The sequence below is a fragment of the Peromyscus leucopus genome, chromosome 19 (assembly GCF_004664715.2).
Source record: "Peromyscus leucopus breed LL Stock chromosome 19, UCI_PerLeu_2.1, whole genome shotgun sequence".
Taxonomy (NCBI): domain Eukaryota; kingdom Metazoa; phylum Chordata; class Mammalia; order Rodentia; family Cricetidae; genus Peromyscus; species Peromyscus leucopus.
In genome coordinates this window covers 77828750-77900838 of record NC_051079.1, presented here as the reverse complement: position 1 = coordinate 77900838, position 72089 = coordinate 77828750, and the positions used below count along the sequence as shown (strand labels likewise).

The window sequence follows — 72089 nt, the reverse complement described above, 5'->3', positions numbered from 1 at the left end:
TTTATTATTTAATAGGTTTTCTTGCTTATTGGAGTAGACTTTTTTGTTGCTGTTGTTGTAATATTCTGAATTTCTTTGATGTCTGTTGACTGTTCCCCTGTTTATTTCTAATTCTATTAATTTTGGTTCTCTCTCTCTCTCTCTCTCTCTCTCTCTCTCTCTCTCTCTCTCATTAGTTGGTCCAAGGGTCTGTTTATCTTGTCTATAATCTCAAAGAACCAGCTCTTAGATTTTTGATTTTGTTTGATTTCTGCTTTAAAAATTTAAACCTTGATCTTGAATGGGTTGGGATTTGCTTGTTTTTCCAACTATGTGGTCTATTATTTAAAAAATTATGTTTGTTCTTTTTAATTTTTATCCCTTTTTTTTAGTTTTTGAGACAGGACTTCTCTGTATAGCCTTGGCTGTCCTGGAACTCCCTCTGTAGACCAGGCTGGCCTTGAACTCAGAGATCTGCCTGCCTCTGCCTCCTGAGTGTTGGGACTAAATACAGGTGCCACCACGGCCTAACTTATTTTCTTATTTTTTTTAGTGAATACACATAGTTCTATAAATTTCCCTTGTACAGGAACATATCTAAACATAATAAAGGCAATTTACAGCAAGCCGACAGCCAACATCAAATTAAATGGAGAGAAACTCAAAGTGATTCCACTAAAATTAGGAACAAGACAAGGCTGTCCACTCTCCCCATACTTATTCAATATAGTACTTGAAGGTCTAGCTAGAGCAATAAGACAACAAAAGGAGATCAAGGGGATACAAATCGGAAAGGAAGAAGTCAAACTTTCACTATTTGCAGATGATAGTATACATAAGTGACCCCAAAAATTCTACCAGGGAACTCTTACAGCTGATAGAGTCCTTCAAGATTAAATAAAAAAAATCAGTAGCCCTCCTGTGTACAAATGAAAAAGGGGCTGAGCAAGAGATCAGAGAAGCATCACTCTTTACAATAGCCACACATAATATAAAATACCTTGGGGGTAACTCTAACTAAACAAGTGAAAGACCTGTATGATAAGAACTTTAAGTCTCTGAAGAAAGAAATTGAAGAAGATACCCGAAAATGGAAAGATCTCCCATGCTCATGGATAGGTAGAATCAACATAGTAAAAATGGCAATCTTACCAAAAGCAATATACAGATTCAGTGCAATCCCCATCAAAATCCCAACACAATTCTTTACAGACTTGGAAAGAACAACACTTAACTTTATATGAAAAAACAAAAAATTTAGGATAACTAGAAGAATTCTATATAATAAAGCAAACTCTGGAGGCATCATGATCCCTGACTTCAAGCTCTGCTATAGAGCTATAGTACTAAAAACAGCTTGGTACTGGCATAAAAACAAACATGTGGACCAATGGAATCGAATTGAAGACCCTGACATTAATACACACACCTATGAACATATGATTTTCAACAAAGAAGCCAAAACTGTACCATGGAAAAAAGAAAGCATCTTCAACAAATGGTGCTGGCGTAACTGAATGTCAACATGCAGAAGATTGCAAATATCCATATCTGTCACCATGCACAAAACTCAAGTCTAAGTGGATCAGAGACCTCAACATAAATCCAGTTACACTGAACTTGATAGAAGAGAAAGTAGGAAGTAGTCTGGAACGAATTGGCACAGGAGACCACTTCCTAAATATAACACCAGTAGCACAGACATTGAGAGTGACAATTAATAAATGGGACCTCCTGAAACTGAGAAGCTTTTGAAGAGCAAAGGACATGGTCAATAAGACCAAACGACATCCTACAGAATGGGAAAAGATCTTCACCAACCCCACATCTGACAGAGGGCTGATCTCCAAAATATATAAAGAACTCGAAAAGCTAGACATCAAAATACTGAACAATCCAATTAAAAAATGGGCTACAGAGCTTAACAGAGAATTCTCAATAGAAGAATCTCAAATGGCTGAAAGGCATTTAAGGAATTGCTCAACATCCTAAGTCATCAGGGAAATGCAAATCAAAACAACTCTGAGATACCATCTTACACCTGTCAGAATGGCTAAGATCAAAAACACTGAAGACAGCTTATGTTGGAGAGGATGTGGAAAAAGGGGAACACTCCTCTACTGCTGGTGGGAATGCAAACTTGTACAGCCACTCTGGAAATCAGTATGGTGGTTTCTCAGAAAATTGGGAATAAGTCTTCCTCAAGATCCAGTTATACCACTCTTGGGCATATACCCAAGGAATGCTCAATCTTACCACAAGAACACATGCTCAACTATGTTCATATCAGCATTATTTGTAATAGCAAGAACCTGGAAACAACCTAGATGTCCCTCAACTGAAGAATGGATAAAGCAAATATGGCACATATACACAATGGAGTACTACTCAGTAGTAAGAAACAATGATATTATGAAATTTGCAGGCAAATGGATAGATCTAGAAAATATCTTAAGTGATGTAACCCAGACTCAGAAGGACAAACATAGTATGTACTCACTCATAAGTGAATACTAAATGGGAGGGAAGGGATGGCCAGACTGTAACCATCAACTCTAGAGAGGCTAACTAACAGGAAAAGACCCTAGGAGGGACACATGGATGATCCTGTGAAGGAGAAGTGGATGAGATCTACATGAGTGGACTGGGTGGGGGATGGTAGAGGGCAAGGAGTGGGGGATAAGAATATAGGGAAATTGGGAGGTTCAAGCTGGTACAGAGACAGAGTGGGAGGGCAGGGAGGAAGATACCATGATAGATGAGGACATCATGGGAATAGGAAGAGGCAGGGTGCTGGGGAAGCTCTCAGGAATCCACCAGTTTGACCCCACCTTGGTCTGCTGGCAGTGGTCCAGAGGGTGCCTGGACTGGTCTACTCTGGTGAGCAGCCTAGCAAATAACCTAGCTGTCATCATAGAGCCTTTGTCCAGTGACAGATGGAGGCAGATACAGAGATCCACAGCCAGGCACCAGGCTGAGCTCCAGGAATCCATTTGATGAGAGAGAGGAGAGATACTGCAGGTGAGGGGCGTTGAGATCATGATGGGAGGACATGCAGAGATGATTGGCCACACTAGTGGAAGCCCATGAACTCTGAACTGGTGGCTGTGTAGCCCCCATGGGACTGGACTAGGCCCTCTGGATATGGAAGATGGTTGTTTGGCTTGAACTGTTTGGGGGGTACCCAGGCAGGGGGATTGGGATCTGTCCCTGGTCTATGGGCAGGCTTCTGGAACCCAGTACCTGTGATGTGACACCTTGCACAGCCTTGGTGCAGTGGGAAGGGGCTTGGACCTGCCTGGGCTCAGTGTGCTGGGCTTTGCTGACTCCCCATGGGAGACCTTGATTTGGGGGATGTGGGGATGTGGGGTGGCTTGGGAAAGAGGGCTGTGGGGGTGGGAGAAGGGAGGAGGGTGTGTCTGTGGATAGCATGTGGAGTGAGTAGAAAATTTCTTAATAAAGAAAAAGGAAAAAAAATTCCCTTGTATTACTGCCTTTAATGTTTTAAAATTAAAATATTAACAGTGTTTTTGTCATGCTGTGTTTTCAATCCTCATTTGGTTTTGGAGTTTTGTTTTTTGTTCATTTATTTTTGAGCAACTCATCATTCATCAATGAATCAACTGTGTAATCTCCATGGGTTTGTCTATTTAGAGATTTTACTGCTGTCCATCTTAAGTTTTATCACTTTGTGGTCAGATATGATATAAAGAGGAATTTCAAACTATTTTGATTTTGTAGTGTTTCAGTATGTGTCCCTGGATGTGGTTTATTGAGCAATAACTTCCATGTGCTACTGAGTACAATGTGGACTCTTTAGTGTTTGGGTAGAATATTCTGTAGACATTTGTTAAGTCAGTTTGATATATGATGTTAACTAATTCTGATATTTCTCTTCTTATTCTTTGTTCAGATATCCTGTTTATTGGAGAATTTAGGATATCAAAATCATCTACTATTAATGGATTGATGTTAATATATCTCTTTGTTCCAGTAACATATTTTTTTATAAAATTGACAACCAAGTATTTGGAATATGTATGTTTAGTATAGTAATGTCTTCTTGGTTAACTGTTTGCTTTATTAGAATAAAGTGTCTCTATCTTTCCTGATGAGATTTAGTTTGAAGACTCTATTATCAGATATTTGTATAGTGACTCCTCTTTCCTTCCTAGTCCCATTTGATTTGAATATTTTCATTCAGCCTTTTACTATGAGTCAGTGCCTATATTTAAAACTGAGATGTTTGGGAGGCAGAACCAGGTGGATCTCTGTGAGTTTGAGGCCACCCTGGTTTACAGAGCGAGATCCAGGAAAGGTGCAAAGCTACACAGAAAAACCCTGTCTCGAAAAACAAAGCAAAACAAAACAAAAAGGAAAGAAAAAAAAGAAGAAAAAAAAGAGATGTAATTCTTGTAGACAATGACAGATGAATTTTGCCTTTTGATCCATTCAGTCAATCTATGTTTTTGATTGAAGAATTGAGGCCACTGAAATTTAAAATTATGAATGTGTGTGTGTGTGTGTGTGTGTGTGTGTGTGTGTGTGTGTGTTAGTAGTGTTTATTATGTTTTTTATTTTTGGTGTTATTCCTTATAGTCTCAATGGTAATTTGTGTTTTAATTTTGTGTTATGGTTTCATATTTCTTTCTGTACTCCCTTGGCTATGCTCATTTTCTTTCAGCCTGAAATAATGCTTCCTGTATTTTCTTTACATTTTGTTTGTTGAATATAATTTTATTTAGTTTTTTATTTCTCCTTCAATTGTTTCAGATAGTTTTGTTGGATGTTAGTGTAGGTTGGTCATCATAGTCTTTGAGGGTGTGAAATGCCTTGTTCTAGGATCTTCTGGCTTTCAACCTTTTTTTTTTTTAATTGTATGTTATTTTATTTTACAATACAATTCAGTTCTACATATCAGCCATGGATTCCCTTGTTTTCCCCCCCTCCCACTGCCCTCCCCTTCCCCCCAGCCCACCCCCCATTCCCAACTCCTCCAGGGAAAAGCTTTCCTCGAGGACTGAGATCAACCTGGTAGATTCAGTCCAGGCAGGTCCAGTCCCCTCCTCCCAGGCCGAGCCAAGCGACCCTGCATAAGCCCCAGGTTTCAAACAGCCAACTCATGCAATGAGCACAGGATCCAGTCTCACTGCCTGGATGCCTCCCAAACAGATCAAGCCACTCGACTGTCTCACCTGTTCAGAGGGCCTGATCCAGTTGGGGGGCCCTCAGCCATTGGTTCATAGTTCATGTGTTTCCATTCATTTGGCTATTTGTCCCTGTGCTTTATCCAACCTTGGTCTCAACAATTCTTGCTCATATAAACCCTCCTCTTTCTCGCTAACTGGACTCCCAGAGCTCCACCAGGACCTAGCCATAGATCTCTACATCCAGTTCCCTCAGTCATTGGATGAGGTTTCTAGCATGACAATTAGGGTGTTTGGCCATCCCATCACCAGAGTAGCTCAGTTCAGGCTGTCTCTTGACCACTGCCAGCAGTGTATTGTGGGGGTATCTTTGTGGATTTCTGTGGGCCTCTCTAGCACTTTGCTTCTTCCTATTCTCATGTGGTCTTCATTTACCATGGTCTCCTATTCCTTGTTCTCCCTCTCTGTTCTTAATCCAGCTGGGATCTCCTACTCCCCAAGCTCTCTTTCCCTTGACCCTCGCCCTTCATTACCCCCACTCATGTCCCAGTTGTTCATGTAGATCTCATCCAATTCTCCATCATTGGGTGATCCCCGTGTCTTTCTTGGTGTCCTGTTTTCCAGGTAGCCTCCTTGGTGATGTGAGTAGCAGTCCAGTCATTCTTGTTCCACATCTAGTATCCTCCTATGAGTGAGTACATACCATGTTTGTCTTTCTGAGTCTGGGTTACTTCACTCAGGATGATTTTTTCTAGATCCATCCATTTGCCTACAAACCTCATGATGTCATTGTTTTTCTCTGCTGAGTAGCATTCCGGTGTTTATATGTACCACATTTTATTTATCCATTCTTCAGTTGAAGGGCATCTAGGTTGTTTCTAGGTTTTGGCTATTACAAACAATGCTGATATGAACATAGCTGAGCAAGTGTTCTTGTGGTATGATTGAGCATTTCTTGGGTATATGCCCAAGACTGGTATAGCTGGATCTTGGGGGAGATTGATTCCCAATTTTCTAAGAAAGCACCATATTGATTTCCAAAGTGGTTGTACAAGCTTGCATTCCCACCAGCAGTAGAGGAGACTTCCCCTAGCTCCACATCCTCTCCAGCATAAGGTGTCTTCAGTGTTTTTGATCTTAGCCATTCTGACAGGTGTAAGGTGGTATCTCAGAGTTGTTTTGATTTGCATTTCCCTGATAATTAGGGATGTTGAGCAATTCTTTAAATTTTCAGCCATTTGAGTTTCCTCTGTTGAGAATTCTCTGTTTAGTTCTATAGCCCATTTCTTAATTGGACTGTTGGGCATTTTGATGTATAATTTCTTGAGTTCCTTATATATTCTGGATATCAGTACTCTGTCAGATGTGGGGTTGGTGAAGACCTTTTCCATTCTGTAGGCTGTCGCTTTGCCTTGTTGACCATATCCTTTGCTCTACAAAAGCTTCTAAGTTTCAATAGGTCCCATTGATTGATTGTTTCTCTCAGTGTCTGTGCTACTGGTGTTATATTTAGGAAGTGATCTCCTATGCCAATGCATTCAAGACTACTTCCTACTTTCTCTTCTTGCAGGTTTAGAGTAGCTGGATTTATGTTGAGGTCTTTAATCCACTTGGACTTAAGTTTTGTGCATGGTGATAGATAAGGATCTATTTGCAGCCATCTACACACTGATATCCAGTTATGCCAGCACCATTTGTTGAAGATGCTTTCTTTTTTTCCATGGTACAGTTTTGGCTTCTTTGTCAAAAATTATATGTTCATAGGTGTGTGGATTAATGTCTTCAATTCGATTCCATTGGTTCACATGTCGGTTTTTATGCCCGTATCAAGATGTTTTTATTACTATAGCTCAATAGTAGAGCTTGAAGTCAGGGATCGTGATGCCTCCAGAGGTTGTGTTATTGTACAGGATTATTTTGGCTATCCTGGGTTTTTTTTCCATACGAATTTGAGTATTATTCTTTCCAGGTCTGTGAAGAATTGTGTTGGTATTTTGATGGGGATTGCATTGAATCTGTAGATTGCTTTTGGTAAAATTGTCATTTTTACTATGTTAGTCCTGCCTATCCATGAGCATGGGAGATCTTTCCATTTACTGAAATCATCTTCAATTTCTTTTTTCAAGGACTTAAAGTTCTTGTCATATAGGTCCTTTACTTGCTTGTTTAGTGTTAACCCAAGGTATTTTATGTCATTTGTGGCTATTGTAAAGGGTGATGTATCTCTGATTTCCTTCTAAGCCTCTTTGTCAATTGTATATAGGAGGGCTACTGATTTTGTTTTTTACTTGATCTTGTATGCTACTATGTTGCTGAAGGTGTTTACAAGCTGTATCAGTTCCTTGGTTGAATCTTGGGTGTCACTCAAGTATACTATCATGTCATCTGCAAATAGGGAAAGCTTGACTTCTTCCTTTCCAATTTGTATCCCCTTAATATCCTTATGTTGTCTTATTGCTCTTGCTAGAACTTCAAGTACTATATTGAATAAGTATGGGGAGAGTGGACAGCCTTGCCTCGTTCCTGATTTTAGTGGAATTGCTTTGAGTTTCTCTCCATTTAATTTGATGTTGGCTGTTGGCTTGCTGTAAATTGCCTTTATTATGTTTAGGTATGTTCCCTGTATTCTTGATCGCTCCAAGACTTTTATCATGAAGGGGTGTTGGATTTTGTCAAATGCCTTTTCTGCATCTAGTGAGATGATCATGTGTTTTTTTTTAAATTTGAGTTTGTTTATATGGTGTATTACATTGACAGACTTTCGTATGTTGAACCACCCTTGCATCCCTGGGGTGAAGCCTACTTGATCATGGTGGGTAATTGTTTTGATGTGTTCTTGGAGTCTGTTTGCCAGTATTTTATTGAGTATTTTTGCATCAATGTTCATGAGGGAGATCGGTCTGTAGTTCTCTTTCTTTGTTGTATCCTTGTTTTGTATATCAATCAGGGTAATTGTAGCCTCATAGAAGGAGTTTGGTAATGTTCCTTCTGTTTCTATTGTGTGGAACATTTTAGAGAGTATTGGTATTAACTCTTCTTTGAAGATCTGGTAGAATTCTGTGCTGAAACCATCTGGTCCTGGGCTTTTTTTGCTTGGGAGACTTTTAATGACTGTTTCTATTTCCTTAGTGGTTATTGGACTATTTAAATAGCTTATCTGGTCTTGATTTAACTTAGGTATGTGGTAACTATCCAGAAAATTATCCGTTTCTTTTAGGTTTTCCAGTTTTGTGGAGTGGAGGTTTTTGAAGTAGGACCTGATGATTCTCTGGATTTCCTCAATGTTTGTTGTTATGTCCCCCTTTTCATTTCTGATTTTGTTGATTTGGATGCTCTCTCTCTGTCTTTTGGTTAGTTTGGATAAGGGCTTGTTTATCTTGTTGATTTTCTCAAAGGACCAACTCTTTGTTTCCTTAATTTTTGTATTGTTCTCTTTGTTTCTATTTTATTGATTTCAGCTCTCACTTTGATAATTCCCTGGTGTCTATTCTTCCTGGGAGACTTTGCTTCTTCTTGTTCTAGAGCTTTCAGGTGTGCTGTTAAGTCACTAGTGTGAGATTTCTCCAACTTCTTTATGTGGCATTTAGTGCTATGAATTTCCCTCTTAGCACTGCTTTCATAGTGTTCCATAAGTTTGGGTACGTGGTGTTTTCATTTTAGTTGATCTCTAGGAAGTCTTTAATTTCTTTCTTTATTTCTTCCTTAACCCATTGATGATTCAGTTGAGCATTATTCAGTTTCCAGGAGATTGTAGGTTTTCTGTAGTTTTTGTTGTTGTTGAAATTTAACTTTAAACCATGGTGGTCTGATAGAACACAGGAGGTTATTCCAATTGTTTTGTATCTGTTGAGATTTGCTTTGTGGCCAAGAGAAGGTTACATGGGGTGCTGAGAAGTTATATTCTTTTTTGTTAGGATGGAATGTTCTGGAGATATATATTAAGTCCATTTGAGTCATGACATCAGTTAAGTCCTTTATTTCTCTGTTAGGTTTCGATTTGGGAGATCTGTCTAGTGCTGAAATTGGGGTGTTGAAGTCTCCCACTATTAATATGTGGGGTTTTATATGTGGTTTAAGCTTTAGTAATGTTTCTTTTACATATGTGGGTGCCCTTGTGTTTGGGGCATAAATGTTCAGAATTGAAACTTCATCTTGGTGGATCTTTCCTGTGATGAGGATGTAATGCCCTTCTTGATCTCTTTTGATTGATTTTAGTTTGAAGTCTATTTTGCTGGATATCAGGGTGGCTACACCCACTAAGAATAAAAGGCTGGGAAAAGATTTTCCCAGCCTTTTATTCTTAGGTAATGTCTATCTTTGAATTTGAGATGTGTTTCTTTTATGTAGCAGAAAGATGGGTCCTGCTTTCGTATCCATTCTGTAAGCTATGTCTTTTTATAGGTGAATTAATTTCATTGATATTAAGGGATATTAATGACCAGTGATTGTTCATTCCTGTTATTTTTTGGTGGTAGTATGTGTGTACTTCTCTTCTTTGGGGTTTACTGCTGTGGTTTTATCTATTGCCCGTGTTTTCGAGGGTGTATCTGACTTCCTTAGGTTGGAATTTTCCTTCAAGTGCTTTCTGTAGGGCTGGGTTTGTGGATAAATATTGTTTAAATCTGGCTTTGGCTTGGAATGTCTTGTTCACTCCATCTATGATGATTGAAAGTTTTGCTGGGTATATTAGTCTAGGCCGGCATCCATTGTCTCTTAGTGTCTGCATTACATCTGTCCAGGTCTGTGGGAGCCCGTTCTCAGGTTCCTTGTGGCTTTACCCAGCAGGTCCGAATAGAGGATGATCAGGACCACGGGCCTGAGTGCAGGTGTCTGAGATGGCCTGCACTTGGCTGTGCTGGGGGAGGAGGTCTTTTGCTCCACCCCTTGGCGTCTCTATAAAAACCCTGGACCAGAGACAGTCCGGGCCCGTTGGAATAGGTTCCAGGCCCTCTCAAGGCTATCCTTTATTTTCTATCTGTTTATCTCCACAAGATTCTCCACTATAAATCCTTCTATCTAATATTTCCTGCTGATTGCACTCAAGAAAACTCTGGGAAGCTGTGGGGGTGGTGGGTAAACGCCCCACACAGGTCCTTCTGGCTTTCAAAGTCTCCATTGAGAAATTGGGTGTTATTCTGATGGGTTTGCCTTTATAAGTCACTTGGCCTATTCCCTTAGCTGCTCTTAATATTCTTTCTTTATTCTGTAGATTTAGTTGTTTAATTATAATGTGTCAAGGGGACTTTTTGCGGGGTCTAGTCTGTTTGGTGTTCTATAGGCTTCTTGTATCTTCATAGGCATTTCCTTCTTTAATTTGGGAAAGTTTTCTTTTATGATCTTATTGAATACATTTTCTGTGCCTTTGAGTTGGTATTCTTCTTCTTCTATCCCTATTATTCATAGGTTTGGTATTTTTATGGTGTCCCAAATTTCTTGGACATTTTGGTTCATGACTTTGTTGGCTTTAGTGTTTTCTTTGACTGATTAATCTGTTTCTTCTACCATATCTTCAACACCAGAGATCCTTTCTTCCATCTCTTGCATTCTCTTGGTTATACTTGCATCTGAAGTTCCTGATCATTTACTCAGATTTTCTATTTCCAGCATTCCCTCTCTTTGTGTCTTCTTCATTTTTTCTATTTCCCCTTTCAGGTCTTGGACTGTTTCCTTCATTTGTTTCATTGCTTTTTCATGATTTTCTTTCAGTGCTTTATTGTTTTCTTCCAGGACTTTATTGTTTTCTTCTACTTTATTTGTCCTTTCCTCTAGTTTTTTATAGCGTTCTTCCCATTTTTTTGGTCTTTTCCTCTATATAAGCCTCTACCTTCTTCACGATGTTATTCATAAGGCTGTTTTTTTCTGCTTCTCCAAATTTTTGATGTTCAGGTCTAGATGTTGGAGGAGAGCTAGGTTCTGGTGATGCTGTATTGCTCTTCATTTTGTTGTATGTTCTTCTTCCTTGATGTCTGCCCATCTCATTGTGGTTCATTCTTGGTCTTATCAGCGCACTTGGTTCGGACAGAGCTGACAGATTCAGGAAGTCTCTCTCTTTTGTCCAGATGGGAGCTCTCTTGTCCTAATGGAGAAGTCTGGGACAGCATGGGAGCTCTTGTCCAGGAGGGAAGTCTGGGCCAGGATGGGACCTGGAGGAGGCCGGTCTCTAAGTCTCAGGAAGTGGCTGGGGTCTCTCTTGTCCAGAAGAGAAGTCCAGGGGCAGGATGGGAGCTGGGGGCCAGTCTCTAAGTCTCAGAAAGTGGCTGGGGTCTAGTGCAGATGGGTGTGGGGGCAGGGCGTGGAGATTGTAGGGTCTGCCCATGGTCTTGGAGAAGTGGAGCCTTCCTGTTAGGGCTAGAAGGGAACCTGCCCAGTGGCCAGATCCTGGGGCCAAGTTGGGCAGGTTTCCCTGGAGTGGCTGGTGCCCAGGGATGGGGTCTAGGCTGGGCCCAGACACTCACCTCTGGTCCAGAAGGGAAGTCCGGGGCAGGATGGGAGCTGGGGGCCGGTCTCTAAGTCTCGGGAAGTGGCTGGAGTCTCTCTTGTCCAGAAGGCTTTCAACTCTTTCAACACTCAATTTTTGTTAACATTTCCACTGGGAAATCAATTGCTGTTCAGAAAGAAGAGTTTTCTGCCTATGGTGTCTCGCCTGTCTGCTTTTAAAGACATAACTGAGACCATTAATGGCAAGTTCATATGAAATGGACAAAACAAATAATTAACATGACAAAAGAGTTTAGAAACAATGAATGACATGTTTTCTTTGCAATCAAGTTAGGAAAATATGTTTGAATTGGGAAATGATAGAAATCATGTGTGACCACAGTATCAGTCATGATTGTCTACAGTCTATCACATCAGTACTTGAATTATGGTATTCAAAGATATTACTAAGACCTGTTCCATTCCTGTGAAGTTCTTGTAAAATGGAATGGGTATCAGTGTCTCAAATAGAACAGACATCTCATCTCCTTTTCACTTTCATATGGTTGAACCTGGGTTTGATCCACATAAGTTAAAGTGTCACTAGCAAATCATAATGGTAACTTCGTGTTTCAATTTTCTGTATTTCCTAGCCTTGATTTTCCTGTCTTAATAGGACTTTGTTGTAACATAAATCTTAAAAGGTCTTATAATAAAAAACCCAGAGCCAGATATTTGGGTGAAAGCTGAAAGATCAGAGAAGCAGAACAAGCCAGTGACAAGTTCTTACCTCTAGGAAATGCTCAGTCTCAAGAAAGTGAGTTCATATTTTCTCATGCCTTTTATACCTTTCTGTGTCTTGCCATATTACTTCCTGGGATTAAAGGCATGAGTCACCACTGCCTGGTTCTGTTTCTCTCATGTAGCCTAGTGTGGCCTTGAACTCACAGAGATCCAGATGGATCTTTGCCTCCTGAGTGACAGAAATAAAGGTGTGTGCCACCACTGCCTGACCTCTATGTCTAATTTAGTGGCTGGTGTAGATGTAATGGTCTTATTAAATAAGAAACACAGAGCCAAATGAAGAGTTAAAAACCCAAGAGGTCAGAGCAGTAGCTAAGAGGTGATACTAAAAATCCTTTCCTATCCTTCGCTGCTGCTGCCATCCTTCCCCTGAGCAAGAGGCCTACTTCCCATATGTCTGTCTTTTTATTGACTTTCTGTTCAGCCTTCTTATTGGTTGTAAACCCAACCACATGACCTCCTCATCACTGCCTGTCTATATAGACCTCTAGGTCTCCATGGTTGGTTTTGAGATTAAAGATGTGTGTCTCCATGCTGGCTGTATCCTTGAACACACAGAGATCTGTCTGTCATGTGATCAGGATTAAAGGTGTGCACCACCACCGCCTGGCTTCTGCTATGGCTTGCTATGAGCTCTGACCCCCCTCCCCCAGGCAACTTTATTTATTAACATACAAATAAAATCACATTTCAGCACAAATAAAACATCACCATTGGCTGGCCCTGTCCTCTGATTGCCAGGTAAGCTTTACTGGGGTACACAATATATCACCACACTTTGTCTCCCAGTTTAAAGGAGTATTAAAAAGCCCCATATTAGAATCTTGTTCTAGATGAAGCAAGACAGTAATAGAATCAAGTTCAAAGTTGATTGTGCAGCTGCACAGAATATTAATTTTGTTTCACATACTGTAGGCAGGAAATTATCCTCATTTTTGAAATCTGAATGGATCTCCATAGATAATTCCATAAGGGTTCAAATGTAGAAAAGTCCAGGGAGCCACCCTTATGATGCAAATGCAAGAAGCAAACCATGTTTCTAGGACATTCTAGACCATCAATCTGCAGCATGGCTAGAATAATTGTTAAAGTATGATTGAATCAGATACATTACTCACTACTTCAATAAAATACATGAAAAGAAATCCAAGGCAGGAACTGTTAATTTATGATGAAATCTGAGTGAAGAGTTCATCAGCATATGGAAATTGGTGGAAGGAGCTTGGGGGAGTTGGTTAAAATGTATCCACAATAAGGAAGAAAGAAAATGAATACTTTTTTTCTTTGTATGCATGTAGCAGGAATCTTAAAAGTTCTTATTAATAAAATCAAACCTGAGGCGAGTTATTGGGGTCCATGCTGGTAGATCAGAGAGACAGAACAAGCCACAGCTATCTCACCTTGCCGGATCCTCAGCTGGTCTTGTCTCCTCAGACTGGAGGCCTCTGAGTCCTCATCCGGAATGAATCTCAGCTGAACTGAACCAGCCAAATGCTTCTAGTTTCTGGTCCTCACGCCTTATATATCTTTCTGCTTTCTACCACCACTCCCTGGGATTAAAGGCTGGCTTTCTGGGATTAAAGGTGTGTGTCACCATGCTTGGCGATATCCAATGTGGCCTTGAACTCACAGAGATCCAGAGGGATTTCTATCTCTGGAATGCTAGGATTAAAGGTGTGAGTGCCACCATTTTCTAGCCTTTGTATCTAGTGGCTGTCTGTTCTCTGACCCCAGATAAATTTATTAGAGTACACAATATTTTGGGGAACACAATACCACCACATTTCCTCTCTTTTTGTCTAAAATTAAAAAAGCTTATAACTAATAAAAGAAAAACTATCTTCAATAAGTATATGCAATATACAGTCAAGATTACATTAACAATGTCTAGTCCATTAACATTTGACAGATCCAGACAAAAAACTCCATTATATATATTAACAATGTCCAGTCCAGTAACATCTGATAAACTCAGACCAAAAAATTTTCATTACTTACCTTATTTAAAACAAGTAGTTCCTTTTAAAAAGTAGATTCCATAATCTCCCTTTTTATCTTATCATATCCATATTTTCTCTTTTTTCTTTTCATAATAGATTCATTAGTCTACCTTTTGTCATTTTTATATCTTCCCCCTTTTCTTCAGTGTAGATTCAGTGATCTACCTATTTATCCTATTATTTTTATCTTTTTTCTCAGAGTATATTCGATGATCTATCTCATATCTATATTCTCTTTTTCTTTTTGCTTTCTAGGGGTGAAGATATCTTTAGGGAATCTTGAAAAGAAAATTTTGGGGTTAATCGTCAAGTCCTGTATCATTTGTCCAGTCTCTGCATAATAAGCAAGTTCAGGGCTTGTTTCAAGTCCTTGTTCAAGTAGTCTGTCAGGCTGTATCATCTCAGCTAGTCCTCTCGAAATTGTCCTGACCAGTTTGTAGTCCAAAATCGATTTTTCCATGGTGTTTATCAGCTTAATGGCTTTATCATAGTCCATGTGGAATCATCGTTGTAGGATCCTGTCATCTTTTTGAAGATTTCAAAGTCACTGTTAGGCATGGTCATGGTTTCCTGCAGACTTTTTTTTTTTTTTTTTTTTTTGCCTCCTCTGTGGTTTGGAGCAATCATAGTCTGAGAAATGTCTGTCTCTAGGAACCATGAACATTCTTCCCTAGAACAGAAAATCTTCACAACAATTTCTCCCCACCATTTTTCTTGCCAAACTTTTCCAAACTGACCTTTGCCGATGCTTTCTTGTAACACGATGGTCCTGGCAATTCTTCTCTGAACCAGCAGCAGTAAACCCTTCGTCCCAGGTAGCAGCATCACCGCAGTCACCAACATGATGAGAAGGAGCTGGCAACGTGAAGCAGTAGCCACTGCTTCCATGGTCCCACCACTGTTTGTGGTTCAGTCCGGGCCAAAGCTTCTCCCAAGCCTCCTAGGCTGGCCTCAAACTCGGGATCCTCCTGCCTCTGTCTCCTTCAGCAAATCCTACCAGCTTGTGCCACCACCACCGGCTGAGTGTAGCTTGGGCCTGAGCTGGGGCTCATAAGGCCACAGGCAAACAGCTTTTTCATGAATTCGTAACACGAACGTTGGGCGCCAGATGTAGCAGGAATCTTAAAAGTTCTTATTAATAAAATCAAACCTGAGGCGAGTTATTGGGGTCCATGCTGGTAGATCAGAGAGACAGAACAAGCCACAGCTATCTCACCTTGCCAGATCCTCAGCTGGTCTTGTCTCCTCAGACTGGAGGCCTCTGAGTCCTCATCCGGAATGAATCTCAGCTGAACTGAACCAGCCAAATGCTTCTAGTTTCTGGTCCTCACGCCTTATATATCTTTCTGCTTTCTACCACCACTCCCTGGGATTAAAGGCTGGCTTTCTGGGATTAAAGGTGTGTGTCACCATGCTTGGCGATATCCAATGTGGCCTTGAACTCACAGAGATCCAGAGGGATTTCTATCTCTGGAATGCTAGGATTAAAGGTGTGAGTGCCACCATTTTCTAGCCTTTGTATCTAGTGGCTGTCTGTTCTCTGACCCCAGATAAATTTATTAGAGTACACAATATTTTGGGGAACACAATACCACCACATATGCATTATGGTAATCTAGCTCATGGAATGGTGCCACCCTCCATTAGGGAACCATTTCTCATCTTGATTATCCTAATCTAGTTAATGCATCACAAGCAAGCTATGATGGTTAACACTGACTGACAACTTTAAAGGACCTATACTCATTTAATGAGCAATGCTACTGACATTATTTTCATGGATTATCTACATTATTTTTTTCTCATGTAATGCCTGTACATATAGTAATTACATAAATAAACACACTCAAAAGTTTAAAAAGGCACCTTTTTGGAAAAAAAAGTAGGTATATATTGTTACAAGTAGATTTCTTCCCTTTTTCACTGTACTTTGGGTAAAGTCACGGAGCACTTGCTATTCCTGACTAAAATCCTATTGAAGTTTTCTTTCTGGACACTCATCATAATTTGTTCTGATTGACTTTTGAAGATCATAATATGGATTCTTAACAATAGACGTCATGTGTATAGTTTGATCTTGTGAGTTTGCCACGTTTCATTTGTGTTCTGTGACAAGCTATGCAGATTAATGTTCCAGCTTTTCAACTTCTACCTAAATCACTGTTGATTGATATTCATGGTATTATCTATTAATTTTATACCTGAATTTTTAAAAATGATGACAACTGTGTAGGGCATTGGTGGTGCATGCCTTTTATCCCAGCACCCAAGAGGCAAATGCAAGCAGATCTCTGGGAGTTTGAGGCCAGCGTGGTCTACAGAGCTAATTCCAGGACAGTCAGGGCTACACAGAGGAATTCTATCTCAGAAAAAAATTGTGATAATTTAAATCTTCTTCAATATCAAGATTTGGTCACATTAATTGGATGGAATGTCTGAGACAATATTTTCTGGGATGGAAATGGGCCTGGCCAGAGTCCATCAACCTCACCAGTATTTAATTAAAGCTTGCTTCAAATTTGACTTTAAATTGTTGTAGTGGTCTTGTTTTTGATCAGTGGGATTGACACTGCTTACACCATGTAGTACAACCAGGCTTAAAATGAATGATCAGTATGTTTCTTTAACATTCCTCAGGGATAATATTTAACTATCTGAGATGTTATTTTGATATCTATTACTCAGGAATGATTCTCTTCCTGATAACACTCTTTCTGGAAAAGTACTTCTCACAGCCATTGTGGGATGACTCATCCCTAACCGGCTTGAGGACCAGAAGGCCCAAACAAGTAAAAAAGGTACTTTCTGAGAGCCAGCCTGGGTCTGCCTGATGGTCTTAGCAACAGCAGCTGAAACATGATCTGGAGATTACCTGGACCAATGAGAGGCAGCCACGTCACACCAGCAGATGCATATTCATCAGATCTCCCCCAACGGTAGGGTGGAGGGTATATAAGGCTTGCCTCTTCCTGAATAAACTGAGTTTGTTGTTTCGACATTCTCCTGGAGTCTGTATGGTTTGACTCTGCTCCTATTTGGCCCCCACCCCCAAAGGGAACAACAGCAAGGCCCTGCTACAAGCCATCATGTGACATCCTGTGTCACAATATAAGGGAAGTGTGGGAGGGAGAGAAAATTATTATGTATCTGTTTTAGGACCAGTCAATTTGAAGAAAGCCCAGATAATTGATTTGCCCTAGTCATGTGAATATGTCCAGATTCAGTCTTGAACTTGTTGAAATGGCAGGAAGCTGGGTGAATGGATTCCTCTTTCTGTTAGTGTGTTTTATCAACTCCATTACTGTGGGAGCCCTTCTCAGGTTCCTCTTGGCTTTACTCAGCAGATCTGCATAGAGAGGATGATTAGGACCATGGGCCTGAGTGCAGGTGTCTGAGATGGTCTGCACTTGGCTGTGCTGGGCAGAGGTTTTTTGCTCCACCCCTTGGTGTCTCTATAAATACCCTGGGGCAGAGACACTCAGGGCTCATAGGTTTCCCGGCCTCTCGAGGCTATCCTTTATTTTCTATCTATCTCCACAATCTAAATCCTTCTAATATTTCCTGCTACTCACAGTGAAATATTAGATATTTAAATATTGAGTGTCTTCAATGCCCATCCTCCTCTCTGAAGTAAATCGGTGCTGCCAGGAGCTGACATGTCTCATTGTCCAGAAATTCTAAATTTTTAAAACATTTTAAATGCCATATTCTGTAGGTGTTTGAAGTGTTTGAAGATTACCTACCTAATTGAACTATATCTATGTATACCTAGAAAACTATAAGTTTGATTATCATAGAAGACTAATTATTAATCTATTTCTTAATTATCCATTAAAATTTAAATGAGCTACATAAACACAATACCTCAAATGAGAATAGAAATATATATACAGTATAAGAAAATTAAGTTTAAACTTGTATCAATAAACTAAAATCTATAGCAATGTAAAACATTTTAAATAAGTTGCTCTTTAAAAGTAGATTCAATAATCTACTCTTTCATCCTATCTTTTCTATATCATACCCCCCCCCTTTTTTTTTCTTTAGAACATCATGATCTTAGGAGCTTGGGAGCAGAGCTTGAGAGCCCAGAGCTGGGAGCTGGGAACAGGGAGCTGAGAGTGCAGCTGAGTGCAACTAGCTGCTGGCCTTTGTGGGCCCCAGTGCTTAAGTGGAGCAGAATGATGCTGTGCCCAGACTGCAGAATAGGCACACTTGGGGAGTTCTGCGCCCCCCCCCCCAAACACACATATGTCATGGTTGGCTGAGGGGCCACTATGGTGGCATTTTATTTGTACTGAAATGTGATTTTATTTGCATGTTAATAAATAAAGTTGCTTGGGGGTTAGAGCTAATAGCAAGCCATAGCAGAGCCAGGCAGTGGTGGCGCATGCCTTTAATCCTAGCACTTGGTAGAGGAGCTAGGTAGATCTCTGTGTGTTCAAGGCCACACTGAGAGAAACAGAAACAGTCAGTGGTGACACACACCTTTAATCCCAGGAAGTAACATGGCAGGACACAGAAAGGTATATAACACATGAGGAAACAGGAACTCACTCTCTTGAGGCTGTGGATTTCATAGAGGTAAGCTAGTTGCTGGCTGTTCTGCTTCTCTGATCACTCAGTTTCCACCCCAGTATCTGGCTCTGGGTTTTTTATTGTAAGACCTTTTAAGATTCATATTCTTCCACTCATCACCATGAAGCTCCTAGTACTCTCTGTGATGATTTTTGTGTCTACCACCCTGGTCTCTTGCTGTAAGTAAAGATTCTTACTTGAATTTAATTTTGTGGTATAGTATATACAGTTCCCTACTCTGTGGGGCTTGAATTATGGGTGCCTACAATATCTGTACTTCCTGTTCTCTTGTTGGTATCTTGCTACATCTCCATTTTTAATTTAAATAATTTCCTTATAATTACAATAAATAATAATAATAACCACTGTTTATTATGTTTATATATGTGGTGACTCAAACATACCAAACACATGTGAACAAATGAGACAACTTACAGGAATTAAACATATGACAAGAATTGATGAATTCAAAATAAAAATGAAAATGCAAGCCTTAGTGGCACCGGTATCATTCTAAAGAAGAGTTGGTATTCCACCTGGGTCTGTTTCTCCTCATTTCAGTTGCCTCTGCAGAAAGCTCAGTTGATAAAAGCACCATTATGGCTGATAAAGTACCCACTAGCCTTTCGAAAGAGACAGAATACACTGAGAAACCCAAATACCCCGATGAAAGCTCTGTGGAATGTGCTAATGGCAATGTGCTAGCATGTGAGTCCTTTATGTGGCTTTTGAAATCCCTAGGTTTCCCATGGCCACAGAGACTTGTATTTTGGGGAGTAAAGGAAAGGTGGAAAATCAAAGAACAGGGGAGGAAAGAGTTGAAGGAAGTTTTAGGACTCTCAGTTCATTCACCTTGCTTTTATTTATTTTTTTAATTTAATTTAATTTTATTTTACAATACCATTCAGTTCTACATAACAGCCACAGATTCCCTTGTTCTCCCCCTTCCTGCCCCCCTCCCCTTCCCACCAGCCCACCCCCCATTCCCACCAGCCCACCCCCCATTCCCACCAGCCCACCCCCATTCCCACCTCCTCCATGGCAAAGCCTCTCCCGAGGACTGAGATCGACCTGGTAGACTTAGTCCAGGCAGGTCCAGTCTCCTCTTCCCAGATTGAGCCAAGCGTCCCTGCATAAGTCCCACTTTGGAAATCAATATGGCACTTTCTTGTTCACCTTGCTTTTAAATATTTGTGCTCTTCCAAATTAAGCTGATATGTAAATGTCAGGAAGCCCAGAGGTTGAAGAACCCAGGCTGTCAGTTTTAGCAGCATTGCTTTTGCAATATTAGGATTATAGAAAATTAATATATAGTAGAGATCTTTTAAAGCACAAAAAATTTCTATGTAGCATGGTAAATGCATGTGGCTTTTCTTTTTCTTTTTTCTCTTTTCTTTGCAGACTGTTCAGGCTTTATCTACAGTTTTGGAGGTCACAAGGATTCTGTTACTTTGTGAAGATAGTTCCCCAAAGAGTGAATCTAAAGACATTTTCTTTCTGGATGCTAGATTACCCTGCAGTCTTCCTTAGAACCATGTGAATGCCAAGGGAAGGATTAACTGAATCATACTTTGCCCGTGAATTTAGGTTTGCCCTTGAGGCAAGCTTCATAGGCCAATCTGCATAGCAACACCTCCCCATTTCTGTTTATGTACCAACATGGTCAGGTAGGCATGCTTCTCTAGCTTTAGATTCCTTGGATGCTGATGCAGCCTATAATTATCAACAAAAGAACAGTATCTTCAATTAGAGTAATAACACCAATCAGGACTTTTGCAGTTTGAACATGAAGGAGTTTAAAGGGAATTAATTGCTAAAGGGTTTCTTGAAATGTATTAGTGAGTCATTGTTTAGAAACAGTAGGTGAGAATATTCTAGCATTAAAATCTTTTGATGACTTCCTCCAGCCTCCACTGCGTTGGATGTATTGGATGAAGTCCCTGTATTGCTTTTGGATATCCAGAATTAAACCTTGCTTTTGCATTCCGGCATGCTTGTCTTTGGTGGTCTCTCTGAGGGTCACGATCTGGGCACAACATTTGGGGGCTCTCCGGGATCCCCAGAGACCCCCCCGCCGGGACCCCTAAGAGCTCCGGAGGTCCTTCTGTACCGATCGGTAAGAGCGCTCCATTTTCTTGTCTTTGCTTTCCTTTTACTTTCATTTTCTTATCCGAAGCCGTCGGTTGAATCTGACAGGCTCACCTTGGCGGATGAGCCTGTAAGGTGACCCTGGAGGAATTGGAAGATGTTCCAACCCCTCATCAGGATGCGGGGGTCCTCACAGGTCCCCCCGTCATAGGACGCCCGAGAGGGGTCCGTCTGTTGGGATGCCCGTGAGGGGTCCATCTGTTTGGACACCTGTGAGGGGTCCGTCTGGGGATCGGGAGACTCTGTTGAATTGTCCCTGTCCCATCCGTAGGTCTTTGGCATTATCGAGGCTCCCTCTCTGAACTCTCGTCTGCCTGGACCATCTGTAGGGCCCTTGTTCTTCCTTTTTGTCTGCCTATCTTGTTCATCACTGTTATTTGTTATACCTTCATAAATGTATAAATGTGTGAGAACTGTGGCCACATGTGTGAGTGTTTTATGCCTGAGCTTGTGTATGCATTGGGACTTGTGGGCCAGATTGCCAGCTGAAGGGATGGAGATCCCTTCGGTGGTTGAACTGGCACAGAGTAACCTAACATTGCTTCCTTGTTCTCTCTGACCAGAGCACAGGCAGCAGGCAGCAGAAAGCTTGCAATGAGTCCAGCAGGCAGCAGCTGCACAGCTGCTACTTCAGGGACCCAGGGCGCCGCTGAGAGGGCTAGGCGGCCCATGAGCATCACGGGACCTAGATGAAGCGGGTTTGGGGCCCCAGCTCGCTCAAAAAGCTGTGGAGTAGAGGCTTGGCTGCATGGGAACTAGGCATGGCTTTGTGCTAGAGTGGGCTGTGAGCACTGTGGGGCCCAGATATGGCTGGCAGGTTCTGGCTGGGCTCCTGTGTGGACATGGGGCAGAGCTGGCGGGAGCCAGCAGGAGCCTCAAGGAGCTCAGTGTGGGGGCTGGTGGAGAACTAACTGCCCCTCCAGGGTCACAGCTGAGGAGTGGCCTACAGGTCTGTGGGCCCAGCCAGGGCATGGAGTCACTTTCAGTCTGCCGTTCTCGTGTACTTGAGGGTCTGAGGTTGACAACAATCTTTTGTCTCCATGGTGCATGCCTTCCCCGTTCTCTTCCATGCTGTTGGGTGAGGCTCCCAAGACCTGCCCTGGGGCTAAAACCTGATCAAGGTCTGACTCCAAGAATGGAATGTCACCAACAGTTTCTTGCTTCGGTACAGTGCTGATGCAAATTGAGTTATTCTTGTTATGGTATATGCATGTATTTCTGTTCTTGTTTAAAATATTGTAACTTTACAATATATTCTAGAGTACCGAGGGAAATCACAAGAAAGACTTTGGTAAGAGTTTCTGTTTTAAAGGAAAAGAAAAAGCGGAATTTGTCTGGAGTAAATGTCTGAGGGATCAAAGGAACAGACTGAGGGTATATGGAAGGTTGTAGAAGGTCAGAGGGGATGTGATGTAAACTGTTTGTTATGGTTTCTTATACCTGCAAATACTGAATTTAAAGTTAATTCTTGTTGGTTTTCATCTTAAGAATGCCTAATGATTCTGCAAACTGCTAATGTGTGTATGTATACAGGTATGTGACTTGAAAATGTAAGCAAGCTTTAACTGTATGTATGTATGTGTGTAACTTGGATCCAACTGTGTGTATGTGTGCAAGTAATTACTGTTTAGAAAAACGATCTTTAAACAGCAACCACGTGGCTCCCTCCATCTTGGCTGGTGACCTCATGGGCAGCCATGTGGCTGGCAGCCATCTTTTACTAAGGTTATAAAGATCTACTCGGGTTAACACCTAATACTCATGTCTTTACCAAGTGTTCAACAGCAAGTTTCTAGAGAATTTAAATAGATGGCAACATATGTTTAATACAGATTGTGGTGATGCCATGTTTTCTCCCCCTTGAAGTAAAAGAAGATACTTTATTGTTGATATTACAGAAGACATTTGAGAGATCTTAATCTCTTAAGAACAGTTTTTATAGTTAAAAACCAATGGCTTAAAAAAAAATGTTTCTCCTTACCCAAGGTACATTCAGGCTTAAGAATGTTGTCTAGCCTCCTTGTATTTGCTAAGTTTGTTGTATTTTCAGGGTTGAGCTTGAAACAAGTAATTAGAAAAAAAAGTTTGTCTATTCAGATATACCTGGACAACCCTCATACTTCAGAGATCTGAAGAATATGGCATTTAAATGTTGATCTAAAAGCTTACTATATCAGACAGGCTTCCATATCCTAGCAGTGACCCAAGGTCTCCAAAGAAGATTACGTACGAGGCACAACGTCTCTGCCTGAAATGACAATGCTGACCACAGGGCAAGATGCAACACCTGCCGCCAGGACCCAGCCCAGACTGTGGACAAGCAGTAGGATACTGGAATTGATTGCACCCTTTTGCGTGATCAAGGTCAGTCTTCCATGTCCCTATTCCATTTTCCTATTAAGAGGAAAAATACTCTGCCTTATGGACCTGATGGCGGAAGAAGATTGATGCTGTTCTGACTGGTGCCTCCAACACTATGGAGACCTGGGTAGGGATTGGTCCCTGTAATTTATAGGATTGGAAGCTCCTTGGTCTGCACTCAGATATAGTTTATCCTTCTCAGATTTCTGATAGTACTGATGGCTGGGCTAGCTCTAACTTTGTCAGCATGGCAGCATCAACCAGATCCTCGTGCAAGGCTATAGCTATCTTGTTAGCTCACTTTTAGGAAAATGTTCTAAGTCAAAAAGGTTCAGATATGAGTCTAAAATGAGATATGTTTCAGATTACTCTCCTGTTCTATGGTTCAGAGCTTAATATTTAGGAGCCCTGATGAGCTGGTAAAGCAATGACTACTTACTATTCAGTCACAAGCTCAACATTTTGGATGTCTACAATATGGATTTCAGTGCAGACTGGTAATACTAATGTATCTAAAACTTTTATGTCATTTTGTAAGTAGGCCTCAAAGGATCAAACAGTCATAAAAACCTAGACTCACTTCACAGAGGTTGAAAGGACCCCAGATTTCCATTTGGATGGCAGTCACCTCCAGGTTTCAGTTGCTGACTCCACTGCTCCAGACGACTGTGAGCTTCAGACTTGCTAAAAGCTGGTGTGGACCAGACCAGCTAACATGATTCTTTCCTGTCCCTATGGGGTCAGGCAGCTACATGCTTCTGACAAATGCCCCCTTGCCCAGTCTTTGACTAGCTTTTCAGCCTTCTGTGGGCCCCTGACAGCGGCGCCCCAATGCCAGCTCGAAGCAGTTCCAGAAGAGAATACATCACCCATGTTCCCTGTTCAGAAAAGGCTGAAATGCTGAGTCAAAATGAAACTCCCTGGCATAGAGACAAGATGGCTAACTATACATGGCCATTATTAGAGAGGGATACTTAGGAGCTAACTGTCCAAAACCCATGATTGGGTTTCATTAGGCACATGAGAAGGGGGAAATGTGAGACCAAAATGAGCCATCTTAGAAATAAGACCAAAATGCTTTTACCCTAAAATTAAGGCCTAAGATTTCTCCTTTTGGGAATAGGCCATTAGTTACTGAAACCAGTCAGTTCAGATTCCAGAAACCAGGAAGTGTAAAAGTACAGAGTCACAAGATAGTCACGAGGTAATGCCTGTCAGACTATGGAATGTCCTCTCCCTGGTTTCCAGGGTAACTGACCACAGAAATGCCCCCACCTGAGGGCAGCCAATGAGAAATGGTGCTGGGCAACCACTCCCTTAGAAGTAATTTCTAGAAGTCCCTAGAAGCGAGCCAATCAGAATTGTATCCGTACTAGCACCCCTAAATGATGTAACCTTGTGACTTTTCCCTTTAAAAACTGAGCTTGCAGACAGGTGGGCACTTCCTCCAGCCTCCACTGCGTTGGATGTATTGGATGAAGTCCCTGCCTAGGCTTGTATTGCTTTTGGATATCCAGAATTAAACCTTGCTTTTGCATTCTGGAAAAAAAAAATCTTTTGATGAAATTTATTTAGGTTCAAATACTATTCTCTGGTGGCCATACAGCTTCCAGATGATTTATGGCTTGTTCCAAGGTATAATCATTTTCATTATACTTCAGTGCTGACATACATGTGTAAGTATGATTATAAGAACAATGGATGGCAGGGCATTATTTAATTGCCCGAACCAATCAACACTATTTTAAAGTTTGTCAAAGATTTATTGAATCAGTAACAATCTTTTCTTGAACTTTTTCAATTTCTAGAACCATTTATGACTAGTTTGTTTTTAAACTGAGATCCTTGCATATTTTGCTTTAATACTAAGATTCCAACTGTGTAAGCTGAAATGGTTTCTATTAAAGTAGGTATTTCAGCTATCAGTAACCCAATGAAGCTTTTAAAATATTTTTATAAAACTGTTAATTTTCCAAATATTGCATTGAATCTCTTTTGTAAAACCATTTTTTCTAATTTTACCGGAACCCAATAAAAGGCAGTTTGTTGAACCACAAAGTACTATAAGTTGTGCTGTTATGTCTTGAGTTAATTATCAGGTACTGTATGTTAGAGGCAGTTGCCTCTGCTGGATTGCAGAGTGGTTGTGCCTGAGAGTGCACCTGCTTTTCTGGCTACATGCCTCAGGAGCTCTCGGCCCTGGTGCAAGGAGTGCAAAGATGGAGGCCGGTGCCTGGGGACTGGGTTGGCAGGTTGCGTGGGTGGGTATAGGCAGCCATTGGCCGCCAGTTAAAGAACTCATGGGAATGCATTACCTTTTATTAATAGGTAAAATCTGTGCAGAATAACTACAAGTCAAGTGAGGAATCTAGTCACTAGCTGTTCCCATTAGGGGCCCAGCTCTCTGCTACTGCCACTGCCACTTCCTCGTTTCCCAAAGAGGATGGGGAATCTAACCAAACCATGCTTTCTCCCATGGCTCACTGCCAACCACTCCACTTTCCAGGAGTGTGCTTCACCCTGCCCCAGCTTTTTATTTGGGGATTCAGGTCATGTACCCTCCAATAAAAATCCGCCCTTTGGGCCAAACTGCTACTTAAAATCAGCTATCGGACCAATGACAGAATTCAATTTACAAGATCCTCTGGAACTGGAGTTACAAAATGTGAGCAACCACGTGAGTGTTGGGAACTGAACCTGGATATTCTGGAAGAGTGGTCAATGGCCATCTCTCCAGCCCTCATTTACATTTTTAGTACATTTTTTTAAATTATTTTTTTTCATTTATTTTACATTCTGACCCCAATTTTCCCTCCCCCGTTTCTTCCCATTCTTTGCCCTGCTTCCCCTCTGCACCCCCCCCACCTCCACATCCACTCTTCCTGTTTCTCTTCAGAAAGGGGCAGGCCTCCCATGGGTGTCAACAAAGCATGGTATATCAAGCTCCTCCCCCCTTACTTTTGACATTAATCCCCACTCCTGTTTAGATTACTTGCTTCCTTCCACTGTGACATAGCAAACTATTATCTTACCATTCCAAGAAGACAGGAAAATGTCATTTCAGCAAGTTTTCTTCTAAAGTAATTCAAATGTTACACACACACACCAAATGCTTGCATTCCAGTGTGGAAATCAGCTCTGTTCTCAACCTGCTTCCCCAGCTCACCTGTCCAGTCTTCTAGGTAGAGGCAGAACAAGACTGTCTTAGGGTTATTATTACTGTGCTGAAACACCACAACCAACTCTATTCTTACAACAACATTTAATCAGGGGCTTGCTTACAGCTTCAGAAAACATCATCATCATCATGATGGGGAGCATGGTGGCAGGCAGGCGGGCAGATGCTAGAGAAACACCTGAGAGCTACATCCTAATCCACAGGCAGTTTTCGAAACCACAAAACCCACTCCAGTGATACACCTACAACCAATTCTGCCTAAATCACACAGAAATCTAAGATATGCACATATATGAATCAATAACCTTACTGACCAGTTACATCTTCTTGTGTGTGATCATTTTCATCTAAAAAGTACAAGTCAGAGGATTTTCACAGGTGACTAAACCTAAATACTTGTATTTAATTTTAATTTCAATATTAAAATATTTTCCATCACTATATAAAGTTCTAGAATTCAAAAATTGCATTAAACTAGCCAAGAAAAGTTAAAAGTATAAGGACTTTACATTACGATGAATTTTTTTCCCCACACCAATGATAGAATTCTAAATGAAATGAAAAGTCACAGGTCAATTTAACCTTCATAATCTAGAGAAAGGTGGCATTATACTCAAATCACAGGTAATTCAGAAGTGGGAGAGGTTAATTGGCTTTCCTAATTCCACAAGGGTGGAGCAAGAAAAAGAACCATGAAGTGAGACCAGCGTCCCATACAGGTAGTGTCCCCCTACCCCGACACAGGGCACCTCCCTCACATATAGCTCAGTAGGCTGTCTCTGCTCATAACCTGCAAATCAGTGCAAGCTCATGTTTTGGACTCACTTGTTATTCTTGTTCCCATCACTTCATGAAAACACATCACTTTGATGTAAGAAATTTAAAAATTAATTTTGCATAAAATTTATGTTGTTATATGCTTTCTATTCAGTGTAAAAATAAGTAAAAATCAAGTACAGTGACCCCCCCCTACCCCAAAGGCTTTAAATTCTCTGTTCATTGATAATGAAAATGAGAGGTCAGGATAGCATTGTGTCCAGGATTGTAATTTAGTAATTCAAAATTCAAATCTTGTTCTAACTTTAAACTTTGTAGAAAAGTTGAGGCATCCTTTTGGAGAAAAAAATATAAAAAAACAAAAACAAAAACAAAAAAACTCCAGGCTTTATAAAATCAAAATACACTAGAAAAATAGGTTTTAGGGAATTGGTCTACAAGGAATTAAGCTACAATTCACTTCCAGGACTGCTTAAAATCTAAAATTGTGTTTCTGTAATTAATAAACTGTTTTAATAAAAGAAAAATATTGCATGAAATATTAGTTGTAGCTTCTGATTTTTTATAGATAATTATTCATGTGGCAAACTTCTGAAAAATAAATATTAAAGGTAGCAATTATGCAATCATGTTTTTAATTACTTTATTTTAGAAAAACAAAGGTTTGCAATTGATGCTATAAGGCAGAGTATCACAATTCAACAAGTTAGTAGTAATACAGACTTTCAAAAACCTTTATAGCTTAGTCCAAACTATGAAACTATTCAGAAACATTCAGAAAATATATATATATTTGTAAAGATAAAATGGCAAACTCAGTCCCTCCACTTAAATCTTAACATGTCACACTGGTTTAACAGTTTCTGCATAAGAATAGCTGAGTGATTTTTTTTTCCCCCTGTCCATTTCATCAGGAAACACTGATGAAAATATTATTTTAAAATCAAGAGCTACCAAGTCAAAATATCAGAAACATCACGGGCAATAAAATTGACTACACAGAAACAACAGACACAGTTGCTTCAGCTCTTCAAGAGTCCTTTCCATAACCTTTACTCATTTGGCATTTCTAAACCATGTTCCAGGAGTCCTTAGAGTGAGGAAGAAAACAAAACATGTATATCTAATAAATCTCAAACACACTTCACACAATAGAAGGTATGAAAATATCTATGTACACGATGAAGAAGGCTTTCAGAAAGAGATGCTGAGGATGCTGGACTAAGCATGAACAATCTCTGGAGTACTCTGAAATGTTGTTTCAGCACCAAAGAGCTACATTTTTGGATTTCAGAAATCAGAACTTTACACATGAAAGAAAGGGTGGAATTCCAATTTCCTGAAAGGATTCTGTTGTTGGTATTTAACCATGGGACTTACCATTGAATTAGAGGATCAATATTTTCCTAGATTATGAAGAGAGCTGCCCTGATTCTAAAGTATGTTCTCCTGATAGCAAACAGAACGATAACATATCAAAAAGCACATGAATGAATAAACTTTAAATTTTGTTATGTGAACAACATGACAATGCAAATAAAAATCTCAAGAAGCAAAAAGTAGTTTAATACAAAAAGAAATAAAACTATTCACTTACAAACTACTTACACATTTTGTTTTTCCCAATGAACACATTTTAAAAGTACAAATTGAATGAGAATCAGCATATAGTTGTTTCACAACAGAAAACCAAAGCACTCATTCATAAAGGAAAGTATTGCCCCTCCCCCCAAAACAAAAAATACCTCTGCGCTTCTGTTTCCTGATGCAAAGCTGTGCTTTATTTTTTTTTCCTACTGAGAACTTATTTACAAGTTTTGATTGATAAGAAAAAATACACATAACATTTGATAGTGATGAACAATATTAAAATATATTAGTGGTACTTCCTATTTCCTCAGATCTCTCTTCTTACCATACAGTATCATAAATGAGGCATCTATATGCACTTCAGGTCTTTCCTCCTGCAAAAAGACTTGACCATTGGGACAACTATCATGAACCTTCCCAAAGAGTCTTCTTTATTCTTTGGAGGAGTTTACTTGTCACAGCAACTATTAACAGTGCTTATCTCCAGTTTCCATTTGAAAATATTCTTTTATTTTCTGAAATTCCCTGTGACTGTATGTTTATATCATTATCAATAAAGTTAACAATGGGTGATTAAATATTAAAAATGGATTTTTTTAAATATGAAAAGCACACCTAGACACAAACTATGACTAACAATTCCCTGACTCTACAGATACACAAGTTTTAGTTCAGAAACCAGAAGCTCCCCTGGTAACCAAAGCAGAAGCTTAAGTAACATCAGTGTTAGAACTGAAACTATGTTGACGAATGCTTAGTAGATCCTTTCAATAAACCCTAAACTACTCAAACAGTAGCCATCTAAATGTTACTTAATAAAAATTCTGAAATTAGCTAAAATGAAGGCCTCAAGATTAACAAATTAATGTGTCGTAAACATGTTATGTTCATGACATCTGAGTTTAACATGCTAATTATATAACTGACATGTCATGGTCTCCCACAATAGAGGTGTGGCAGTAAATTTTAAATTATTAGTTTATATATCATAAAAAACATGATGTATATTACTTCTGAAAACATTCTTAATTAATAGAAATTTTAGAAGTAATGTCAAGCTATAAAATAAAAATAAAACAAAACAAAATAATAGGCTGCTTTGGCTAAAAGGGAGGTGTACTAATAGGGCCTCTCTTTCCTACAGTGATGGACAGTGTGCCCTGCTGAGCAGCATAAGGCAGGGACTGAAGCCATCACTCCCCAAATACCCTGGTCATTTTGTAAAGGCCAATTATCTTCCCCCACTTCATGGGACCATAAGCCAATATCATAATAATGCAACTGAGTATAAGTAAAAAAGTAACATTTCTCCTTTAAAAACAACTAGTAAAATAAAATCACTATGCTATATAAAAACCACATGATTTTTAAACTCAGAATCTGAAATTTGATACATGGAAAAATTTACTAGTTATTCTTAAAACATCTAAATTTTAAAGACTTAATTTGTTCATATAAATTTTATCCAAAATATAGGAGAATTGATATAGTAGGTGAAAGTACTATTTCTCTCTGCAAAACCACACATCTTCCACCCCAATGGTCAAGATAATACTTTGTCCAAGTTTTTAACTTTGTCATAGAACATGCACATAGAGGAGTGTGCACAAAATGGGCATCTGCAAGGTAAACTGACACAATGATCTGGCTTGGTTTTGTACACACTCTTCATCTCTCTGTTCTAAATATCTTCCCACTTATGGAAGGATTACTTTAATTCATGCAGTTGTTATTAGCAAAATACAAATAACATGTTCTCTTCTGTAAATAGATCATGATTAAATCTCTAAATTCAATAAATATTCTTTAATAACCTGAAATCCTATCAAATATTTTTTTATCTGTGAAGTCTCAGTCTTTCTTCTTTTCTAACACATCCTTGGGCTCTTGCACAGTAGGCGCTAGAGATCCTCCACAGATGGACTCCTGCTCTTTGCTCTCCTCTGTCTGCTCCTGGTTTTCCATCTCACTTCTGGACACTTCATACCGCTCTTCTATGTAGCCTCCATCTGTGTCAGCTGTGTAGATTCCATAGCACATGATGCTGATGACACCAAGTGGCAGGCCGAAGAGAAAGCAGCCCATAAGTGGAGAGCTCTTGAATATAGACTGGGGAGAGAAGTCAGTTGCACTTGAACAGAATTCTAACATAAAAAGCATGATGTAAATATAATGCCACAATAGATTTCCACTCACTACTACTGAACTTAGCTTCAATGAATAAATGTCAATACCTGAGCAATACCTACCATGTTAAAGATTCTAAGATTAAAAACTCTATGCTCATACATGCACATGTGAGTGTGCTTGTGTGTAGAACTGGCTACGGGAACAGGAAAAGAAACCAAAAGAACCAAATAGAAAACCCTTCTTTTTCTCAAATTACCTATGATCTCTTAGATGATTACTGTCTATGTCTGAACTCTAGGAAGTTGCTTTCCAATAAAGAGTTTATATATATATATATATATATATATATATATACACACATATATATATATATATATATATATATATATATATATATATATATGCTCTTATAGTGTTGTTGTTTTTTAAAAAAGATTTTATTTAATTTGTGTGTGTGTGTGTGTGTGTGTGTGTGTGTGTGGTGCCTGGAGGCCAGAGGTATCAGATCCTCTGTAGCTGGAGTTACTCTGTGAGCTGGGAACTGAATTTGGGTCCTCTGTAAAAGGCACCAGCTCTTAACTGTAGAGCCATCTATTTATAGTCCTATATGTATTTTAATATATGATTCATCTGGTTGCTAGTAAAGCCACATTAACTTACTAGTTTCTTTTATGTTATGTGGTATTTCCTCAGCTCTCAGAAAAAAAAATTTACTGAATCAAGTTTACCACTAAGACATATTTCATGGATTGGGTCTATTACTCGTAAGAAGAGTTCAGAGAACAAAAAGATCATTTTTGGATTGATTCACAGAATAAGGGGTGGAAATTTAAAAATGAGTGAGAAAGAGGCAGAGGTAACATGTGACCACTAGCAGTGATCCCTAGAAAGCCTCAGCAATATATAAAAGCCAGTAAGGAAAATACTTCAGATGGATGGGGTCTTCTGATATAAATCGACAGAAAAAGAAAGTGCTCAGAACTGATGGCTGTTGTGACATTGTGCAGTAATATAAAGAACGGATTGAAGACTGGTGAGAGGGACCGTGGACCTGGATGAAAATGAGGGCAGCTGGCAGACAAAATAAAAAGGAGCCAAATGTGACTGAAAAAACAGAAGGATGCTAGGTATGGGATAATTCTGATGACTCAATTTTACTCCTTACCAATAAAGAAGGCTAGCTACATTTTCATGGTGGCTTAGGCCTCAACAAATGAAAAATGACATAGAGCAGTTAGCAAGACAGCTGGGATGAACAAATAAATGAAGGAAGACATTGTTAGAGAATTACTGTTACCTTTTAATTCTACAATTTAGTCTGCCATTTAAAGAAATAAAGTACAAAAGAAAGGAAGACAAGTGGAAAGAAAGAGAGAGGTGACTGAGAACACCCAAATTTTTTAGTTATCAAGGACACTAAATTAACTGTCAAAACTTACCACAATTGTAGATTTGGCATCAAATACTATTCTTTTCAGTCTCTGCAAAATGCTATCACCTCCTTGGGCCTTCAATTTAATAAGAATAAAATATGTTATGCACATACCAGTACTCCATTTTATGTTACATAATCATGTAACTGGCAGTCATAAAGTTGACTTACAAAATATTACACACATCACCCCCTAAATTCATGTTAAATATTTATACCCCCTTCATATCCTATATTCCTACCTTATGCTAACACACCCTAAAAACTCATCTTCCCTAAAAACTCATGATCCTTGTGGCTTGGGATGCTGGCCCCCCTCCCCAGGCTTGTACAAGCCTTGATTTTCTATGAGCTGCTTAGCCACACTATGGCAGAAGACTTTCCTGTAAGTAGGGACATCCTCCTGCAGATGGAGCTCAACAGGGAGTGTTGAGAAGCTAAGAGAGTTCTTGAAGAAATCAAACCCCGGCATCTAACCATCCCAGAAGTCTTGCCCATTCTTTGAATTCCTAGGCTACAGGACCAATGCAATCTGTTATAAAAGTCTCATCAGGTTTCACTAAATCACGAACAGAAGGGCCCTCACTACTACAAATGAGTTTTTTTCAATGGAAATATTATTTCTACTTATATCATATTGCTACTATATGACTACGAGGGCTTCCCCAACTTATTGGCTTCAAACCAAGGTAGGTACACATGTTGGCTTTTCAAAGTTTGAGTAAAACTGAAACAAAAATATAAGAAAACAATAAATATTACTGAAGCAACAAAGACCTTCCTGAATTTTTTCAACTAATTAAGATGTGTGCTATTGACTCCTGATCTCTACCTGAGCAAGGTTTCATGACTGTTATTATGGGCTGCAACCTATTTTGAGAAATAACTCAATAGGATTTACAGTAACAAAGAGAACAAAAAAGAAAATTAAGATCATGTAGTCTTTATGACAATTCTTTCACAAAAGTATTTTTAGAACTCTGCTGGAGTTACAATTCTCAATACATTTCTTGATCACTTAGAAAACTAATGTTTTTCACAGCTTTAAGAAAATCGTTATTTCTGGTAACTTACTTCAGTTATCCTTAATTCAACTGACCAAAAAGGGTGTTACATGCCATGAAAATTCTCTAAAAAGCATTATTCCACATCACAAACCTCTTAATATCTCTAATCTAACCCTAGAGGCCAAGAGCACTTTTCCCATTACTGTGACAAGCAAGGCATTCCAGATAACTCTTTGAAGGACATTTGTACCTATGAGCCTCTGCCACAGAAGAATGTGCTAACAGACTGGGTGAGTGAGACAGGAGAATGCAGTGGGTGGAAGCTGATTCTCTCTTCTCTCCAGGCAATAGCTACCTATTTTCCTCAGGATCAGAGGTATAGATTTGCTAACGTCTCTTCAGCCTCCTCCCCTTCATCCCTCTGAAATGGATCTGAACTACTTACTGGTATTGTACCATCCAAAATGCTGTTAATGAACTGGACCATGTCACTGGCATCCTTAATATGTCTATCTAGTAAAAAGTATTGTTGATTTGAAGTATTCAGTACAACTATGGTTGGGACTGTCAATTCACTAAAAAAAAGAATAAAAATTTATGTTAAGTACAATAATAATAAATACCTTAATTATCATTTACATCTTAGTAACTATAGTTAAGGAGGAAAAGAGATTTTTAATATCTTTATCCCTATGGTCTACCTGAATGTAGTTAAGAGTTTTTCTGCCTTGTCCATAGTCAGGACAAATCTTTGTCACCCGCCAGTCCCACAGCCGCTCAGACCCAACCAACTAAACGCAGAGACTTATACTGTTTACAAACTGTATGGCCATGGCAGGCTTCTTGCTAACTGTTCTTATAGCTTAAATTAATCCATTTCCATAAATCTATACCTTGCCACATGGCTGGTGGCTTACCGGCCTCTTTACATGTTGCTGGTCATGGCAGCAGCTGGCAGTGTCTCTCTGCCTTAGCCTTCCGCTTCTCCGAATCTTCCTCTCTCCTTGTCCCACCTACTTCCTGCCTGGCCACTGGCCAATCAGTGTTTTATTTATTGACCAATCAGAGCAATTTAACATACAGACCATCCCACAGCACCTGAACCTTTCAAATTTTTCATCAAATTTACTACTAACCAAGAATGTATGAAAATATTCTAATAATCAACACCTGAGCAACAGTGATTAAATATATTTATATTATAAATTATTATAAATTTATATAATATAAAATATAAATATATTTATATTAAATATAAAATAGAAAGTATAAGTTTCTGTACAGTATTATACAAAACACTAATAACATTCACCCTACCTCAGATGGCACTCAAAAACCCACATAAGCAAGAGGATGGTCTCTGGAGTCACAATGTGTTTGAATATGGAGCTTTCTCTAAACATTACAGAATGTCAATTTAGCTTCTTACATGTAAAGTTTTTTTCTCATAAAATAAGGAAACCAATAGTACCTAACTTGCTAAACAATTACATGAGAAAATTCAAGCTAATTATTCACATGGTACCTTGTATATGTTGAGTTAACATATTAAAAACATGTTGAATAAACACTACTATGAATTCTCTGTAGTTTCTTGCCACTCTATCCAACAAGAGGATACATGTATTTTCCAACATATTTAAAAATTCATCAAAGCAGGCCATATCTCAGCACATAAAGACATGTTATTATAGCTTGAATATAAAATGGCCTGAGGTTCATGTGTGGAAGCCTTGGTCCCCAACTGGTGATATTATCTTGGCAGGTAGGGGAATCTTCAACAGCTAAGCCTAGCTGGATGGACCAAGTCACTGGAAACACGCTCTTGATGCTTGGTCTCCTTTTCTCTTCCTCATCTTTTGCTTCTTACTCATCTAAAGTGAGGAGTACCAGTCACATACTCCTGCTGCCATGATGCACTGCCTCCTTTAGACTGAAAGCAATGGAGCCCACCAACATTGAGACTTATAAACCAGAGCCAAAATAAATCTTACCTCCTTTAAAATCTTTCCCTCAGGTATTTGTCAGAGACAAAAAAACTAACATACCCTTCAAATGTAGCAAGTTAAGCTAATTATGTTCTCCTGATTCTAATTTGAGCTCAGATTTTCTACTATCTAATTAAACTATGTGTTAAGAAATGTGGGAGTCAGCCAACAACTCAGGAATGGGGTTTTCCTGCCACCTTGTGGTATACTGGGATCAAACTCAAGTCGCCAGACCTGTATGCAATTGCCTCTACCCAGTGAACAACCTTACCAGCCCATAATTATGTATTAAAATGATTAAAGTAAGAATTATAAAAAACCACAAATATATATGTTGTAGAATTATTTAAAGATATATCTATAAGTTATATCCTTAAATCATTAAACTATAAGTTATAATGTTGAAGTGGCAGATAATCTTCTATAGTAAAGAATAAAATTGAATCTCAATAAATTCAAAATAAAAGGATTTATAAACTAAAATAAGACACCAGAAAATGATGTGAGTTTTTTGTTTTTTGTTTTTGGGTGGTTTTTTTTTTTTTTTGGTATCTTTTTCCAAGCTAATTAAATCTTTTCCCCATCTCTCTCAAAATCAGAAATATCAAAGAGGAAAAACTGCTAGTAAAACCATTAGCACTTTACTTACTCCATCAGCAATGTGTTTATGTAATCATTTCCATCCATATGGCCAAACTGAAAATCTCTATCCGACACCAGCAACAACAGAGAGAAGAGAAAGAACACAAAACTAGATTAAAAAAAATGTACACAACACGAACATGACCTTGGTAAGCACATAAATTTTCAATACTGAACATGGAAATCCCTGATATGTACATAAGTGTGTGCTACCGGGCTTTATAAACAAGTACATGAGCAGTGGCAACAAACTCTGTGACATTTCACCTCATTTTACATGTTTAAAAGGCAGGTAAGAAAACATGCTCCAAGGAAAATGGATTTAAGGAAAGCTAATATACCATGAAATAGGATCACTCAGAAGAGGTCAGCTACCATGTATCATGCTGCACAACGAACTTTCAGTAGATTTGAAATATGAAGAAAATAATGAATCCTGTAAGTTCCTATTGTTTGTTTTTAATGGCAGCAACAAACACAAAAATTTGGAATACAGCAAAAATTCTCATTCCTAAGTAAATTGTTATATTCCATTAATTTGAATATCTACCTGCCATGTGACTGTTCATTAGAATTGTTTCAAATTTGTTAGTCTATGGGCATATTTTCCTAACATAAAACACATGTCAATCACTCTCAGGAAGCATGAATGGAATAAATTTTAAATGACTGGATGCATCTTCTCTAACTTGTAAGATGTGACATGGATTTATCCTCATGCTGACCTGAAGCTCCAGGTCATTTACTGCAACTCTTTTTTTGTTTGTTTGTTTGGTTTTTCGGGAGATGGCTTCTCTGTATAACAGTCCTGGCTGTCCTGGAACTCGCTTTGCAGACCAGGCTGGCCTTTAACTCACTGAGATCCATCTGCCTCTGCCTCCCAAGTGCTGGGATTAAAGACATTCGCCATCACCACCTGGCTCTTCACTGCAATTCTTGATTCGCCTTTCTAAGTGTGAGATGGACTCTCTTTTCTAAAAGACTGGGGCCAGAAGTGCTTCACATTTCTCCAAGTTTTCATGGTTTGGAACATTTGCACATAAACAATGAGCTCCCTAGGGCAGGGGCCCAAATGTTAAGTACAGAATTCACTCCCCTCCCCCCCACATATACCATATCCTGAAGGAATTTCATATAATTCTTTAAATGTGACTTTGTACTCTGACCACTGTCATGTGAAGGTAGCTGTGGATTTTCTACTTAGTATCATGTCACAGCCCTTCACTTAGACCTTAGGGCATCTCAGATTTCAGACTTAAATTTTAGAGAATAGGGATACTCAATTTATCTGTTTTAGATTTACTTCACTGTAACACCAAGTTACACAAAGACAACCTTTCAGAACACAGGTACATACCTATGGAAGTGGTCTCTGAAATCTCTAGCAACTTCCTGAATAACCGACTTTAATCTGTAGAAGAATACATAAATATTTCACCTCTTCAAGTTAAAAAGTTTAATTATCCCATTATCACATCTATTGCCTTATCTAAATGCTACAGGCAAAACAAGATCTGGATGACATTTGAAGCTTAAATCATTTCAAAGCAACCATACCTGGTATGTTCAAGTGATGTGTTTTTCTCATCAATAACTGCAATGGCCACAAGCTTTCCTAAAATTAAGAATAATATCTTTCATTTCCTGGAATTGAGAATGATATAACTCACATTACACATGCTTGTCAAATATTACTTCTGCTGTAACTGGGAACTATAAGAATATGTTTTTAGACTTTAATTTCAATCATCCTTCACATGTTACACAAAATTAAGCCAATATATTATGGTACATTGCTTGTAGCCTGGACCAATGAATCAGTCAATTATAAATGATAAATTTCCTCTAGGAGGTATATAATAAATTTGCAGTAATTTCTCTATTAAAATTGTTTTATGTAACCCATAGATTGGTACAGTATTTTGTCAAAAGCTGTACCATAAAGATGTTGATTTTAAAAAATTTAATAAAAATTGTGGTACTAAAAAAGCAACTGTTTATAACACAAAGAAGATGCTTTTTGTGTGGTCATTTCCTCTATTACATCCATTACAATGGATCACCATTCACCAGTAATGACGTATAGCATCAAATTTAGTGAAACACTGTTTCTGAGGCATAAGTGAAACTACTCCATATGCACACTAATAATGTTCAGGAGGGTAGAACGATGTAATAACAGAACAGTGGTGCTCTGATGGTGCTGATGTGGGTTGAAGGTGTTATGTTCTCAGCACTATACTAAGCCCTGGGAGAACACAGGTGAGGCACCACTGTTTACTAGCTTAACTTCAAGAAACGTCCATTTATTTTAGGAAAGCAATAGTTTTTCAGAGTTATGAGGAAAGTTAAATGAACTTATATACCTAAACATACTGGAGCATTATTTCACAAGGGCAGGAACACAAATGTAGGATTAAGCAAACAAAACAAAACATATCATTCTATGTTATTTTGCTGCTTTTCCTAATCTTGCCCTACATAAAACATCTCTTAAAAAATACATCTATACAATCTCAACTCACTGTTTTCTTTGTTGAAAACATCAGTCTATAAGGATTATTTCATTTCTTGAAATATTTCATGCTTAGTTTTTATTCTGTATTAATTTAATTTTCAAATGCCTCTTCTCTATAGCTGCACTTCTATCCCAAGACCATGAAACTGTGAGAGGAAATACATGTGGTAACAATAAATAGATATTTCACTTAAAATTGGGTCTAAATTTATACAACACTTTCTCCTAAAAAGATAAGTGTCCTAGAAGTTTTGAACTTTCTATTTATATATAGTTACTTTCTATTTATTTTCTTGCTTTATTTGTAATTTTCTATCATATGATCTTAAGAAATGAACAATATGACAGATTCCTACTTACAAGTAAAAGCAGATCTTAGAAGACTGTAAGAAAAGCTTCATTTTAACTTGTAGCTTCATGTTTTGTTTTTTTTCCCCCCTCATTCCTCAATCATCCAGGATCCTTATCTTCCTCATCACCATTAGCTATTAGAAAAACCCTTTCTTTGGCTACACTGATCCTCATATAAAGTACATATACTTATATATGTGGTATGGATATGTAAGTCTTAATTATTAAAAAGCATAACTAATAAACATAAGTCTATTTTAATTAGTAAATGCAGCTTTAAAATAACCAGTAATTAAGTATCGAATCAAAGAAAAAATCGGTAATGAAATAGGAATGGCCATATGCTTGTTACCTGTGTCTCCAAGTTCATACAACAGGAAGCCATCCATAGTAAGATAGTTCTGAAACCTCTCCCTGCTGATCCATGCAGACAGATCACCATCTTCATACTCTTGAAAACAAAGCAAATGAAATACAGCAGAGTACAAGATAGCTGTAATGTCTCAATCCAGCAATGTGAATAAAATATCTAATACAGTATCATAATTTTAAAACCTTAAGCTGGTTCTTAGGTAGTTTATTCTACTCAATCAGATGTAGAACACAATTAATGAACAATGCAATTATTTATTATAGTACCAATAAAATTAGCAAAAAATAATTCAAATAAAATAATTAAAATGCCCTAAATCAAAACTGAATATATTTTGTAATATGTTAAAAAAGTCCATTTATAAATTTAAAAATAACTTATACTACATATATCACTATATGAACAGTTATTACAGCCTGACTATTCATTTAAAAATGAAGTTGGAAAGATAGTTAGTTATACACTGATCAATTAAAAACATATTCTCCTACAATGACATCCTGTTAAAGGTGTTACCTGGTTCCTATCATTGTAGGTAATATGTATTGTAATTTCTTTGCTCCTATTTCTTAGATTTTTATCTTAGTTCATAATTGTTTCTCATATGTACAACTTAAACACAAGCATAAAACACAGTTCATGAGCTTTATTTAAACATCAAATACATCCTTTTCTAGGCTGACAGGAAATACAATGTTTTGGGGAAATATCACATCCTGATTAAATAGAGTTCTGAAATACTTTAGGAAACACAATAATGGCATGAAGAAACCATTAAAAGTATAGGTCTTTGCCGGGTGGTGGTGGCATGTGCCTTTAACCCCAGCACTCAGGAGGAAGAGCCAGGCGGATCTCTGTGAGTTCGAGGCCAGCCTGGTCTACAGAGTGAGATCCAGGACAGACACCAAAATTACAGGGAGAAACCCTGTCTCAAAAAAACAAACATACAACAAAAACAAAAACAAAAACCCCCACAACAACAAAAATATAGGTCTTTAAACGCCTATCAGTGTGTTTTGATTATAGTTTTAAGCAATCAAAACTATAGAATAAATGCCAATTTGAAAGTATTTATGGAACTGAATTTAGAAATTAGAACACTGAACCTAAAACTACAAGTTGATTACTGGGCAAGGATTGTAATTCCATGCCCAGAGCAAATTTCCTAAAGACTGCACAATGTAATAAACTTAAATCTCTTCAGAAAACTGTACCTGTAGCATCCTAATGCTTCCAGATTCATAAATACTCAGTAGCAGAGTAAACATCTGAGGCATTATGGGACCTGTTGTTCACATGAAGGCTTCAGGCAGGTTCAAAATACTGTCTGTAAAATGGCAGCAAAGCTGGACATATATACAACACCCGCAGAAACCGCACCTACTACTTCTGTCTTCAGCACAAAAGACAACTGAAGCAGGAAGCAAGGTGAAAGGAGGGGAACTTTCTTAGGCAGGTAAAAAGAATATATAAAATACAAACAGATATGACCAGTTTTCTTTTGTTTTATTTTTTTGTATTTCTAAGAAAGTAAAAGGAAGCTGTCTGAGTTAGGGACTTCTTAGCAGGACTAGAGTAAGAGATTTGAAGGCTGAATTTAGATACTGTTAAGCATTTTAACTTGAGAGAAAAAAAAACACTGTACTTAAAAATATATATAAAATAGTAACAATGGTTAAGTACATACTGAGCACTTCTAGTAGCTATTCTGTCATCAAAAAGAAGGAAGGTAAAGACACAGATATGGGTTATTTCTTTTCTTTTTTTGGGGGGGGGGATGTTCTCAAGACAGGGTTTCTCTGTGTAGTTTTGGTGTCTGTACTGGATTTTGCTCAGTAGATCAGACTGGCCTTGAAATCACAGAGATCCACCTGGCTCTGCCTCCGAGTGCTGGGATTAAAGGTGTGCACCACCACGCCTGGCTCTTTTCTCCTATTTTTATGTGTGCAAGTTCCTCTCATGTTCCTTTGATGGCAAACTTTGACTGCTTGGGGATAACTGTAAACGTTAAATAACTAACCCCTGAATGAATGAGCCTATGAACTGACTTACTATTTCACTGTATAAATTTCCTTATCTAACATTCTAGTGATGTAGGACATTCATGTATCTGCCATACTATCCACTGCATAATTCTTTTTTTTTTTTTTTTGGTTTTTCGAGACAGGGTTTCTCTGTGTAGCTTTGCGCCTTTCCTGGAACTCACTTGGTAGCCCAGGCTGGCCTCGAACTCACAGAGATCCGCCTGCCTCTGCTTCCCAAGTGCTGGGATTAAAGGCGTGCGCCACCACCGCTCGGCCACTGCATAATTCTTTAAAGGATAAAATAACAATGCAACATTAAGTAGGTTAACACAGTATACCTACAGCATGGTTAACTGCATGGACAGAAGTGATAATTATATATCAAGAAATTAAAGTTAGTTCAATTAAACACAGTAAAAAAATAGAGATGCTTAGTTTTCTCAGCACAATAACCAAAATGATATATTCTTTTACTGAAGCAATAAAAAAGATGTCTTTTGTGGGCCAATAACCAAGTGGCTACCTAAAAAAAAAAAAAAATGTAGCCCACATTTTCAAAAAAAAGAATAATGAAACATAGTGACAAAATGCCTTTATGACTTGCTCTGAAATGCTGCAAAGAGAAACAATAAAACCAAAGCAAGTGCAGTAAGGTTCGGTTAGCCATTCAATATTACTGTGCGTACCAGAGTTCTATTATGCCATTCTTTTTATGATGTATGGGTGATATCACAATACAATTTAGCTGAAATGAAGTATTCACTTCAAGGAAGTGCTTTCAGACAGAGGGGGGAAATACTTAGAAAGAGTATAGGGTTTCATTCTGCTGAGGATGTTTTATTTTATCTGTGTGGGGTGAAATGTTAACTATCCCCTTAAAATTAATTCTAAACATTTTAATGCACAGAAACCACATATAGCTTATTTCTTAAACTGGCAAATAATTTCACACCACACAAAATCATTGGAAGCAACTGAAGATGAAAGCACACTGATGGAAAAGCTACTGAAGGTTAAAAAATGATTTACCACAGGAACTATGACACTGGCAGCACTTATAAAGTCTTCTATAAAGACCTCCTTGTAACAGTGAAATTACGAAAGGCTTATATGAGTTAAAACTTTGAAACTTACCATCATAAACAAAGTAAGTGTCGTCTTTGAAAACGAGTACAGCGGGCATCTCTTTCAGTGTCACATACTGCAGAAAAACACTAGAAGTTTAAGTTTCAACAATAGCAATACAACTAGCACCTACAACTTCAAAAGCACTGAAAAAAACTCAGAAACACATACAGACAACAACAAAAGACTAAATAGAGTACAATCTTAAGTTCAGCCAACTTTTCTATCTGAATATTTTCAAATATCTCCCTGGAAGCATGCTGTTTGACAAAAAAACATGAGAAAAAACAAAGACTACTCTTAAGAGTTTCTAAAAGACCACTAATGGCATTCTGGGTAGGGAAAGATGGAGAGTTCTGGAACACAGAACAGCAGGACCAACACTGCAACAGCCTACCTAAGGATGTCGTTCCCCACTAGCTACGTGATATGAGGCCACTTTATCTAGGGAGCCAAATGCTTCATTCTAGAAACACAAAGTCTGTGACATCTATCTCACAGGATAATTATGAGTTGTGGTGATATTGTGTTCCCCAAAATATTGTGTACCCTAATACACTTATCTGGGGTCAAAGAACAGAACACCCACTAGATACTTAGGCTAGAAAATGGTGGCACTCACGCCTTTAATCCTAGCATTCCAGAGGCAGAAATCAATGTGGGATCTCTGTGAGTTCAAGGCCACATTGGAAACAGTCAGGCATGGTGACACAAGCCTTTCATCCCAGGAAGTGAGCCTTTAATCCCAGGGAGTGATGGCACAAAGGAAATATATATAAGGCGTGAAGACCAGGAACTAGAGGCAATTGGCTGGTTAAGCTTTCAGGCTTCCAGCACAGTTTAGCTGAGAGCCATTTGGATATGAGGACACAGAGGCTTTCAGACTGAGGAAACAAGATCAGCTGAGAAGTTGGTCAGATGAGGTTAGCTGTGGCTTGTTCTATGGTGGTATTCTATTTGTACTGAAGTGTGATTTTAATTGTATGTTAATAAATAAAGTTGCCCGGGGGTCAGAGCTATTAGAGCCATAGAAAGAATGTGGCAGTGGTGGCGCATGCCTTTAATCCCATAGATCTCTGTGTGTTCAGGGATACAGCCAGCATTGGAGACATACACCTTTAAGACCTAGAGGGCTGTACTTACAGGCAGTGACAAGGCAGTCATGTGTTTGGGTTTACAACCAATGAGAAGGCAGAACTGAAAGACTATGTAAAGACATACACACAGGAAGTAGCTCTCTTTTGGAGAGCTAGGACCACCACAGGAGGAAGGGTGAGATTTTAGCTCTGAGCTCTGACCTCTTGGCTTTCTCTTTTACATTGGTTCTGTGTTTCTTATTTAATAAGACGGTTGGTTACATCTACAGTTCTGTCTCTCTGATCTTCCAGTGTTCACCCCAATAACTGGCCTCAGGTTTGATTTTATTAATAAGACCTGTTAAGATTCCTGCTACAATAAGTGACATAGGAAAGAACAACTCTCTAAAATGCTTTTTAATCACATTTGTCATTTATAAGGAATCACCCAAAAGTGTCTCCTATTTTGCATTTATTTCAAGAGTAAAATTATGACTATCAGAAGACAAATAATTTGGCTAAGCAATTACTCATGAACACATGAAACATGAAAATAACAATAAATAAAGGTATCTAGATATATCTCAGCACAGAGGCAATATGATAAATGTTCTTGATATATTGTAACTAAAAATTAAACAATATCATGAAAAGAACTACCTTAGGCAGTGAAAAAGCTCTCAACCATGACTAGATCCACCTGTTCTTGGCAACTCATCCACAAAAATGATACAAAAGGTTCTACTTTCCCTTTCAAAGCAATAAAGTAGCCCTTCCTGGAAGAACTTGCAGCAGAGAATCCAGTTCCCTATCAATCTGTCTCCTACATTCCTTGATGTTCACTATCATATTGCAGGAGGTGCTGGGTCTGTTATCTATCTTTTTAGTTTTTGTTGTTGTTATTGTTGTTGTTGTGTTTTAAATACAAAGTCTTATGTAGCCCAGGCTGGCCTTGAGCTCCTGTTTCTATCTTTAGGTGTATAACATCCTGCCCAGATAATTCTACAGCTTCAAAGATGTATTGGTTACACAACTATTTGCATTCGTCAAAAAATCATATACCTGAACAGCAAAATGAAAGGGTCTGACTGTAAAATATAAACACCAATACTTAGATTTAAAAAGGAGAAATGGCAAATTAAGGATATTAACATGATCTTCTCTGAAAAATAACATGTCTTATAACTGGTATAATAGGTAAACTGGAGTGGATTCAGATTGGCAAAAATAGAGGTTCTTCAACAAACTGAAATCATTTCAGAATTTCTATTATAAGAACCTAGATATGTACTAGAGCTGTGGTTCTTAACCTGTAGGTTGTTACTCCTTTGGGGTCAAACTACTGTTCCACAGGGGTAGTATATCAGATATCCTGCATTTCAGATATTCATATTATAATTCATAACAGTAGAAAAATTACAGTTACGAAGCAACAATAAAAATAATTTTATGGTTGGGGGTCATGACAACATGGAGAACTGTATTAAAGGGTTGCAGCATTAGGAAGGTTGAGAAGCAATGTACTAGGTGAACACTCTAAGTTATTTCATATTCCCCTGCTTTGTTATTGACTCCCAAACTCAAAGGTCAACTGATCTCTGGATCTACTTTCACACTTGTTCAATTCATTGTGCTCTTAGTATTTTCAAATGAACTTCAACCTTATTAAACACACTATGATGTACAAGACAAGATCTGCATGTTTCTATCCCCTTCTCACTGTACTATAGGAACACCTGCTGTTTCTCAAATAGGCAAGGTATTCTCTTGTCTTGGGCATCTGTAAGATGTCTTCCTTGTTTCTGATACATTCTGTTCATAGAATTATGTGAGGCTCTTTCACATCAGGCCAGTTTCAGTTCAAATATTTTTTACTCAGACCTCCCTCCCTCCCTTCTTTTCTTCCTGTCTTTATTTTTTGGATCAAAAAATGCAGAACTGTTGTCCACCCCTACAAATCCCAACCCTCAAATTGCCCATTTACTTTGGTACATCAATGGAAACTTTGTTTCTGTAATATTTATTTACCACTGGGTCCGAGAGGTCAGAAGAAGACTGCATTTGCAGCATACACATAACTTACTACTTATAAGCATCTTTGGAGTTTGATGTATATCACTGCTCACCAGTATTATTTAACAGAGAAAAAAGTCACTAATGTGATAACTGCAGTCTCTATGTGCCATGATCATGGATGTACTGGCTTATGAATTATAAATAGTCTGACAACAATAGTAAAAATTTCTCTCTTTTCATACATTATGAATAAACCAGGCACATAAAATCAAACATTCTTAAGAATGAATTTTTATCATTAAACCAGATATTAAATATTACCTCAGGAACCACATCTTCTGAGGCAGAAAAGAAGTATGTATATACAATTAATTCTGAAGCAGCATCTATGTATTTCTCCTATGATAATACAAAAAGGAAAAAGACATCTTGAATATCAAAGACCAGAATTTGGTTCTCATTTAACAATCAAAGCTATTTATAAGCAGTGCAAGAATTTCTTACCATGTCACCTTTCACTGAAAGGAGAAAATATAACCAAACCAAATATACTGTTGTGAAGGCAAACAATCACATCAACTAAGTGTTCCTATTCTCCCCTTAAAGAGTTGAGTTATAACACAAAGACAATTCAGGTTATTAACGGATTAACAATGATGAATAATGATGATGGTGATGATAGAAAAGGTATGCATAAACACATATACATTAAGTAAACAGGCACAGTGTTTTGCTTTAAAAAGGTAACATTTCACTGCAATTTCCATTCTTTCACTTACGGTGTTTAAAAGTGTTAAAATTAAATAACCTGGTTAGTACCATAAATATTACTAAGGCAGGCAATATTCACCCAAATTTGTTACTCACTTCAATTTCATAATGGCAAATTTAGTAAGGAAGATCAAATACAGTATTTTCATTGTGAAAAAATAGATAAGCTAAAATATTTTGCTTTAAAGTTTTTGCAAAATCATAGCTGTACACCAAATAAAATTACACTATGTCTGTTTATGTGGAAGAAAAGGATAATTTCATACTTTCAAGGGTGATTCTCCGCCAATATAAACAAAAAATACACGATGCCTCTTCCGTACATGGTCGAACATTTGTTGACTTGGAAGTGGCCGAATCAGAGCCCTGTTTGAAAACAAAACAAATGGGTCTAAACTAAAAACAATGCACAATTCATTCCAATTTATGAGACAGCTGATGTTGTTAATGTGTTAACAATATACTATCTGCACTTAAGTATATCCCACATACACCAAAGTAAAATTTCAGCCTATGGTGTTTGTGTAGTACCCAGAACTAAATCTGCCAGTTCCAAAATATTTTCTTTAGATACCATCAATAGTATTTTTGATTAGTGAGACACAGAATAATCACCCATTTACAGTCCTTGGCTAAAAGCAAGACAATTTACCTGAGAAATCTTTCCTTTTCAAAAGCATTATTTACAGAAACATCATGAAACAGTATCTAGGAGTCAACAAGAGTTATTATTTATATAAAATGTGTCAATTTAAATGTTACATACTTCTTAAGTACTCTATGGAGGTCAAAGCCTCAAGCTTCCAATTTATATTATTACTATTTATTAAAAAAAAAGAATGAAGCAATAGTTACACTAGTACAAAAAGAAAATAATTCTACGAGATTTATTATAGCCATTTTCAAAACCAAATGAATAAATGAATTGCCCTAAAGGTTACCATAAAACATATCACTTATAAAACACAGTTAAGAAAGGAATAAATTCTTTCTTCTTTTAAAATGGTATAGATTAGCATACTTTCAGTCTTCAAAACTTACAAAATGAATAGAACCTATTTTGCAAAAGCAAACACTTTCAAAACACACAGTTCTTAAGGTCATTGCATCACTCTCCCTAGTCTCTGCTTCAATCCTTCATAATTAACCAGTAAGTGATGCAACTCTAGAATTGAGTCATGAAATCTCTCCTACTCCAAAGGCACCTTTACATCAGAATTCCTTCTTGGGGTTAAAGAAAAATGAATTTGTAACTGATAAATATAAAGCTACCTGAAGCCACAGGGGAGTCAAGTGCATCCCACTAGCACCCACCTCCAATAAAACCATTTCAAAATAGATTTATTCACAAAGTAAATGAAATATGCAATCTCAATAAGAAAATACAATGGAAATTACATATAAGCATCACAAACTTTAACGAAGATTATTCCTAATTTTGTGCATTTATACAAGTATTTTGAGGCATCATTTTTCACAACAAACTATCCTGTTTTAACTTAAAGCTATATATAATTACCACTATATCTTGCCAAGCTAATAAAAGTCCCTAGAACTTTAAAGCCAATATAGATTAATTGATCTTGACAAATGTTCTTCAAAAGAGATACACACAAAAATAATATAAATATATAATTATAAACACTGATATTCTCTACACCTTGGCAAGAAATGTGTAGAACATTTCTTTTTTGAAAAATCACATTTAAATCAGTAAGAATTGCTTGTGGAAGGATGTATTTCCTGACCAGCAATAAGTCAAAGAACTGTCCATTCAGTGCAAATGGCTCACTGGGTTCTAACTATGTCATCTGGTAAGCAAATACTGCCAGAATACTTTGCAGATGGCATAAAATGTGATGGTAAAGAAAATTAATTTGGCTGCATCTAAAAAATATTTTCAGAACCACAAACTAGGGATAGAATCCCAATGTCTATCAGAACAAGAACACTCTGGGCTTCTCCTAAGACTCCAAAATTAGAGAACAAGAAATATAAGTTGATATAAGGCATCACTACATAAGGAAAATGTTTTTAAAAATTAAGATTCATAAAATTGCTAGAGTAATCCTCCCAATTTCATTTCCTAAGTTTCCAATTACTCATAACAATTATGGTCCAATAATACTAAACAGGAACTTCCATAGGAAACAGTCCATAAGTTAAACTGTGCACTGTTCTGAGTAATATGAAACCTATTTTCCCTCAAAGGGTACATAGAAAGCCAATGAATCACCCCTTCGATCAGTGTATGCATATTGTCTACACGACCTGCCCATTAGCAATTCTATAGCCCTTTGAGTTACCAGACTAACTTATGAAGGAACTGCAGGACTTAAGTGCAAGTAATCCTGACTTTGTTTAACAATGGATTCAAAGTGCAGAAGTTAGTGACATTGGAAATCCAGATAATAAAGAAAGGGAATCAAGTTCTTCTTTTAAGTGAAAAGCTAAAAGTACAAAATATTTTAAGAGAAAGAAATAGGGCATGTTCAAATGATCTGGTACTAGGCACAGTTCCAAGAATCGGGGAGTAAGGGGTGGGGGCGAGGTGAGGTGTGGAGCTTAGGATATCTTTTATAAATAGGAAAGACTGTTGTGTAAGTAATAAAAAAAAATGAAAATGTATTAAAATTCATTGGAGAAAAAAAGGTTCTTCTAAACATAAAATGGCCTTAAACACAAAATTAACATATACTACACAATACGATATCTCTTTACAGAATTTCACTGCATGTGCTACATAATCTTATATTTTTCATAAATGCATACAACACATTTCGTATCTAAAATAAAACATGTCCAACGTGGTCAACTAAAATATATTTTCTTTCAAAGATTAAAATCATATATTAAAGGCTTTTTCAACTTACCCAGACACTCTGTGAGCAAACTCAATTATATCATCTTTAGTCCGTGGTCCTCTGTAATTATATGCCAAGTCCCCCTTTAAACTTAAAAATAAAAGGTAACAATTGGAAATTAACTGTCTTCATATTTAATCTCAATCCTCCTTTATTGAAATATAAGCTTAAAATGTACAAAGCACTAAACAAGGGGAAGCTTTACGAGTAGCACACTTGTGTAAATAGAGTATCCAGTTGTCTACTGAGGAACAGCACCGTAAGATTCATAAGAAAAGGCTATACTCCACTTACACAACAGGAATACGTTTTACTCTGTTGTACAGAGTTTTAGTATTTACTGTCTAAAAAGTGAGTAACTGCACATTTACAGTCAAGGGCTTAAATCAAAGTAGTTTTAATTTGACTCTCTATCAAGTGGGAAATAAAAGAGTACTTTGGTGATGGCAAAGCTCATTTTCACCAATACAAGTTACTTGATAAACCCTCTAATATGTATCATGAATCAGACATAAAAATAGCTTTCCTAAAACATAGATTATCTTCCAAGAAACCTGTTAATAAAAAGTTATATCTAATCAACTGTACAGATAAAAAACAGAACTCCTAATAACAAAGAGAAAGGATCATTAACACACACATTAACATCACACTGTACTGTAAAATTACAGCATTTTATTTTATTTATTTTTTATTTTTTTGGTTTTTTCGAGACAGGGTTTCTCTGTGTAGCTTTGCGCCTTTCCTGGAACTCACTTGGTAGCCCAGGCTGGCCTCGAACTCACAAAGATCCACCTGCCTCTGCCTCCCGAGTGCTGGGATTAAAGGCGTGCGCCACCACCGCCCGGCAAATTACAGCATTTTAAAAAGCAAAAGAAAAATGCCAATACAAAACCCCAGAAAAATATATTTACTCAAAATTGTAAAGTTTGGGGTTTTAAAATAATGGGGGCAAGGGGATAACCTTGAAAACAACTGCTTAGCTCCTCATAGTGCCAAAATAAGGTTAATGAAAATAGTAGGAAAATGAAGCAAAATCATTACAAAACAATTCCCTTTAGAATAACCATACCATTTTTCTCACTTAAATTCTCTACAAGACTTGCTCAATACTCATTGATTAAAATTAACATCTATCAATTTTCCTTCTCGATTTCTTTTTTCTCTGATGAAGTAAGACTCTTTAATTATACAAGAATGTATAATTAACGTTAGATGTGATTTGCAGTTGTAAAGCAGAACACAAACTGGGGCTCCTTCAGAGGAGGGAGAGCTTTCATAATTTATGAATATATACCTCGTCCTATAAGTGCATGCTACACAGTAAGCACTCAGAACATGTTTACTGAATTATCTGTACACCCACACTTAAATATGAAGACCTATAGAGGTGTAGCACACACACAGCTTAAAACCAATGGCTGAACCCAAAACTTCACCCTCCAAAGAAAGCACTAGAATAAATAAAATAAAGAACAGTGAACTATTAAAAATACATATATAGCCGGGCGGTGGTGGCACACGCCTTTAATCCCAGCACTCGGGAGGCAGAGGCAGGCAAATCTCTGTGAGTTCGAGGCCAGCCTGGGCTACCAAGTGAGCTCCAGGAAAAGGCGCAAAGCTACGCAGAGAAACCCTGTCTCGAAAAACCAAAAAAAAAAAAAAAACATATAAACATAAAACACTCAACTTACAGCTTAATTGTTGGATAACCTCGAACTCCAAACTCTGAAGCAATGCCTTGATAAGAAAAAGAATAAATATTTCTAAGTTATTTTTAAACTGAGAAAACTAGGTAACATAAGCCTTTTACTTTAAAAAAAAAGTGTATTTATATAAATCTGAGTGAATGTCTTTAAGTATTAAAATCTCAGACATGAAATTTTATTATAATTAGTTAATAATCTCATATATGAATTTGAGAAAATACTCTAAAAAGATAAAATGTGAATGTCAAAATAATGATTACACTTTGTTCTTCCCCCTCTTCTATTATCTTCTTTCCCTCTCATTGTCCTTCTTCTAGTTTCATTATCTATAATCCCTATACATATATCAACAAATTAAAATTCTGAAGACTCATGAGAGAAAGTGTGCAGAATGATTTTTAAATGAACACATACAAAGGAAAATATCTACTACACAGACTAGCACACAGAACTCCATAACTGAAGATCCAGTTCCTGACCCCTGATCCTGACCTCACTGCTGAGAGATATCTGATGGCACACCACAGCACACATGCTAATATATACTGAGGTGGAATAGTTGTAACTGGCTTTAATATTATTTAAATGTAGCTCAAAATAATTTTGTGTGAGGAAAAAGATGGTTCAATCTCAGATACAACAGAACTTTGGAACACTGGGATCTTGTTTGAATGAAAATATCAATTAGCAGGCAAGAGTGAAATAGAAACTCAGTCTGATAGACTTGTTTTTCTTCCAATACTAAAAAAAATGGTTCACATACAAACTTATGTGGATTCTGGGCCTAACTTGGCCTTTAATTTTGGCCTGTGAGATCAGTCTTTTCACTTTGTTTATTTACCTTCTGTTACTATCTCTGAACAAAAGGGGAGGTAGAGTTAGGAGCTAAAAAAATTACTATTTTTCTTCATATTTCTTGTCACTTTATGAACAACTGTAGCAGGAATCTTAAAGGTTCGTATTAATAAAATCAAACCTGAGGCCAGTTATTGGGGTCAATGCTGGTAGATCAGAGAGACAGAACAAGCCACAGCTAACCTCACCTGGCCAACTTCTCAGCTGGTCTTGTTTCCTCAAACTGGAAGCCTCTGAGTCCTCATCCAGAATGAACCCCAGCTGAACTGTGCTGCTTCAAAGCCTGAAAGCTTAACCAGGCCAAATGCTTAACCAGCCAAATGCTTAACCAGCCAAATGCCTCTAGTTTCTGGTCCTCACGCCTTACATATCTTTCTGCTTTCTACCACCACTCTCTGGGATTAAAGGCTGGCTTTCTGGGATTAAAGGCGTGTGTCACCATGCTAGGCTTTTTCCAATGTGGCCTTGAACTCACAGAGATCCAGAGGGATTTCTATCTCTGGAATGCTAGGATTAAAGGCATGTGCTATCACTGCCTAACTAGTGGCTTTTCTGTTCTCTGACCCCAGATAAGTTTATTAAGGTACACAATATTTTGGGGAACACAATATCACCACAAACAACATGGAAAGGGCACACAAATAGTCATTCTCAGGTAAGTAAAGATGCTTTTCTCGCTCATATAAACCCTCCTCTTTCTCGCTAATTAGACTCCCAGCGCTCTACCAGGGGCCTAGGCGTGGATGTCTGCATCCAGATTCCTCAGTCCTTGGATGGGGTTTCTGGCACAACTATTAGGGTGTTTGGCCATCCCATCACCAGAGTAGGTCAGTCCCGGCTGTCTCTCAACCATTGCCAGCAGTCTTTTGTGGGAGTATCTTTGTGGATTTCTGTGGGCCTCTTTAGCACTTTGTTTCTTCCTTTTCTCATGTGGTCTTCATTTATCATGGTCTCCTATTCCTTGTTCTCCATCTCTGTTCTTGATCCAGCTGGGATCTCCCGCTCTCTTTCCCTCAACCCTTGCCGTTTATTGCTCCCACTCATGCCCAGGCTGTTCATGTAGATCTTATACATTTCTCTGTCATTGGGTGATCCCTGTGTCTTTCTTGGGGTCCTGTTTTCCAGATAGCTCACTGGTGATGTGAGTAGCAGTCCAGTCATCCTTGTTCCACATCTAGTATCCTCCTATGAGTGAGTACATACCATATTTGTCTTTCTGAATCTGGGTTACCTCACTCAGGATGATTTTTTTTCTAGATCCATCCATTTGCCTGCGAACCTCATGATGTCATTGTTTTTCTCTGCTGAGTAGTATTCCATTGTGTATATGTGCCACAATTTATTTATCCATTCTTCAGATGAAGGGCATCTAGGTTGTTTCCAGGTTTTGGCTATTACAAACAATGTTGGATAAAGCACAGGGACAAATAACCAAATGAATGGAAACACATGAACCAAAGGCTGAGGGGCCCCCAACTGGATCAGGCCCTCTGAATAGGTGAGACAGTTGATTTGGCTTGATCTGTTTGGGAGGCATCTAGGCAGTGGTACCAAGTCCCGGGCTCGCTGCATGAGATAGCTGTTTGAAACCTGGGACTTATACAGGGACGCTTGGCTCAATCTGGGAGGAGGGGACTGGACCTGCCTGGACTGAGTCTATCCGGTCGATCTCAGTCCTCGGGGGGTGGCCTTGATCTGGAGGTGGTGGGAATGGGGGGTGAGCTGGAGGGAAGGGGAGGGGGGCAGGGAGGGGGAGAACAAGGGAATCTGTGGTTGTTATGTAGAACTGAATAGTATTGTAAAATAAAATAAATAAAAGAAAAAAAAAAAGATGCTTTTAATCTACATACTGGCAGAGGAGAAAGACCTGGGATGTAAAGAGGCTTTTCTTCACTCTAGGTCAGAGATAAGGTGCTGCTAAAAATTCCAACAATAGTGGTGGCACACGCCTTTAATCCCAGCACTTGGGAGGCAGATCCAGGAGGATCTCTGTGAGCTTGAGGCCAGCCTGGTCTACAGAGCAATATCCAGGACAGGCACCAAAACTACAAAAAGTAATCCTGTCTCAAAAATCAAAAAACAAACAAACAAAAACTCCAACAACACATGGAAAACAACCTGTGCAGCGCACGCACGCACGCACGCACGCACGCACGCACGCACGCACACACACACACACAGCCAGAAAGAAACAGCTAGTCCAAAATGTCAATAATACAAGTCTGAGAAACCATGAACTATAGTTCATAGATTAAAAAGAGTTTGTAATCGAGAAAGGAAATTTGCAAAACTAACGCTTTAAGAAGAACAAAGAATAGGAATGGTACCAGCCAAACACCAGTGCAAGTTTATTCATGCAAGTGATGCAGAGGACTCTGACTGTACAAGGCTATATGCAGGATGGAGAGTAAGCAGAGTTTAAGGAACTCCACAATAGAAATAAATATACTGGCCGGGCGGTGGTGGCACACGCCTTTAATCCCAGCACTTGGGAGGCAGAGCCAGGTGGATCTCTGTGAGTTCGAGGCCAGCCTGGGCTACCAAGTGAGTCCCAGGAAAGGCGCAAAGCTACACAGAGAAACCCTGTCTCAAAAAACCAAAAATAAATAAAAATAAATAAATAAATAAATAAATAAATAAATAAATAAATATATATATATATACTTAGGGGAAACTATACAATTTAACTTCTAAATGAGAAATAGTCTTAGCATTCATCCCAGGAAGAATAGATCTCTGTGTATGTATAGATGTCATAAAACTTGCTTGACTAACTACTAATTAAAACTGCATAAAATATTTGGCACAATTTCAACATAGAAAAATAAGTCATGATATTTCAAAGTTCCTCTTCAAAAGCTCTATACATTGGCATTTGTTTTGTTGAACCTGATGACATTTGTTTGTTTCAGCCACAATTACAGCTGAAAGTAAGCTACCGTTAAAAAGAATCTTAGAGACTTTTTCTATACTTGACTGCTCTGAATAGTCCTTTCTGAAATCAAACACAAATCATGTAACTACACACCAAAATATTGTATTTTATGGTTCCTCAACTTAAGTTCTGCAGTGAAAGTATGTGAATGTCTACAAAACTATTCTCATAACCCAGTCTGAAAGATCTTCATGATAGGACAGTGTGGGGCTCTGGAGTGAGTACTCAGGTAATCTTAATGCAGGTGCACAGTTTTTGGACCAAATTCTGAGAAACACACGAGTGTAATGTGCATTGGAGAGATTATCTATGAAACAGCCAAATCTTTATTATTCTACAGTCAATAAACAGAATAATATGGAGAGGTAGCTTGAAAAAATTCAATGTTTTATCAATTTAACTCTAAATTCCATTAAAATATTTCTATTAAAAGTTTTGCAGTATTTAAGGAAGCACTGAGAATTATAGGACAAAACTCTGTCTATAACCTCTAGGCAGTAGTTTATGACTACTTATCAATGCTTTTCTGCATTTTTTCTGCATAGCATAGTAGGGACATGTATTTACTGAAAAAAAGCTATTTATATTTATTTGTTATTGTTTCTTTTCTAAATTGTTTATGTTCTGTAAGACCCCACAGTTTCTCTTTTGTTCAGTGGTATATGACCAATATCTACAATGTACCTGGCATGTGTCAGCATATAGTGAACACTCACTAAGTTATTATCTAGGTAAATGAATGCTGACTTTGTAACTTTTCTTCAAAAGAATGACTTTTTTTTCCAGAAAAAATATTTTATTTATTGGAAAACACTGTACATTTAAATAATATATTTTAAAACTTTTATTTTGGGCCGGGCGGTGGTGGCGCACGCCTTTAATCCCAGCACTCGGGAGGCAGAGGCAGGCGGATCTTTGTGAGTTCGAGGCCAGCCTGGGCTACCAAGTGAGTTCCAGGAAAGGCGCAAAGCTACACAAAGAAACCCTGTCTCGAAAAAACCAAAAAAAAAAAAAAAAAAAAAAAAAAAACTTTTATTTTGATATTGTAACCATACATTTTTAGATTATAAAATAGTTACATTTCTCCCTTCAATATCTTTTCTCAAAACCCTTTCATATACTCCTCTCCATTCTGTGTGCAGATAGATAGATAGATAGATAGATAGATAGATAGATAGATGATAAATAGAAAATAGGTAGATAGATAGAAAGAAAGAAGATAGGCAGATAGAGAGAAGGCAGATAAACATATAAGTAGAAGATAGATGATAGAGGGAGGTAGGGGGCAGTCTCTGAGATAAGTTGAGAGCCATACACATCTACGGTTATAAACACAAATATTTTAAAGACAGTTTGACATTATGGCTTATGATATCTTCAGTCATGGGCTTTTGACTAATCTATATTCCAGGTATAACTTTCATTCTGTCGGCCACGCCTCATATCCAGTCAGAATGCAGCTGGTTATCTTTAAAATCACTTTTGAAGAATGACTTTTGTAATAGACATTTGGTCTATTCAAGCAATAACAAGATTCACAAAAATGCATTACTATTCAGGCTGGGCTATAAGTTGGAACGGAAGAGTGGAAGAATTTCAGTGGTCTGTATCCACAGAGTATATTACAAAAGGTGTATAAAGAATTCATGACATACTTGGCAGTTAATATGCTCCATATGTATGAGTTTCACTTTTCCCCTCCCCAAAGTTACATGGTTTGTACAAGATGATGTGTTAAATACATGTTTCTTGTATGGCTACCTCTACATAACAAAACTATATGAACAAGAAATATAAATTGTAACAATCACAACATCTATGAAATTAAAATGTCCCAATATAGAGTAACTAAAAAGAAAACTATGAATAAATTCATAGCATATAAAACACTTTCTCACCTGAATTATAAACAAAACTTACTGGCTTTATATATTCCAGGTAAGTGCTTTACAGTTGAGGAACATATCTAACCCTTATTTTGGTTACTTTTTCTAATCACACAACCCCTTTAATAGGGTCACTTAATAAATACAAAATTTAATATATCAAGGGATCAGACACTGCAAGCTTTGAGTTAATGTAAATATCACTGAGGCATCACAGTTTATCTTTAAAATATGTACGATTTAAATGCTTTACATGTACTATATGTATGAATTTTCCCAATGACTTTCTTGTTTTTTTTATTTTTTCCTTTTTCTTTTTATTTTACAATACTACTCAGTTCTACATAATAGCCACAGATTCCCTTGTTCTCTCCCTTCCTGCCCCCCTCCCCTTCCCCCCAGCTCACCCTCCATTCCCACCTCCTCCAGATCAAGGTCTCCCCCGAGGACTGGGATCGACCTGATATATTGGTTTTTCGAGACAGTGTTTCTCTGTGTAGCTTTGCGCCTTTCCTGGAACTCACTTGGTAACCCAGGCTGGCCTCAAACTCACAGAGATCCGCCTGGCTCTGCCTCCCCAGTGCTGGGATTAAAGGCATGCGCCACCGCCGCCCGGCAAATGACTTTCTTAATATTTTCCACTAAATGATTCAAATGATCAACAAATCTACCATTTTTCCAGACTTTTTGGCACTTACTAGTTTGTGTCTCCTTCTCTCTAAAAGGCTATAAGTATTTGCTGGCCAAGTGAAACTTGTTGGCTTTTCAATAATCTCTAAAGACTAGAATATGGGTTCATAAAGTCAGGAAATGAAATATGATTGAGTGAATAAGTGAATGAGTGCATCCATAACTAAACATGTGTGAAGAGTAAATATGCACAGCTGCATATGTAATCGAGATGTGACTAGTGACAAGAACTTACTTTAATTTGTTATCACTGAACACACAAACTTCAACATTGTTTTTCTTTTAGATTTATTATTTTATTTTGTTTTTGAGTGTTTTGCCCTCAGGTATGAAGATGTACCATATGTGTACAATGCCTTCAGGAATCAGAGGATGCTGCCAGATCCTCTGAAGCTGGAGTTAAGGATGGTTGTGAGCTACTATGTAAGTGCTGGGAATCAAATCCAAGTCCTCTGCAATTGTAGCAAGTGCTCTTTACCAGAGCCACCTCTCCAACCCCTTCTAACACTGTTAAAAACTAATTCAAACATACCAATCCAGACGAATTATTCTCCCTCTCCTCCACAATGGCCTGTAAGTTATCTTATCTCACTCAGGAATTCCAGCTCTAACAACTCGACTACATTCTAGATCACCGATTCATTAATATCAGTAATCTAAAAGATTGCCAATTTAGATTAGCTGACAGCTTGAACATAAACAAAGAAATAAACATGCTTTGCCATATAGCAGTGGTGATGCTCAGAAAGTAAACTAAGGATTACAGTGCCAATCTATCCCATCTGTAACTTTAGCCTTGCAAATGACTATCAGCATTGTTTTCACAGTTCTGCCACTTCCATTCAAGTCTGAACTCCAAGCACCCTACACAGAATAAATACAAAAGTTCACATAGATGACCTTCCTGTATGCATTATTCTTCTCTTTTATAAGTTTCTACCAAAAACATTTGGATCAAGTCATTTGTGTAGCTGAGAGTTTTCCTGTGTCCCACAGCCACTCAGACCCAAGTAAACATACAGAGGCTTATTTTAATTAAAACTGCTTGGCCATTAGCTCAGGCTAACTACCGACTAACTCTTACATTTAAACTCAGCCCATTTCTATTAATCTGTATGTCGCCACATGTTCCATGGCTTTACCTGTGTGCTGTTACATGCTGCTCCCTGGACAGTGGGCTGGCGTCTACCTGACTCAGCCTTCTGTGGCTGAAGTTTTCCTGTGTCCTGGCTTGCCAGCAGTTGGGACAAATCTCTCCCACTTGCATCCCCCAAGTAAACACACAGAAGCTTATATTATAATTGCTTGGCCATTAGCTCAGGCCTACCAATGATTAGCTCTTACACTTAAACTCAGCCCATTTCTGTTCATCTGTATGCTGCCACGTGTTCCATGGCTTTACCTGAGTGCCATTACATGCTGTTCCCTGGACTGTGGGCTGGTGCCTAACCTTCAGCCTTCCACTTCCCAGAATTCTCCTTGTCTGCTTATCCTGCCTATACTTCCTGCCTGGCTACTGGCCAATCAGCATATTATTTATCAACCAATCAGAGCAACACATTCACAGCATATAGAACATCCTACAGCACATTTCCTTTCCCTCAAATGTGTTTTCTCACAATTGACAAATGATAAAATGTACAGCACTTTCATCTGGTAAACTCATTAACAATATGGTACCTTCTGTATCATCACACGCACTAGTCACTGAACCAAATAGTTTTAAGTATGAAACATTATATAATCATCATCACATTATCACTCTGACAGATTCAATAACTAAAATTTGGTTATGTATCTCACCCAAAGCCACAAAATAGGACATAAGAGCTGAGATTAAAAACAATGGGTCTGTCTTGACCCAAAGTACAATCTAGAACATGACTTTCTAAAAAAAAAAAAAAAAAGCACAGTAAATAGCAGGGTGTGTTGGTAGTTCATACTTGTAATCCTAGTACCTGGGAGACAGAGGAAGAATATTGATATGAGTCCAGGGACTTTATAGAATGTTCTAGGCCAGCCTAAACTACAGGGAATTGTTTTGTTGTAAAGAGAGCAAGCATGCATACTGCCACATAACATACTTCTACTTTCATAAGTAAAAGACAAGAAAACCCATCTTATTGGATATGAAGAATTTAACAAGTGTCATCACATCATTCAAACTTCAAAATAGCCAGTAAAAGAAATGTCACAATTAAATGTTTGCCAATAAAGCCAAAGCTTAGGGCCTTTAGAAGCCTTCCCAGTGTCACACACAAAAGCTACAGGCAATGCCAATATTACTTTTTTTGAAGCCATGCTCTTTCCAAGTTGATATGTCATCCCATACTTCTTTAAGTTTAACTGTTGTAGAATATTATTTTAAGGGGTGTTACTTTTGCTTATGTTGCATTTGCTTAACTCTGTGAAGCTGTGTTACTGTGCCTGTGTAAAACACCTGATGGTCTAATAAAGAGCTGAATGGCCAATAGTGAGGTAGGAGAGAGAAATAGGTAGGGCTGGCAGGCAGAGAGGATAAGTATAAGGAGGAATCTGGGAGGAGGAGTAGCCAGACAAGGAGGACTCCAGGGGCCAGCCACCCAGCTAGCTACACAGCAAGTCACAGAGAAAGGGCAAGATTTACAGAAGAGAGAGACTGGGAAAAGCCCAGAGGCAAAAGGTAGACAGGATAATTTAAATTAAGAAAAGCTGGCTAGAAACTAAGCCAAGTTGAGGTCAGGCATTCATAATTAAGTAAAGCCTCTGTATGTGATTTATTTGGGAACTGGGTGGTGGGCCCCCAAAAACAGCAGAAGCAAACAACAACACTTAACTTCTTTTATTATTTCCCCTAAGACACTTGCTAGTAAAGATTTTCTGAAATGGCAGCTAGTGAACATTTTAGGTTATGGGGATATGTAGTTCTGTCCCAATTCAGTTTTGACAATGGAGCATGAAAATAGACTATATAGCAATAAACAAATGACTGTGGAAATAGTCCAATAATTCTGTTTACAAAAACAGGCAGCAGTGCAAGTTTGGCCTATGGGGTGCCATTGTCTCAGCTTCATTTAGTTCTCTGTACCACTCATTAACTTCATTTTCAACTTTCAGTATGTTCCTAATCCTCACTTACATTTTTCTAACTCAATTCATCCTTTAAGTGCCTACTTATTTCCATATTATGCTTCCTCAGCTTACACTTACAAATTCAACTTTTCTGTAGTTGCTTCTTATAAGATTATCAATGTGGACTCAACTAGGAGCAAATAATGGTTAATAATGGTTTACATGTCTATGTTATGCTTAAGATTAACACACGCTGTATATTAAAATTTTAATGTCTAATTCATTTAACTCAAAGTATACAGCCTTAACTTTACGTAATAAAACATCTCTTTTTCTACTCACCCTGAATATTGTTATAATTAAAATATTTCCATTATTAAAACAATAAATAATTAACTATGAGCTTACTAGAGTAAGAAGTAGCATCCATCTTTCCAACTTTAACTGGAGAACCAATGCTTTTCATTTCAAGTCCAACTTCATTCCAAATTGGTTCCAGTTTTTTACAATGGCCACACCAGGGTGCATAAAACTACACAAAAAGAAAACACACTAAAATGTTGTACCACTATGAAGCTCAACCATAATATTCAAAGAATTTATTTAAGCAATCTAATATTAATCTATTTCAGACAAGATAGTTTTTAAGTGGCAATATAACAAAATAAAATAAAACATATGAATCTAGATCACTTACCTCTTCGGGCGTACCTCAAAACTATTATTTTAGTTTCATTTTAATTGACTATCAATACCTATTTAGAATAGAAGCATGATTGATTCAAAGTCCATAATTCTGTGCAAATGTGTCCATGTTCTACATAAAATAAAACCACTAAATCAACATGCATGCACCATACCACATGCAACCTGTATTCATAGAAAATATCTGTTCCTACTACAAAAATTTAACACAGAGGTAGGTACATTTGCTGAATTCTACTGTTTTCACTGGTAGGATTTTGGGTGATCATTGAGAGGTCTGACACAGGGAAAAGTCAGGTTGATTACAACCACAGCCCTTCCCATTTCAGAATCATCAAACAGAGTTTACTTAGAAACTCTAGTTACACGGTATTAACACAATATTTATGTATTTTCATGAAATGAGACTTATTTTTAAATGTGATTCCACTGAAATGTTCAAACATAAATAAAAGGAGGAAGAATTAAACAAGATTCTCAGGCTCTATTTTCTACTCTCAATAGTAACTAACTCTCTGTTCTCTTGTTCCATTTTGTGGGTTATAATTTATATATGTTAACGCAAATCCCCAAATTTAATTTTGCTCAGTATTAGGATAAAAGTATGTTTGGTATTATTGTATATTAAGATAGATCAATCTTATAAAGGAAATGAAGGAACAAGGGTGAAGTCTATACTGAAATCATAACACAATCTCCTTAAGATATAATCCACAACCTCATTATTAAGAAATGGTCCCAGCTTCCTCCTAGAGTGACCCTACTCCCAGCATTTCATCGAAAATAAATTCCTTTGCCAGAAGCTTGAAAGTTCACAGGGTCATTTAAATATAAAAAATCTAAATAGGGGCAGGAAGATAGCTGAGAGGGTTAAGAGCATGCCACATACTTCTAAGGACCAGAAATTGGATCACCAAAACACAAGTACAACCCTAGGAAGGTAACATGCAACTAAGATTACATATCTTAGTCCACAGGAGGAAGAAACAGGGAATCCCCAGAGCAAGACACCTAACCAAAATAGAGAAAATTTTGAGTTCCATCTGGGATCAGTGAGAGAGCCTGCCTTACATTATACAAGGTGTTGAGCAACTGAAAAAGATACAATATAAACTTTCAGCCTTCACAGGCACAGATATATACCATGCATTCACATTCACATAAGTGAATGTACACCTGGAAATACCCATGCATACATGCATACACACCACACGCACATACACTAGAGGGAAATAAAAGTAGCAATTTCTGAGAAAACAAACTGGTCTCTTTGCATAGAAGAGACCAAAAATGATATTAAAATTTACATACTCACATCAACAAGCCAAATGTCATCTTTTCGATTATCTTTAAATCTAAAAACAAAAGCAAAAATAAATCTGATTTTGTATTTATGTTCACAAACAACATCCCTACCAATAGTATTTATTACCATAACTAGTATAATTTATTTAAGAATACTGAACTGATCAATATAAGAACCCAAACAAATGCTCTGAATAAAAGTTTCATATGAAATTTTTACTTAGTAATTGCTAAATCTTATCCTATTTAGTAAACAATTTAAGAATTAAAATTGAAAACGGTCCAAAGAATTGAAAAACTCCAATGAAAGAAAGAATATTTGGGGAAAACCACAAATGTAGTCTGCTTCCTTTATCTGGTATTCCACTTAGAACAAGGGGCTTCTCTATTCTGAATAAATAATGGTTTTCACTTCTTTATTACATTAACAAAACAGCATATTTACATTATGCTTTGTTAGGTGTTACACAAAACCTAGGTATAAGTTAAAATACACAGAAGGTGTGTACAGATAAATGTAAATAAATTACCATACATATAACGTACTTGAGCATCCAGACTTTGTTATCTACAGAAAATCCTGGAACTAATCTCCATGAGTACTAAGGGATGATGATGTATTTCCTAACCTCTTCTCTTCTGTATTCCATTTTACATCCATGCAAAAAATTAATGTTGTGGCCCAAGGTTATTCTTAGAAAAGTCTGCTTACAAGATTGGCCCCTTGTTTGTATTAAGAGTGAGGATTTTAGGAGGAGTCTCATCATTTCCTGGTAAAGAATGCAGTTCTCATAAAATATTTGTGAAAAGCAACAAATCTAGAATTGCTGTACTGGGACCAAAGGTCTGAGATTCATATTCCAGGCTATAATAAACTAGTAAAATGCCATCAGCTAGTTAGGCTTGTCCTTTAACTGTGTATCTTAACACTCACCTAGTCCTGTGGATATGTGTGACACAGCATAGGATTAAATGTATTCCCCTGAATGAGCCCACTATATATAGGCTAATTCAAAACTCCAGGGCCACCATCAAATGCTCCACTCTTAGACAACCTCAATAGGAAGCAAAATGGCACACATGAGCTCGACAGAGTGGGTCAAGTTAGCACAAGGCATGGGGATGATTAAGTAAACTCAGTGATACATCACTGGCAGTAAGGTCCAGAGGAATATTAAGACAACACAAGGGGTCCAACATGTTCCAATGGTGAGAACAGCATGACTTGAGCTTCAGCAATCTCCCTGTGAGATATCTTCACCGGGATATGACAAATGTAACTTTTTTTTTTCATACCGTTTTGGTGCTTTTTCACAAATGAATTCCCTGCTCAGTCTGGAATCATGTCTAAATTTTGTGGGTATGAGTGGCAACATCTGCTGGCACTACTACAAGATACATTTTAGTTTTCTCATTTAGCCAACAAGCAAGGTACTCTATCATTAATATTCCCCAATGGAAGAGCCTTTCAGGTGAACATCCACATAAGGAGCAAAGTGATTACTAGAAATGAAACTCTCCTTACATAGAGTTACTATTATTATTAGAGCAGTGTGAAAAGGTGGCTGATGGTGACATATCCCACAAGACACCACTGAGTTAAATAAAGCTACTTTCTTGTTATCAGAGTTTTCCTCAAAAATCAGTTTCTATAAACAATCTTCAAACATACTGCCAAGGCTCATTACTATGACTATGACCCATGTGATGTTCCATACTTCTGGCTAACTCATCTGAGTACCTGTATTCAAATGATCATACTACTCACTACAGCAATTCGATCACACAGTCAGGTGGCAAGGTGGTTGGTTGATGGGTACAAGGAACAAAATTGAAATTAACTGTCTGTAGAAATTGTTCAGTGAGTAACAGTTTGTTGTGCAAGAAAGAGGACTTGGGTTTAGAATATAGCACCCACAACAAAGCTAACACCATGCTTGCAATCTCAGTTTACAGGGGTAGAAACAGGAAGAGTTCTGGGGCTTGCGAGATATTGGCCAGCACCAGGTTTAGTGACAGATCCTATTTCAAGGGAGTAAGATGTAAAGCAGTAAAGCAGAACTTACAGAGTGATGGTCTGTCCTCTGTACATGCATGTAAAGATTGTGCTCACGCATGTGCACACATGCTACAAACTACAAACAAATACCTATATACACGCCACACACAAAAAGAAAACTGGAAGTAACAAGTCCTGATTCATCCACTGTTAATATGAGAAAAAAAGGATGGTAACTCCTTGGATGGGAGTTGTTTGTTTCTGTTATGAAAACAGTACCATACAAACATCAGGCAGATGTAGTTACACACAGACAGGGAAATCCATCTTACTGATAAGAAGCATAAAAAAAAAGACTTCTGCCTCTCTGTAAGTGGGAAAGTAACTAAGTTAAAGACCTCAACAAGAACATTTTAGTAGTAAAGTATATGAAAAAGGTGAAGCCACCAATAATGATCCAACAAGTAGGCTGGGAGTGCTCGTGTATTTATGAGCTTGGTTGGCATGGGAGGTCTGAGTCCTTAACTACAAGTCCCTCCAGAGACTGTACACCAAATCTGGTGTGGGAAAGGCACCCATGTGGCCTGCCAGGGAAAAGATTGTTATCATGTGCCGTCAAGGCAGAAAGACTGACCTCGAATTTTGCAATAAAGTTAGACTTCTCACCTATTGTGAGCAAGGTCTTGTGAACAAACCTGTTATACTACAGATTAAACACTGAATTCCAGCACCTACTGTATATGATTAAACAAAAAGAAAGGAAACAATATAGAAGCATTTGCTGGTTTTTCACCTTACAACTATTAGCAAAACTCTCTGGTGTACTCCTCCATTTAGCATGCAAATGGCACTTAAAACAACTGAAACAAATTTGGCAATATGCTAACGTTGGTCACCACTGTACCTATTATTGAAAAGTTAGATTCCTGTGTAGATATTTGGATGGCATTTGAGTTAAATGATGTTAAATAGTATTTAAGACATGTACGTATACTCACGATTCATTTAGATCTTCTACAAATCCTTTACAGACAGCCAGGTCAAGTAAAATAACTGGAAAGGACAAAAGGACAAAATGCAGAAGATAAATGATTTATCACTTTGTTTTTACCTTAAGTCTAAATTGCCTATAAAATGTTGGAATTTTTTTTTTTTTTTACTATTTACCAAAAAGCTCAGCAATGATCCATTACACGGTGTTAAGTGACACAAAAGCAAAGCAGTTCACCCACTCAGTAAAATTTACAATGCATGTAATCATACTGCAAAGGGCAAGCACTATGTAGGTGAGTACACAATATTTGTTACTTGTATTGTTCTACATATTTCCACTCCCGTTTTATTTTTCCTTTTCACTAACCTAATTTTCTGGCCTAGAGATAAAAATAATTTCCTTTTTCCTCTAGTAACATTTATCCCCTCGGTACAAAATCCAAATGGATTTCCCCAAAATAGGTAGAAGACAAAACTGGGCTTCAGCTCTAACACTTATTACAGGGCAGTGCCTGGCTCACAGAGGGTTCTAAATTGGTGGCCGGCCAAGTCAGGAGTGAACCACAGAGGACCCAAATACTCCATGCTGACAGCTTAAAAGATGATGGGTCTTTCTTCACAACATAGTCTTGGCTATCTGACCAGGGTCTGCCCTTGGGCGTCATCCCTTTCTTAGTTTGTGAAAGAAAAGCCTTCCAATGTAACATGACTCAGAACCTACACCAAGTTGGGGCTCAACATCCTTGTCAGTCTATCAGTGGAGTCAAGGAAACTTCCTGATCGCAGAGAGGATAGCAGTTCCCTCTTGGCGTGTGAACGCAGAGCCCCACTGAGGAAGCCGGGCCCACCAAGGATTACTGGGCATCCCAGGGACCCTGCGGCGCGGCCCCAACCCAGCTCGGCTCCATCCCCAGCACAACCTCCCACCGCTCCCCACCGCTCCACTTGCTCCTCACCGGCAGCGCAGAGCGGGAGGGTCGCCCAGCTCCTCCGCCCCGCAGCCCTGGCCATGGAGCGTGGCATGGATCCCGCCAAGAGCGCGAGCAGAGATACAAAAACGCCGGCGCCAGGCACCTGCCTGCCGGAAAGGGAAGCGAAGACGACCCGGCACGCAGAAGAGCTCCAAGCCCGGCCGGGGCGGGGCAGGGTGGGGAGGCCTCCCTCAGGCCCCGGTAGCCCAGCGGTTGTAACTTCTGAGCATGCACCGGATGCGACGCATGCGCCTGAGCAGTACGCATGCGCATTCGGGTTCCTACGGAGCCTTCGCGCCCTCAGAGCTCAGAAGAGGATAGGAATTCGCGCGGCATACTTCCTGTGAAGGCGCGAGTGTGCCATGGGACTCTTCCCGGAATGCACGTATGGCTTTGTCGGGTGAATTTAGTGCTGGAAGTGACGTAGGGTCCGACATGCACCCTTGAGTTTTGTCACATTTTTAAAACTTGTCACTTAAGTCCAGGGAACATACTTGTATACAGTGATAGTACATAAGTAAGTGGGAAGTCATGCTTTAAAATAAAAGACTGGATTGTTGAGCTCTGACACCCTCTGTGTTAAAATCTATTTAGAATATTATAAATTGGTTCATTACTATTCCATTATGGATGGGAGAGCTGTCAACAGTTTATGGTTGCTCGGATGGGATGTGTGATATTTTCTTAAGTGGTAGGTTGCCATGCTCAGGCAAGCTGCGACAAGACAATGAAACTCAGTGCATCATCTCCCCCCCCCCCACACGAAAGGACACGCAGGTCTTCAAGAAAAGTTTCGATATCACAGGAGGACAATAGAGTCATGAGAAGAATCAAGTTCATCATAAACACGTTTGAAAATGTGAAAGAATGAAAATAAGAGAATTGCTTCTTCTGCAACTTTAAAAAAAAAGTTAACTATATTATCTTGGTTATGTTTTTACTGTTTTCTGCTTATTTATGGACCGAAATCCTTACTATAAAATGTTTGTGTTGTAACCTACAACTTTTCCTACAACGCAATTATTTATAAAAACAATACACTTTTTATAAGTCGGTCTCTGTGGCAGTCACTGAGTTAGATGAGATGCCTTAAATAGGAATGAGGTACCAGAGGATTTGGGTTAAACCAGTTTTTAGAATTTATGTTATGAAAACAGCATACAAAGGCAGAGGAGTAGAAGTGGGAGAAGAGGATAAGAAACACATACTTAGCAGAAAAGCATGTAAGAAATGTTTGTATTAGGACTGATTGTAAATGTCTAAAAGTAGAATATATATGTTGTGTTGTTTTCCTACAGTAAAATACTATATATAACAATTAGAAATGATTGAGACAGGCAGGGTAAGCCCATGTTTGTAATTCCAGTGCCCAAGAACCTGAGCAAGGAAGACTGCCATGAATTCAAGGTTAGTGTGGGCTACATTGTAGGACCCTGTTCCAAAAGCTAAGAAACAAATACATACAAAACAAAAACAATGAGTTAACTTTTATGAACTTATTGGATATATACCATAAATGTTGAGCAAGAGAAGTCAAATAAAAAAATGGTACTTGTTCTTTTACTTTAACAATCTCAAAAATAGCCAAGAGCTTAACTTAATGCTTTCTGCACTGTCATGAGGACCAGAGTTGAGATACCAACATCCACCATGTAACATGCTCTGTATTCCCTGAATGCCTATAACCAGTCCCTACCCTAACATCTTTAAACAAGTTAACCAAGACTATACAGATAAATATTTTATTGATCTGGTATTACTTATAAAGATTTCACCTTGTGAAAATGAATTTAAATTTCAGTGTTATGTAGCAGGATTCTTAAAAGTTCTTATTAATAAATTCAAACCCAAGGCCAGTTATTGGGGTCCATGCTGGTAGATCAGAGAGACAGAACAAGCCACAGCTATCTCACCTCGCCAGATCCTCAGCTGGTCTTGTCTCCTCAGACTGGAGGCCTCTAGGTCCTCATCCGGAATGGGTCTCAGCTGAATTGCTGCTGGAAAGCCTGAAGCTTAACCAGCTACATGCTTAACCAGCCAAAAGCTTCTAGTTTCTGGTCCTCACGCCTTATATATCTTTTTGCTTTCTACCACCACTCCCTGGGATTAAAGGCTGGCTTTCTGGGATTAAAGGTGTGTCACCATGCTTGGCTATTTCCAATGTGGCCTTGAACTCACAGAGATCCAGAGGGATTTCTATCTCTGGAATGCTAGGATTAAAGGTGTGAGTGCCACCATTTTCTAGCCTTTGTATCTAGTGGCTGTCTGTTCTCTGACCCCAGATAAATTTATTAAGGTACACAATATTTTGGGGAACACAATACCACCACATTTCCTCTCTTTTTGTCTAAAATTAAAGAAAGCTTATAACTAATACAAGAAAAACTATCCAATAAGTATATACAATATATACAGCCAAAAATTACATTAATGATGTCTAGTCCATTAACATTTGACAGATTCAGATAAAAACTCCATTATATATATTAACAATGTCCAGTCCAGTAACATCTGATAAACTCAGACCAAAAAATTTTCATTACATATCTTATTTAAAACAAGTAGTTTTTTTTTAAAGTAGATTCCATAATCTCCCTTTTTATCTTATCATATCTATATTTTCTATTTTTTCTTTTCATAATAGATTCATTAGTCTACCTTTTGTCATTTTTATATCTTCCCCTTTTTCTTCAGTGTAGATTCAGTGATCTACCTATTTATCCTATTATTTCTTTATCTTTTTTCTCAGAGTAGATTCGATGATCTATCTCATATCTATATTCTCTTTTTCTTTTTGTTTTCTAGGGGTGAAGATATCTTTAGGGAATCTTGAAAAGAAAATTTTGGGGTCAATCATCAAGTCCTGTATCGTTTTTTCCAGTCTCTGCATAATAGGAAAGTTCAGGGCTTGTTTCAAGTCCTTGTTCAAGTAGTCTGTCAGGCTGGATCATCTCAGCTAGTCCTCTCGAAATTGTCCTGACAAGTTTGTAGTCCAAAATCGATTTTTCCATGGTATTAATCAGCTTAATGGCTTTATCATAGTCCATGTGGAATCATCGTTGTAGGATCCTGTCATCTTTCTGAAGATTTCAAAGTCACTGTTAGGCATGGTCATGGTTTCCTGCAGACTTTTTTTTTTTTTTTTTGCCTCCTCTGTGGTTTGGAGCAATCATAGTCTGATAAATGTCTGTCTCTCGGAACCATGAACATTCTTCCCTAGAACAGAAAATCTTCACAACAATTTCTCCCCACCATTTTTCTTGCCAAACTTTTCCAAACTGACCTTTGCCGATGCTTTCTTGTAACACGATGGTCCTGGCAATTCTTCTCTGAACCAGCAGCAGTAAACACTTCATCCCAGGTAGCAGCATCACCGCAGTCACCAACACGATGAGAAGGAGCTGGCAACGTGGAGCAGTAGCCACTGCTTCCATGGTCCCACCACTGTTTGTGGCTCAGTCCGGGCCAAAGCTTCTCTCAAGCCTCCTAGGCCAGCCTCAAACTCGGGATCCTCCTGCCTCTGCCTCCTTCAGCAAATACTACCGGCGTGTGCCACCACAACCGGCTGAGTATAGCTTGGGCCTGAGCTGGGGCTCACAAGGCCACAGGGAAACAGCTTTTTCATGAATTCGTAACACGAACGTTGGGCGCCAGATGTAGCAGGAATCTTAAAAGTTCTTATTAATAAAATCAAACTCGAGGCCAGTTATTTGGGTCCATGCTGGTAGATCAGAGAGACAGAATAAGCCACAGCTATCTCACGTTGCCGGATCCTCAGCTGGTCTTGTCTCCTCAGACTGGAAGCTTCTGTGTCCTCATCCCAATGGCTTTCAGCTGAACTGCTGCTAGAAGCCTGAATGCTTAACCAGCCACATGCTTAACCAGCCAAATGCTTAACCAGGCCAAAATGCTTAACCAACCAAAAGCCTAACCAGGCCAAAATGCTTCTAGTTTCTTGCCCTCACGCCTTATATATCTTTTTACTTTCTACCACCACTCCCTGGGATTAAAGGCTGGCTTTCTGGGATTAAAGGTGTGTCACCATGCTTGGCTATTTCCAATGTGGCCTTGAACTCACAGAGATCCAGAGGGATTTCTATCTCTGGAATGCTAGGATTAAAGGTGTGAGTGCCACCATTTTCTAGCCTTTGTATCTAGTGGCTGTCTGTTCTCTGACCCCAGATAAATTTATTAAGGTACACAATATTTTGGGGAACACAATACCACCACAGTGTTAGGTTTTAAAATATTTGAAACTAAAAACTAAACAAAAACCTATGTTTATTTTTAGTGGAAAGATAAAATATGGAACATTGCTTCTCAAATTTTATAAACACGATTTACCTTTGTTCAGTTTATATGAGAAATGCCCTTCACAGTCTCATGCATTTAAACAGTTATTCCTTAGCTGGTAGTGCTCTTTAGGGAAGTTCTAAAACTTGAACATGGGGCCTAGCTGGCTGAAACAGAGCCTTAGGATAAGGACTTCCATGTTTCCATCCACCTGAGCTCTCTGCTCTCTCACTGCTAGTGTAATCAGTTGCACTATACCTGCCTCTGCCTCAGTACCTTCCCAGTCATATTGTATATACCCTTTCTAACCATTAAAAAAAATAATTCAATTGCTTTTTTCAAGTATTTTTCCCAGCTATGAAAAAGGTAACTAATACAACTATATGTAGCATAAATTAATAGGATGAACAACTTTATAAGTTGATATTAAAAATAAAGAAAAAACATTAAAAAATGAAATTGATTTTAGAATTAGCCTTTAGAAAAATTGAAAAATTGATTTAGATTTGAAATCATTCTATAAAGAAAGCAGTAGATTCAGTTTCTAAAATGTGCTGATATATTATCCATTTTTATTTAAAAATCAGTTATTACTGATAATTTTCCAGCAAAACAAAACCAGTAGGAAAAAATATATCGGGGGTGGTTCACAAGATAAACAAGTCCTATGATCTGAAGGTGAAAACCAGTGGTATAATTCTGAAGCCTAAGAACTCAGGTCAGACAGTAGCAACAGTTCTAGCACATTGTGGATTGCAGTTCCATCACCTTTTTGTTTTATCAAAGATGAATGTGAGTGATGCCCATCCACACTGAAAAAAACTGCCTACTTTCCTAAGTTTCTTATTCAGTCAATAAATCTTTTCAGAAACATTTTCATAGACACAGAGTAACATTTTAACACCTGTCTGAAAATGCTTTAACGCAGTAATTTAGCACATGAAAGTAGCTATCAAATTGTTTCAGATTTCTTAAGAATAGGAGAAATAGAGAACATTCACCAATTCATACAAGACCAGTAGAAAGTTAATACAAAACCCAGAAGAGGCAAATGTGAGAAAGAAAATTATACAGATAATTCACTTAAGAGCAAAATAGAAAAGATGTTCTTAAGGAAAGACCATAGGCTCATATATTTGAATGTTTGGTTCCCAGTTGGTGGAATTACTTGGGAAGGATCAGGAGGTATGGCATGTTGGAGGAGGTATGTCACTAGGGGTAGGCTTTGAGGTTTCAAAAGTCCACACCGTTCCCAGTTAGCCCTCTTTCTGCATCATGCTTGTGGTTCAGATGTAAGCTCTCAGCTACTGCTGTGGCATCATGTCTGCCTGCCTGCTGCCATGAACGCCACTGGTACAGTCATGGACTCACCCTCGGAAACTGTAGGCCCCCACTAAACAT

At 38.2% G+C, this 72089-nt stretch overlaps 1 protein-coding gene across 3 annotated transcripts; it reads right to left on the bottom strand.

Moving 5' to 3' along the window:
- Nucleotides 1-28007: 28007 nt before the first annotated feature.
- Nucleotides 28008-66633, bottom strand: Tmx3 (thioredoxin related transmembrane protein 3). 3 transcript variants are annotated; one of them, XM_028861095.2, is made up of 16 exons: nt 66381-66628; nt 65430-65484; nt 62443-62482; nt 60831-60954; nt 50991-51036; nt 49306-49386; nt 46699-46798; nt 45983-46060; nt 42579-42645; nt 39400-39498; nt 37736-37793; nt 37536-37589; nt 36186-36242; nt 33994-34123; nt 32549-32617; nt 28008-31088 (listed from the first exon to the last, which is right to left on the bottom strand). In XM_028861095.2, exons 1-16 carry the CDS (start codon nt 66445-66447, stop codon nt 30831-30833), a joined length of 1383 nt encoding a protein of 460 aa, XP_028716928.1. In that variant the 5' UTR covers nt 66448-66628; the 3' UTR covers nt 28008-30830. The 3 variants fall into 3 exon arrangements, with proteins under 3 accessions (XP_028716928.1, XP_037053138.1, XP_037053139.1); XM_037197243.1 differs by lacking the exons at nt 50991-51036; nt 62443-62482; nt 65430-65484; nt 66381-66628 and having other exon boundaries at nt 60831-60849; XM_037197244.1 differs by lacking the exons at nt 28008-31088; nt 32549-32617; nt 33994-34123; ... (1 more) ...; nt 37536-37589; nt 37736-37793 and adding an exon at nt 38625-38842 and having other exon boundaries at nt 66381-66633.
- Between the last annotated feature and the right edge of the window lie 5456 nt (nt 66634-72089).

Excerpts from the sequence above, each read along its gene's own strand:
- Tmx3 (XM_028861095.2), bottom strand. The coding sequence starts at position 66,447 with ATGCCACGCTCCATGGCCAGGGCTGCGGGGCGGAGGAGCTGGGCGACC. Across the intron at positions 37,590-37,735 it reads ACATCACTTGAACATACCAG|ATTAAAGTCGGTTATTCAGG; the intron begins GTATGGTTGCTT and ends ATTCTTCTACAG. Across the intron at positions 36,243-37,535 it reads TTCAGAGACCACTTCCATAG|AGATTTTCAGTTTGGCCATA; the intron begins GTATGTACCTGT and ends GGTGTCGGATAG.